This window comes from Xyrauchen texanus, chromosome 4 (genome assembly GCF_025860055.1).
Source record: "Xyrauchen texanus isolate HMW12.3.18 chromosome 4, RBS_HiC_50CHRs, whole genome shotgun sequence".
Classification (NCBI taxonomy): domain Eukaryota; kingdom Metazoa; phylum Chordata; class Actinopteri; order Cypriniformes; family Catostomidae; genus Xyrauchen; species Xyrauchen texanus.
The window spans coordinates 55,722,161-55,794,249 of NC_068279.1; the positions used below are offsets into that span (position 1 = coordinate 55,722,161).

The following is a 72,089-nucleotide window of genomic DNA, read 5'->3' on the forward strand; positions in this document are numbered from 1 at the left end:
GCTGAATCTAGCGGCTCGAAGGGGGGTCTCCGGAGGCCCATGAGGACGACCGAGAGATCCCAGGAGGGGAACAGGTTAGGCCGGGAGGGAATTAGCCTCCGGGCACCTTTGAGGAACCTGACAATTAAGTCGTGCTTACCAAGAGACTTGCCGTCTATCGTGTCGTGGTGAGCCGTGATGGCGGCGACATACACCTTGAGGGTGGAAGGGGACAGCCTCCTCTCCAGCCTCTCCTGAAGAAACACGAGCACTGACCTAACCGCGCACCTCTGCGGGTCTTCAGCCCGGGAAGAACACCAGTTCGCGAACAGACGCCACTTTAGGGCGTAAAGATGCCTGGTCGAGGGGGCTCTGGCTTGGTTGATAGTATCTATGACGGTCGGTGGTAGGCCGGCTAGATCTTCCGCATCCCGTCCAGGGGCCAGACGTGGAGATTCCAGAGGTCTGGGTGCGGGTGCCAGAGCGTGCCCCGTCCCTGAGAAAGAAGGTCCTTCCTCAGGGGAATTCACCAGGGAGGGGCTGTCGCGAGGAGCGTAAGGTCTGAGAACCAAGTCCGGGTGGGCCAGTAGGGGGCCACCAGAATGACTTGCTCCTCGTCCTCCCTGACCTTGCATAGCACCTGTGCAAGAAGGCTCACTGGGGGAAATGTGTACTTGCGCAGCCCCGCGGGCCAGCTGTGTGCCAACGCGTCTGCCACGAGGGGAGCCTCTGTCCGGGCATACCAGAGCGGGCAGTGGGAGGTTTCTTGGGAGGCAAACAGGTCTACCTGGACCTTGCCGAACCGGTCCCAGATCAGCTGGACCGACTGGGGGTGGAGCCTCCACTCTCCACTGGGCAAGCTTTGTCTTGACAGCGCGTCCGCTATCACATTGAGGTTGCCGGGGATGTGAGTGGCACGCAGTGACTTGAGTTGCTTGAGACTCCAAAGGAGGAGACGACGGGCGAGCTGTGACATGTGGGGGAGCGTACTCCGCCTTGGCTATTTATGTAGGCTACCACTGTGGGGCTGTCTGTCCTGACTAGGACGTGTTTGTCTCGAATTAACGGGAGATACTTCCTCAGGGCAAAGAAAACAGCCAGCAGCTCTAGGCAGTTGATGTGCCAATGCAGCAGGGCCCGGTTCCAACGGCCTGCGGCTGCGTGCCCGTTGCACACGGCACCCCAACCCAATTTGGAGGCGTCGGTTGTGACCAGAACGCGTCGGGACACCTGCTGCAAGGGTACCCCTGCCCGTAGAAAGCAGAGGTCTGTTCAGGGTTTGAGGGTTTTGCGGCAGGCAGTGGTAACTTTCACATTGTGCGTGCCGCGGCGCCATGCTCGTCTCGGGACTCGAGTCTGGAGCCAGTGCTGAAGTTGTCTCATATGCATCAACCCTAGCGGCGCGGCCGCCGCGGAGGATGCCATATGCCCCAGGAGCTGTTGGAAACTTTTAGAGGGACCACGGTACCTGGCTTGAGGGAAACTGAGCACGCTCGTTAGAGATGCTCTGGACTGGGGTGAGCTTGCTCTTTTCCCAGTAGACCTGAAGCCCCAAACGGCTGAGGTGCCTGAGCACCTGGTCTCTGTGCGCGCATAGTAACTCTCGCGAGGGGGCCAGGATGAGCCAGTCGTCGAGGTAATTGAGTATGCGTATGCCGGCTTCTCGGAGCGGGGCAAGAGCTGCCTCTGCGACTTTCGTGAAGACGCGAGGGGACAGAGACAGGCCGAAGGGGAGGACTTTGTACTGATACGCCTGGCCGTCAAACGTGAACCGTAGGAAGGGTCGGTGTCGAGGGCGAATCGAGACGTGAAAGTACGCGTCCTTCAGGTCTACCGCTGCGAACGAATCTAGATGCTCGTAGGTCCAAGATCGGTCGTAAGCCGCCGCCTTTCTTGGGTACAACAAAATAAGGGCTGTAGAAACCCTTCTTCGTTTTGGTTGGAGGGACAGGCTCTATCGCGTCCTTGATTAGAAGGGAGGCGATTTCTTCGCGCAGGAAATGGGCATGTTCGCCGTGTACTGCTGAAAAATGAACGCCCATTAAGGGGGGTGGAGACCTGGCAAACTGAATTGCGTAACCGAGTCGAATGGTCCGGTGCAGCCAGTGTGACGGGCTGGGCAGTGAAAGCCACGCCTCTAAGCTCCGTGCTAGGGGCACCAAGGGGACGAGTATTTTGGACGTACCCAGCGGGGCTTCGCAGCGGTGTGGAACAGGTAATGCGGCGTCGGGAGGCAGTGAAGCGGCCCGAGGCTCTGGTGCTGAGAATAGACTCAAAGCACTTACCTTGCTCCGCGCACCCGGCAGGGGGCGGGTTCGTGACTGAGGAGGAGGTCTGATGTTGGCGTCCTCTGGACTCGTCTGAACCGGCCGGCCGGGGAACAGTCGTGGGGCTGAAGGCGGGGACACCGCGTCCAGGAAGCCGGGACTGTTGAGGCCTGAAAGCAGAGTGCTGTGAGAATGGCATTTGCGGGCCATGTAACCCAGAGACAAAGGAAATAGCTCTTTTATTGAGAATTTGGCAAATGAAAAAACACAAGATTCTCCTCCCGGCCCTCCACCGGGGGACGGAGTGGTCTTACCACCTCCGGAGCTAACGTCTTGGACTCTGGGTGGGCTGTCTCAGGAGCGCCTGGGAGCCTTCCGGGTCCTCGAGGGGGTCCGTGAGACAGGGGGCGTGCACTTCCTGCAGTTGGCTCGACGCTGGGGCTGAGAGCTGGGCCTGGGTTGAGGCAGAGCAGAAGGTTTCTTGGCCGCGGGAGGACGCCCTCGGCGAGCAGATGGGGCATGAGCCGTAGCGGCAGGTTTGCGGCGAGGCATGATGTGAGAGATGGCCTCCGTCTGTTTCTTCACCATGGAGAACTGCTGGGCAAAGTCCTCGACGGTGTCGCATAAGAGGCCAAACTGGGAGACAGGAGCGTTGAGGAAGCGATTCTTGTCTGCTTCACGCATCTCGACCATGTTCAGCCATTGTTGACGCTCCTGGACCACAAGCGTGGCCATCGCCTGCCCGAGCGCCTGCGCTGTGACCTTCGTCGCTCTCAGGGCGAGGTCGGTCGCTGAGCACAGTTCCTGCAGCGTGTCGGGGTCAGGGCCACCCCCGTGCATGTCTCTTAGTGCCTTGGCTTGGTGGACCTGCAGGAGAGTCATGGCATGCAGGGCAGAAGCGGCGCGTCCGGTGGCGCTGTAGGCCTTTGCGGTCAGCAAGGATGTTGCTCTACAGGTCCGGGATGGGAGTACAGGGCGGCCCCGCCAGGTGGTAGGGTTTCCGGGGCAAAAGTGGAGCGCAACTGCCCTATCCACCTGGGGAATCGGCGTGTACCCGTGGCGCGCTCCGCCGTCGAGCGGGTTGAGGGCGGATGAGCAAGTGGCGGTGTGATGAGTGGAGAGGGGTGCTCTCCACGAAGACGTCAGCTCATCATGCACTTCCGGGAAGAACGGGACTGGGGTGGGACGAGGCTGTGAGCGGCGTCCAGACCCCAGGAACCAGTCGTCCAGCCGTGATGGCTGTGGGGAGGATGGAGGGTTCCAATCCAAGCCCACGCTAGTGGCTGCCCGGGAAAGCATGTCGGTCATCTGCGCATGCAGGCCCGAAAGCGGCAGCCCAGGGGAGTCCTCAGCGTCAGATACCGCGCTCTCCAATGCCGCGCGAGCTCATCGGCTTCGGTGTCAGGAGGGTAGGCGGACTGGCTGTGAGGCGAGTCGCCATTGCCTCGAGGACGGACGGGAGTCAACGAGCGTGCCGGGGAGCGGGTGGTCCGAGGGGGCGTACCCGGCGGAGCTGCACCCGCTGCCATCCCCAAATCGCCTCCATCGCCAACCGCATCGTCCTCAATCCTGTGGGAAGAAGGAACGACGCGGGGGGCGGCTGGAGTGGCTCGCTTACGGTTGTAAGCAAGCCGCGACCGCAACGTTGTCATGGTCATGTTCTCGCAGTGAGAACATGAGCCATCCACAAACGCAGCCTCGGTGTGATCACTACACAGACACACGAGACAACGCCTGTGGCCGTCTGAAGCGGAGAGCACTCTACCGCAACCAGGAACAACACAGGGGCGGAAAGGCATCTTTATAAAGACGCGTCCTTAAAAGGATGTTCACCGCCGCTGTGTTTTGCTCTTTTAGAGGAAATTACTCTTTTAAATAAATTCACTGTTTTATGAAAAAAACTTGTGAGAGTTCTTTTAATCTGCAACTGTCGATGCGCCCAGGGGCAGGAATGCACAGCCGTGCAAACAGGAGAAAGCCGCTGTTGTGCGCCATAGAATCCAACAGCATGCAGCAGAGGAATGTCAGGAACTCGGAGTGTAACACGCAGCAACTGCAGACACGACCATCGGCTCCGAAGAAACTTTCTGAATGAACTCCCGTATTTGCGCCGCTTAAATACCCGTATGTCCGGGGGCGGGACATGCAAATACTGGCTGCCAACTCTCATTGGCCTTTTTTCTTAGATCAGAGGTGGATATTGGCGCTCAAGAGAGACCCCTAGTGTCGCTTCTCTGACACAACGTGGAGAGAGCGACAGAAGGGGAACTATCTTTTTCAATCAAACTATATTAAATCTTGACATACTTAGTGAAAGAAAAAAAAAATTCCATAATGGGGGGCTTTTAGCCCTATTGGGTACACCCAATAGTTTAATGGTACAATACCCTAAAATGATTGAAAAGATATGATTTCATTTAAAATGTTTGAAGTTTATTTGCTCATCTGAACAGACTTCACTGAAAGAGTTCAACACTTGTTAAATGCAAATGATAGAAGCCTAACTTTAGAAATTAAACTCTAATCTACAATACCTCTAAACTCAAAACTCTAATACCAATAACCTCTAATGTGTTTGTGGATGAATTCTTTGAAAGACCTACTGCTCATTGCCATCTAGATCAGCCCCATAAAAGGCTACCATGATACTTTTCACAGCAGATAAATCCCTTAAAAGCAGTGAAACACTAGAGTTGGCACCATGTGTTTATTTGTTCATTTTGTTCATTATCAGTAAAGCACCAGATAAGAATCAGAAAAGAATCACATTTAAAGACAAAAAAAGTTAATACAGGTGACAACTTTATCATCAGCTCAGGTTCAGGAAAGGCAGGAATTCAACTGTCTTCAGATTACCAGAAGTGGACAGTGTACTGAAGTTTGGAATGGCATACTATGCATTGACTGGGAAGCACTAAGTGTCCGGCTTGACCGAATACAACTGGCAAATCTCGCCGATTGGTGAAGCAAGGCGCAGCTGAAGTCGGACACACCTAATGTATTCATTTGAGTAAACTGAGTGAATAGAGATCAAGTATTAGGGCGCATGTCATCTTGTTTCCATATGTGGTGAGTCAGTATATTGTGAACACGAATTCTGGCACTGACAAGGTTATCGATCCACTGAACACTGGCACGCTTATGACTTAAATAAGGAATATTTCAACCAATTATCATTCTTATCATTATTAATCTTTCATCATTTACTCAAACCTATATGATAACTGACAGAAAGTTCAATTCTATTTTCAAGAAGTTCAAGGCCAAAAACTCTGAATGCAGTAATTATAAATGTTGTAGTCTTGGCTCTATCAGTTTATATAAATCAGCAGCTAGATGAATGGAGAACCATAAGAGAGCCACTCTATTGGCACAGGATGAGTGCTTCCTGACACACACTTGGAAACATATGGTCATTAAATTGGAAAGACTCAAAATCAAAGACAATAATTCCAGTTTTATGGCAAATATATTATTCAAAAGTATTAGTCATTGCAGGTGTGCTGCTTTACCTGTTGAGGACGTGGCTGACTGCTGACCAGATGCTGAGGAGGGACAGACTTCTGCTCCACTGGGGTCAAGTTACAGGCTGCCGTTGCCATGGGAACAGTGCCATCACAAAAGTAACCTATTCACAAACTCAAACTCAGGTTTCAGCAGATGGAGCCAAGAGCACAGCTACACCTTTATAATACCTGCTGTCTATGTCCTGCATCTTACTTTCTTTCTTTCTGCTTCTTCGCTGAGGTGTTACAGAGTTTTCTGTGTGTTTAGTCCAGATACACAAAGATTGTTTTTATTCCAGGGAAACAGACCAAAAATACAGAGCACAAGAGTGCCTGTCTGCTTTTTCAGTCGTCTTGGTTCCAAAAGTATTTTCACCATAAAGTCCTTCATTAAAGAGTTGTGTGCCATGAGCCAAACCAACCAGCTCCGAAGTGAATCACAATATTACAAACTTTGATTTGAAGCGAGAGAAAAAAGAAAGCTTAAAATCAGATAAAAAGACAAAGATACAAGACTATAATGTCTATAATGAGGGAATGAACTGCAATCCCATGAAGAATTGTGAATGACAATTAAAAGTTGATTTAAAGTTGTTGATTGTATATTATAAGTAGTTTGAGAGTGTAGGGACAGCAACTCGATTGTGTCATTCACAGTGCATCATGGCAGTGGAAAGGAGCTGCAGAGGTTCTCTGATGGGTGGATCTTTCTTCAGGATTATGGGTATTGTAGTTCTTTAGCAGGCATACTGCTATTAAACATGTTTTTTTCTTGACTGATGTCTTCAACAGAAGCATATGCCATTGATTACAACCTCAGAGCTCACTGTTAGGTGTATAAAGATTTATAAGTTATCGTTAAAAACAATTAGCCTATGGAGAAAATGAATGGGATTTGTAATTCTGAAACAGTTGTGCTCTACACCACCTGCCTCTGGTTAACAGAATTATTCAGAGTAGGGTCAAAAAACTAAATATTTTTCATTTTCTGAGCAAAAACTGTATTTTTTATCATTCCAGTTCAGAAGTTCTGCATCCTTCTTTCCAAATGGGAACTGGTTAGAACAAAATAAAAGAACGGTTAATAATGTTCTTTTTAAAATGACAGTACTCAGTGATAATGGGTGGGGGAAATAGCACTTGCACTGTTTCCAGATCTCTCAAAACAAGCCCAAAAATAAGACTCTTGCCTCAACAAAATAAGCAAACATGAGCAATTGATTCTTTTCCTGTGTGGTGTAAATACATCAGCAGTTAATGAACAGTTAAGTATCATTTTAATTACAGATCTGCTTCTGAGTCCAAACCCCACAGCATCAAATGTGTATTAATGCATCATATCTTACAGAGAAGACTTGGGAACAACTGAGAACTGTACCTTTGACCTCTAATAATGTTCTCATGGTATCTGGATTAGTCGTGCATGTGTATGTAGTAATTCTACATAGTTGTTAAAAAGGTCTTCATTCACAGAATGCTTCATCCACACCGGACAATTACACAAAGAAATGTGTGATGCAGCAGTTTCCTTCAGGGTGTGTGGAAATGAGGCCCCATTTTGGAGTTGGCACAACACCCATTTGGAGTAACCCGTTAACCCTTCTGGAGTAACCCCGCCCTCTATTGGAGATCAAGTCCCCATTTGGAGATCTCCAGCCTGCAGCTATATCTACTTGGACACAAGAGGAAAGTTGTGATCCTCTAATGAGCATAAATATAAATAGTGTACACACATTTTGGGTAAAATAGACAGTTTTCCATCATATTAAACTATTTTCTATAGATACTTTACAGTATTGAACAGATTATTGTTTTATTAATTTTCAGTGACGGGGCAGAATGATAAAAATGAGCACTATATATATATATATATATATATATATATATATATATATATATAATGAGTAGTACTTACTGTATATACACAGTACTTAACTAATTTCTTGGCTTTTTGAGTATTTAAGCATTTTTCTTGTATTATATATGTTTTGACATGTTTCATAGTAAAACCATAGATTTTTTTAAGTACCTTGGAGTACCACGACAGTATCATGAAATATCACTATAATCATTCACAGAGGTGGGTAGAGTAGCCAAAAACTGCACTCAAGTAAAAGTACAATTACTTCAAAAACATAATTACTCAAGTAAAAGTACTAACATAATGAATTACTAAGAGTAAGAAAGTATCCAATTAAAAGAGTACTCAAGTAGTGAGTAATAATTATAGACATTTACTCCAATATTCCAATACATAATATACATTTAACATGTATTACAGAATTATTAATATTATTATTATTAGTGTAAATTCTGTCATCATTCACCATCATGTTGTTCCAAACCTGTATGACTTTCTTCCATGTAACACAATAAGGAGATATTAGACAGAATGTTTGCCTGAGTCACTATTTACTTCAGTGAATGTGTTTTTTATTATATATATATATATATATATATATATATATATATATATATATATATATACACAGGTATATTTTGAAAGTGAATGGTGACCGAGACTGTCAGTCCCTAATATTCTGTCTAACATATTTTGTGTTCCACATAATACACAGGGTCACATTGGTTTGGAACAACATGAGGGTAGAGAAATTATGACAGAATATTAAATTATGGCTGAGCTTTCACTTTAAAGAGATAGTTTACCCAGTTCAGCAGAAGAAAGAAAGTCATACACATCTGTGGCTGCATGAGGGTAAACAATGAGAATTGTAAATTTTGTGTGTACTATCTTACAATTTTTTTAAGGACTCTCGTCAGATCTGGATGAATTTGACAATAAGAAGAGAGGTTTGGAAAAATGTCTAGTACAGTGAAAACGTGAAACTGTCCCACAAGTACAATATATATAATGCTGAAATATAATGCCTACTTTCACTATTTCATAGTTTTTGAAGTCCTGTGTGGATTCTTATTTCAGTGTAGTTACAGTTTTCAGTATCGTAAGTATTTAGATCGTTAGTTCTGTACAGCAGTGCCTCCGCTCTCTAAATGCAGAGCACGCAGCCTACGTAGGGCACCAACCCTGATCGTGGACTACTCGCTGTGCCTGAAACCGCCCCCTATCCACTATATAGTGCACTATTTCGAGTTTTCGCTATTTTGTAGGAGTGCCTGAATTGTGAGTAAGCCACTTGTTCCTTACTTTTGTTCACTCATGCTTACCCACAATGCACTCTAATTTCAAGAGTACATTTCAAGTACACTCGATGATGGTTAATTTCCCAGAAATCCACCACGGGGAAGACGTACAAGCTGGGAGTTTACTGCTTCCTTCACTCCTGCAATGTTTTATTTCATGCTGAACTTAGTAAATTACTTTTTGACAAATCATTACTGGATTAAAATAACATATTAACATATAGAGAGACAAAACATACAGATACATTTTAAAATGTACTCTTTATTTGATCAAATGTGTTTACTCTTTATAATATCACACAGTACATATTAAAAATGACAAGCAGAATGAAGATTTGTTGGGTTAATATATTATTTAATAAGAATAACAAGTAAGGCCCAAGTATTTTAAAAGTTCATATCTGACATTGTTTCTGCAGCAGCCCCAGAGCTCCGTCTGAATTCTCTCATTTCGTTCACTCACTGCTGAGATATAGTGCACTAACTGCCATTCACTATATAGGAATAAGTGAATGAGTGAATGATTGCAGACCCAGCCACTCTCGTCGCCACTATTGCCTTGTTTACATCACACGCACGCGCCCCATGCACTTCACTGTGCACGCACAGAAATGCTGTCTGTTCACGCTCCCAAGTTGTCGATCACGCCAATGGCAGTAATTTACACTTAAAAGATACCTAACTTTTGGAACAGCCTTCATGTCCGGAGCGTGGTTATGATGTCTTAAAATGCTGCCGCCGTAGGAAGCTCAATAGGATTTGGACACAATGTTTTTGGTTGCACCAACATTCATACATCATTTTCTTTCCCAATCAATTGGTTCTGAAGAAAGTCACATGAATATATTTATATTGAAATCTTTATTGCTTTCATCCATGATATAAGCAGTCCAGTGTGATTTTACCATGTTGTGCCATAAACTAAAAATATTTCAAAAAGGGACAAGCCCTTAAAAATGTCCTGTCCCAATATCCTGTTTCAAAGAAAAGAAAGAAAACTGAGTTACACTTTATTGTTCCTTTTTTTTGATGGTTTTGCTTAAAACAAAAAGCAAAATTCAAAGTCACAGTACGACACTTACAATGGAAGTCAATGAGGTAAATCCATAAACGTTAAAATACTCGCTGCTTCAAAAGTATAGACGCAAGACATGCGTGTTAACATAATTTTAGTGTAATAAAATAACTTATTATCCACATCTGTGTAAACTGATAGACAATTTTATAACTAAACATGACATTGTGCCACAAACCCGGTAAAATGATCATTTAAACAACTTTACAGCTTAAATAATACACAAATGTTAGTCCTAGAATGCAAATGTAACTTCACCTCACTTAAATGCATATACTGTAGATGTTTATTCTTTATAAAACTACTTATTTTGAGGAAAATTTACTCTCATAATACATTTATTATTAATGAAATTGTTTAAAATAGTTGATATAAAATGTATTTATTCAGACTCATTGAAAATTGGGCAGGAGTTTTGAATGACAGAGTGAAAAAAAAAACTGTTTAACATAAATATGGACAATTTCCATGTTTGGAGGTAAAATGCCAAATGTCTCAACAACTCTACCCACACAAACACACAAATAAATACAATGGACTAAAGTGTTTTTTGTTGTTGTTGTTGTTTTATGTCTTATAATCTTATGTACTCTACTTTGCCCAATAACACTATAAAGTATTTCAATATTACTCTATATTATTCTATGCAACAATATTTTGTGGTCAGGCGTACTGAAGAATGAAAAGTTGCAGGTTCAAACACACTAAGAAGTGATCCGGGTGCTATTACCCATGTGCTCTTCCTGTGAACTAGTCATCTAACCTCAAGTTATGCCACGAGGACTGTTCCTGTAATTAATATAGTGTCAAGCACTTTACATATAAGCATCGGCTGAATCTGTTTCATCTTAATTACATAACTAATGCAAAATGAAAACAATCAATGTATTACAAAAATAATACCAGAGTTAAATTCTATAGGGAACACATATGAGTTAAATAGGACCCACATATGCATTCTAAAGCTGCGTTCACACTGCCAGCGACTTTGTCGCTGCAGGTCGCCAGTGGCTGGCAGTTACTAGTGGGTGTTCCCACTACTGGTTGCCTAGTAACGTAATGAGTACCACCGGCTGGTGCAGGAGCTGCGGCTGGATGAAGTCCGGTCCCAGCAGTACTTCAAGACAGGACCCAATTTGATGAGCTGCTGCAGAGGGGGAGTCCCCTGATCTTTCCGTTACTGCAGGAGCTGAGAGAGAGAGAGGGATCACGTGAGCTGTACCGTCTTCTCTCCTATTGGCTGTCGCTCCCGTAAGTCGCTCTTCATTAGAATAAAGTTAAACTTGTCTCAACTTGGTCGCATCGCTGGACACGCCCATATCTGGTCACCAATGGCCACGACAGCTCGGGTCGCCGGAAGTCGCTGTGCTCTCATTGAAAATGAATGGGATGTGTCGCTGGTAGTGTGTACGCAGCTTAAGGGTAGTGATCAAATTCTCTTATGAATTAAAAAAAATATTCTACTAAATTTAAAAAGTAATTGCACTTGACAGAAGACAACTTAACTGAGGTATACCTGGAATGGCAGATCAAATCACCACTTTGTTTAAAAATTATGTCCTAAAAACTAGACGAGAGGTAATTTTTTGTGATATATCAATTCTAGGGTAAAGAGAAAAATTCATTTAAATGCTTTTATAAAATTATAAGCTTAATATTTCTCAATTTAAACCCTCCAAAAATAGGCCCCATTCACTTCCATTGTAAGTGTCTCACTGGAACACAGATTTTGCATTTTTCTTTAAAGAAAGGAGGGATGAGTCGAACTTCATTTTTTTGTTAATCAACATTATGCCACAAATGCTGTTGATTGAGCTTAACTTGTATTGAACCCAGAATATTCCTTTTAACTAACATGTAAATGCTTAATTAATGCCCTAATTTATTATTTATGTCACAATGCAGCAAAAATAGATCGTTATATTGAGATTACAAAGAGGGATTATGTGTGTTTTATTCTTAATGTCAAAAGAATGCTGTTACTCCGAGTGCTGTCCCAACTTAACTAGTACTAGTGACCTAAAGTCCTCTACAAAAACACTTTTCAGCTCCTCATGTTCATTCACAGCAGATATCATCTAATAAACCTGATGAACATTAAACCACACTCAACGTTATGTACATAGGTTACTAATATTGGCAATATGTTAATAAATGCTTCATATGTGTCCACTTTACAATAAGCTACATTTTCATATGTTACTAATGTTGTATATGTGTTATTAAGCATTTATAACATATGAGGTGTAATTGCTCACTATTTGTTATTACATGAAAGTCACTCTTTTTACATGTTGTTATAATAACATATGAATGATTTATAATACATTTGTAAATTAATTTTTAGTCATTAATGAACCCTATTTAAAATAAATCATTTGATAAGGTCTTTAAGGGTTTCACACCACCCAGAAGATTGAGAGTGCCACCTTCACGTTTATGCAGGCTGAGCTGAGTGTTAATTTGTCTGAGGTCAGGCTGTTGTCCCCTGCGGTTCTTGCCCTATTTTGTGGCGAGGTGGATCAGGGACGGGGATTATCAGAGAGCGCTCGCTCCTGCGCCCATACCAGACACTTACAATCTGGCACAGATTAACATTGAAGATGCTACAGGAAACAGAAACAAAAGAGAGTTTAGAGATAAAACAGTCACATGAGCTAATGTTTCATCTTAGTCCTCCTTTGTGGAAATGGGACAAGAGCGGCAGGCAAAAGATAATGCAGCGCATGCTCTTTATCCCTTTGTGTGAATGGATGATCTGTGCTAAATGCTGGATTATATTAAGAAATTGAAGATGATCTTTCAGAAATCCAGCTCTTCGGGCTCTTTAAGAGACATGAGCTCAGTCTTACTCAGCTTTGCTTTTGTCCTGCATGTTCAGATTCTACATTTTTAGATTCAACAGAAAAATCAGTTGTTATTTACTATTTCTTTTGTAAAATGTACCTCCCACTGAACTTTAAGTGGGAGGTACACATCTGTAAATGACACTGTGCTGAAAATTATCAAGACTTGAATGACAGAAATCTCCTGTGATGCATGTACACACACTGTTGGGCATTGTTAGTGAGACAGATTAAATAAACTAGTTAGAAAATTTAAATACTTTAATTGAGACTTCACTTTCTGGAATAGGTGTACATTTAGGTAGGGATGATAGGGACACATCCCACCTAACTTTCAGAAAATCGGAAATGTCCTAACCAAAATTTGGGCAGTTTTACCAAACAGAAGTCTCTGGTATCTTACGTCCATATTTACCACCATTTTGAATATTATCCTGGCAATATGTCCTTACCAACGTTTAAACCAAACCTACGCCCTTGCTTTCTAGAAGTCTACAGTGCTGAGTGCTCAAGTTTATAGTCACATGTGATGCTGAATAAACATAAACAATTGAATGGACCCCTCATCAAGAAGAGGCCCCTGGGGATCCGCAGTCTGCCCTGCCGTTCTGTCGTTAATCCTCCACCTCTCCCTCCCATTTGAGACTGGGCTCGCTAGCGCAGCTCCACGGCGTCCGAACATCCGTGCCGCTCTTCCAAGAAAGTGGGTCATGAGTCTGAGACTATGGGATTATGAGTCGGGAGACGTGCGCTGTCCCTTATCCACTATTCCTAAGTCCTATAGCAAAAACACGTACCCTACTTGACCTAGAGCAACCCCCTCAGCCCCCTTCCCGTCCCACAACATGACGCTTCATTTGCAGTCTTCACCTACACTACTTTGTTTTGGTCAGCCGTTTTAAGAGTCCTGTAAGAGCATATGAACGACATCACTCAATCTCTGATGAAAACTATTCAGAGAATAGAGACGTGCATTTACACCTGTGTGATTTGCGGAGTTTTCAATGAATTGTTTTCTAATCAAGCGCGGCTCAGGGATAATGACAATAATGACACCGTGATAAATGCACGCTTTGAAACGGCTGACCTCTGCGCTCTTCACGGCAGCCCATTTGTCCAAGAAGGACTGACGCACAGATTGATTAATAAGTGGAGAAATTACAAATAATAAATACATTAATTTTGCAGCTGATTCATTACATGAGTTTGCCCTGCTCAGATCGACTCGGAGCCATCTCCAATGAAGGTGATATTGGATATATGCTACTTTGACTATAAGTTATAATTTGATAAATATGAAACATTTTATGTATGTGCAACTGGGTCATTCTTCCATCCATGAGGGTAATTATCTCATACTGCATAAAAAAAAAATACAAAATAAAAAAACATTAATTGATATTGCAGCTCCTAACACGATTATGATATAAGGTTATATATATATATATATAGCTCTGTGAGCTCATTTTACATGTGTAATGTCCATGGAGGGACGCCAGAAGCTATTTGTGAAGTGAGCTGTTTTCAGCCAAACCGGCTGTAATACAGTGATGAGGAGAGCATGTTTATAAACTGCACCCCCCAACCCCAAACTTAACCTAACCATCAGTGGAGTAAAATGTGGTGAAACCTCCATGTCATGCTCTTCACTGATTATGCAAACACAATTACTTCCTGGTTTTCAGAGGATCCAAACTCTCCCACACTGCTGACACGATGCGCTTCCGGGGTGCCACAGGCGAAGATAAACATTTTGGAGCCGATTCAAAAATGTCAGTTGGAGATTGCGTTGAGTTGGCAAAATGTAGCCGATCCTATGGTACTGGAACTCTCTGAAACAGCATGCAGACTTCCCCTGTGATCATGGTGGAGAAACGCAGAAGACCAAATCCAGACCCTTGTGGCACTCCATCCTTGAAGGCACTGCCAACGAATGAGCCAACGGATCTCCGTTTAAGCTCAAATCATACTATTATAAAACATGAAATCATGAATCTGCTCCAAAAAGGATTACTTTCTATGGATAAATATGACTTAATATATGAACAAATGAAAAGTTTTAACATTTTGCAATGTCTTGATTGAGATCTGTTGAATTATTGTTTTTTTCATTGTTCATTTTCCTCAACAGTAGCACAAGGTTTCTTCCAGTCCCCAATATTGCCTTCTACCCTATAAATTAAGACCCGAGCGTGACTGCTGTGCATTTTCCATTTCCCTTTTTGATTTGTAACTAGTAGCACAGAATAAATGTTCCAAAATAAATTGTTTTTCGAAGAGCAAATACTAATTGATGTGGGGAAAGCGGGACTAAGTTGTGACAGTTTTAACTATACAAAGCTATAGAAAGTCTAAGATGTTTTTTTTTATTATTATTATTGAGATGTTAGAGACATTGCAGCTGATATTCCATAAAGCTGCTTTGGAAGTATGTGTATTGGGAAAAGCACAAATAAACAAATATACAAATAAAAATAAATGTATTTGATTTAAAGGAATAATTCACCCCAAAATTTACATTTGCTGATCATTTACTCACCCTCAGGCCATCCAAGATGTATCAGAGTTTCTTTCTTCATCAAAACAGAATTTAAGATTTTTAAGATTTCATTTCAGATCTCCTCCTTTAAACAATGCAAGTGAATGTACTCCATTTTTGATGGTCCAAAATGCATATTGAGTGTGCATCAAAATAATCCACACGACTGCAGTCAATAAAGAAAGTTCTTCTGAACACAAATGATTTTTTTTTTTACAAACAAAACAATACTTTTATACTTTTCAACTACAAATGTTCACTTCTGTACATCTCTGTGATGCACGCTCATGACGTAAGCAGATCTCTGAAACCATCATTTTAAAAATGCAGTACAACACAAAACAGCTATTTTATTTCCAGTTAATCACACAAATAGCAAAATATTTCTTAAAGTAGATCTGCAGACATGAACGCTTACTGTTTAAAGAGCAGACCACCTAAGAACTAGACAGAACAGGTCACCCACTCTAAAAAGAAGTGGGGATAAGTGTTAACTTCTCATAAGAGTTTTGCACTTTGACCTCTTGTATTGTGTCTGACCTGATGTGCGTTATTTTTGTTTTTTTGCAGTTTTAGACCAAGCAAAACCAAACTTCTCCAAATAAAGCAGGGGTCTTAAGGGTCCCTTAAAGCTGAAAGAAATATGGGCCGTGTATGTCAAAAGGAATAAAAAGACTCAAAATGTGTGGAGAGATTCCTCAACGGTGGCAGACAGTTGTTGCATCTTATTGTTTGAGGGCGAAACAAGCGACACATGCTGGGTTGTAAATGTGTCAGTGCGTGAGCTAAAGGCTATTGTTCTGGTGTCCAGTCGCAGCATTCTGCCTTTTGTTGCATTATGTTGTTCATAATTTGCATCTCAATATTCAGAGGTTGATGCCAGTAGAAGTGCAGTCGCCCTTTGAACTGAGCAGCTCTCACAGACCCATGCACAGCTGCGCTTTGTTGCTCATAGCAATGAAACCATTGGTAAAGGTTGTTCTTTCATGTTTTATTCAGCCTGATCTCATAAAATAAGGTAACTGTGTGATATTATTGCAAAATGTACATTGGTTTATTACACCTTTTGGAGGCAGTTCCGGTGGTGCTAAAAGTGAGTTCAGTGTTCTCCCAAACAGATGAGGTTTTGAAGGTCAATGTTCTATCAAGTTTTAAACTAACAAAACTGACCCCCCTATCATGGTTATGTCAAGGGCGCTAGGGGGTCTTTGCCTGAAAAACAACTGCTGAAGCAACCACATCATTTTATGACACTATGGGTTCACATGTGGATTCATGTGCTCTCCAGGACTCGTACCCCGTTCCTTTACATCACAAGTGCAATGCTCTATCTGTTGAGCTTCCGCACAGCAACTCAAACAAGGTTGTAAATATAGATGGTTATGTAATTCAAGTGTTAAAATATATCGCTTACAAGTCATGTGCTATAGTAAAAGCGTTTATATGTCATTAAATAGCATTGTGTGAGGAACAGTGTGATTTGTGTGAAAGTGAATAAAAGTCAGTGTAATAACAAATAATACATTTATAAGCACACATAGACATTCATGAGTCAACCAGGATCACTATCACTGACTTTGTTTAACAAGGTTGATCTCTGCAGCTAATCATATTCAGACAGTTACAGTAGTAGGGCACTATGTCACTGTGTCTGTCAAACAAAAGGCTCAATGTTGTCACCTGTCCACAGCGGTCACGGCCACTGACCCTCTGAACGGTCAGCACATGCCAGGCGGCAGTGTGACAGTCAGAAACATGCAGAGAAGAGCAGTTGGACAGTTTCACCAGCTGCTCTGGAAGCCATCGCTGGCCAATGAAACTGCTAGATGGACACATTCAGAACAATGCAGCAGCGGTGGCTAGGCTAATGGCTAGTCATAAAGCCGAGGGCCACGCAGGTCACTCAAGGGAACAACAAAGTCTCAACGTGAGAGAAATTGTATTGCTTGGACTGCGATCGTGTGGAACAAACGCTTTCACCTTTTTTGTGGTCGAGTAGAAAAGAGTTGATAACATATATATTCATTTTATATTTATGCATTCAGCAGACATTTTTTATCTTAAGAGACCTGCAGTGTAGTTATGCTTTACATGGGAATCAAACCCATGACCTTAACATTGTTACCACCATGCTCCACGTGTTCATGGAAATTAAAACAAAGTATAAATTACACTTATATAAGCCACAATGCTTTGATACCACATTACTATTAAGTTTCTACATGTTTACATTATTAGGTATTATGAACGAACAATAAACAATCCCTTTTACAGCATTTATCTATCTTGGTTTATCTACAAAAAACTTTATCTGTTAAACTGCCAAACAAAGTGTTAAAAATCGAATTTATGAACATAAATATCAAGTGAAAGGTACGGATCTGTAAGATATCAAACAATACATAAAGTAAACTTTAAATTATATTTTCCATAAAAAAACTGTCTATCAAAGTTGTGTCCTCACTTTGCGTCAGCTCAGTCAGATATTTGAATAATCCTGAATAAATCAGACAATATCATGGTCAGCTGTAACTCTTGAGTACCGCTTTCCCACTTCCTGCTCATGGTGGATGCAACAGTAGGACACGTGGTCTGGTAAGTTTCAATATATATTTTATATATCATATTTTAAACTAACAATGTTTAAGTCTCTGCAGTCACAGCTTCAACATGTCAACTCCGTCATTTGTGTTATTTGTTAGAATTGTGGGATACATTTGGCAGTTTAGTTTAATACCCTCCTTATCCCAGTTCTTTTTACATGAATAAACTGTCAAACCTGATGCAAGATTCCAACCATTGTGCTCACTCCAGAGTGTCTGGTGTCCCTGTAGACAGGATCAGGCGTAGTGTCCTCTCAGGATCACAGCTGCATTGAGTAACCAAGCCTGTTTAATGATGTGTGTGATTGGTGCCCTCCTTCCCTGCACAAGACACCCCATTCAGCCCTGTGATTGATTATGACAGGAGCACAAAAGAGACCTGGTGTCAGGAGCAGAGCACTGAACCCCTGACCATCAAACTTCACCTCTCGACACACAGCCACATGTTTACATACAGTACTTCTTAATGCATGCATATTCAAGTGCGATTTTGCTATGAATAAAAGTATTTCTAAAACTATTCATATTTATTGATCAAGCAGTGGTTTAGCTAACCTAGTAATTATCCTACTTTGTATATAAGATTATAAGAATTGCACATGTACATAATTTTGTTACCATTTGCTCCTTTTTCTTAAGCTATGTTCAAAGTGGAATACTAGTTAATGCAGTCTGAATACTGGTCTAAATAATAGTTCCTGAATATTGCACAGTATATAGAGTACAATGGCGCTAAAGGCCCCTTTTATAGAAAATGTGTATCAAGATTGAAAAAATATATAGTATTTTTATTGAATATTGATGCAGCAACATCATTTGTGTGAAAATAAATAAATGTACGTTATTTTGATTCAATAAATAAATTGTGCCGTGGGGGCATTTTACCCCACAGTTGGCCCCACATGGGGTTATAGTGATTATAGTATAGATATAGTGCAAAGCTTATGTAACTGCTTGGATCAGAATGTCATGGATCAGGAAAATGTTGCAGTGCAAAGTGACAAACAGGTGTTTAGGAAAGTGTTGTGGCATTGTTTGATGCAATTTAGTCTTTTGGGGAGAAAAATAAAATCGAAAGTGCCTTTTACACCCTTTCTACTATTTTGTATTTTTTAGATATATGGTGAAACTGAACACATTTTGCAATGATAAACGTTTCAAACAGTTGTACATCATTGTCACGTTACCTCTTTGTGCACATGTTTCATTCAGCGAGTGGTGTCCAGATGTCATCTCAAAAATTAAAATGCTTATTTTACATTTTTTGTAAAAAAAAAAAAAAAAACAATCTACATTTTTTAACCTCTGTGTGTTTGATCAAATAATGAGTCACAAGATGTTAAAAATTGTGGTTGATTTTACTTCAGGATCATCCGTCAATGACAGTAAAGTTGAGCACATTGTGCTATGTTATAGAGCGCAACAGTCAGGTTCCAGAAGTAAAAATCCCATTCATTTTCTCTATAGAGGAATTGATTATTAACAATAACTTGTAAACCTTTAAAAACAGATCTACCGTGAGCTCTGTGGTTGTTATTCGATGGTTTATGTTTCAGTTGAAGACATCAGTCTGCTTCATTTCAACTTCATTTATAAAATATCATGTATAATAGAAGAATTCCTGCTGTAGAACTACACTACCCATAATCCTTAAGACAGATCCACCAATCAGAGAATCTCGGCAGCTCCGCCTATTCCCATGATGCACTGTGAATGATGCAGTCGAGTCGCTCTCACAACACTCTCAAACTACTTATATAGTTGTATATAAATCAGAATATTTTACAATAAAATGGAAATATATTGCTTCTATATGTTTAATCAACAACTTTGAATCAATAGTTTTTCATTTGATACAGATGAAAATTTTGACGGCTGAAAAATGTAAGTTCACGCATTATTTGCAACTTATTCTTTATATTTAATTATTCTTTATACTTCTGTTGTGGTGTTGTTAGACATTTGACAAATAGCCTACATTTTGTCTTTGAAAACAAAAATATATTAATTGTTTATGTTTTAATGAAAAAGCCCATCGGTCCCACTTTATATTAGGTGTCTTTACTATGTACTCACTTTAAATTAAATACAATACAATGTATTAATTGTGTAACTACATGTTGTTCTGCAAGATTATCACAAGGTTCACATTTGCTGCTGCTCAGGTTTAATAAATATATCAGGTTTAGTGCAACAACAAGTACAGTATGTGCATAATAAGTACATTGTTAAAGACACCTAAAATAAATTGGGTCCAGTCCATCTAACATACAGTCATAAAAATACCTAGTGTAATGCTTAATACAGTAATACCCATAAATTACATTTTAAATTGTAGTAACAGTCAGTATGCTCTTGACAAACATTTGAGGCATGAATGCCACTCACAGCAGTTATTACAATCATGCTGTTTGTGATATTTATGCTATGCTCTTTTTTTTTTCCCCCTTTTTTTTGGTCAGTAATGATTTCGCTGTTTGGCAACTTTAATGCTCTCTTTGCTACCGTACATGCTGTGCTGCTCAAGCGTGCTGTAAATGTAGAACGACTCTGCAATCAAAATCTGCATGCAGTAATGTGGCGCTTGCATATGCAAAGAAGCCCAGAGCAATTTACACAGCAAATCAGACTTTTCCCACCCAACTCATTCATCTTTTTGAAGATATTTAGAGCACTTGTGCATTAGCCAAGTAAAAGACTGAAAATCACCCTATTTCATATTGGCCTTTTCATATTTACAGGTCATCGTTACAGATCATTACATTGATTTAAGGCCAGTGTTTCTGGGCACGTGTGAGACATTATACTGTTTTATATCAACCCTGACAACACAATCTAATGGGCTGATATCATTTAAGAGTTTAACACATGTACAAATAAGACTTTGTGTTTACTGAAGGACTCTGAAAGCAGGTTGCCATACTTTTCCTGCAGACAGCTTTGTTTAAGTTGATGATTCTCGTAAAAGTCATGCGCTATAGTAAAAGTGTTTATATGTCATAAGAGAAATATATTTATGAACTGATAATCTGCTGCTTTATTCATGATTTGTGTGAAAGTGAATAAATAAAATTGTTGTTGTGGCGCCACTTGTGTTCATTTCAGTAATCTGCCAAAATATGTACAACTAGCCACGTCGATATCATTTTACAAAAAACTGCAAAACAATAACAACATACAGGTTTGGAACAACATGAGGGTAAGGACATTTTCATTTTTGGGTGAACTATGCCATTAAAAGTTGCAAACATCAATCTGAGCACAGACTACATAGAGTTGAAGTATGACTTTCATTTATTCTGAATATGATGCATCCACTTCCATTTGTTTCCAGTTTCACCAGATCAATCTCTCACCAGACAGACTCACAAAGAGATGCATGCTCAGGTCATTGATGTTCATGGCCCTTAAATGCACAAACATTTAAAAAAGCTGGACATTCCACTCCACAATAATATATAGTTTTGATGTGCCCTGCCCTGCATGCAGTTCAAGTATCTTCAAGTGTCTGTGAGAGGATGTACTGTTTCCTGTGAGGCTGAACCTCTCCATCGGGGTCCTCACGGATGGGACAAGATGCCACAGAGGCCTATTAAAGGCTGATTGAAATGGCCCTGTAAGTGGGCCCCAGGTGCATTAACACTTCAGCAATTTACTGAAGTATTTTTACTGTGTGTGTGTGTGTGTGTGTGTGTGTGTGTGTGTGTGTGTGTGTGTGTGTGTGTGTGCGTGTGCGTGCATGCGTGCGTGCGTGCATTTATTTAATTTTATGAAATAAAACATCTTAACTGCCAGAATTACTGTTATTAAAAAATATTTATTCAGTTGAATCTGTTTAATTCTCTATTCTCTTGTTTCAAGATAACCTGGTTGTTGGGCAGACAGTCAGACAGACACCAGACAGACAGACAGATAGACAGACAATGGATGTATGGTGGATATACTGTATGATGGATGGATGGAAGGATGGATGATAGATTTATGATGGATGGATGATCGATAGATATCTCATGGATGGATGGATGGATGATATCTCATGGATGGATAAATGGATGGATGGATGGATAGTTAGTTAGTTAGTAAGTAAATGATGATGTCCTCCAGATATGTGGCGGCATAAGGCATGTGCAGGCTGAGGATCTTGTCCATTAGGTGCTGAAACATGGCCGTGGCTCCGAACAAACCAAATGGAAGAGTCACAAATTGATGTAATCCAAATGGTGTGGAAAAAGCAGTCTTTTCTCGAGACATTGGAGTTAAGGGGATCTACCAATATCTGTCACGATTCCCCGTTGTCTGCTCAGTGTTCCCGAACTACACTTCCCATAATCCCCTGCCCTCAAAATAATGTTTGTCATGTTTATACTTTTTTTTTCCCTCGTGGATGTTTTGTTTGTTCCCTATATTGTTTTGTTATTTTGTGTTATCCGGTTCACCTTTTTCATTAAAGAACTGCATTTAGATCTTCACTCCTCGTCTGCCCTTGTCTGAATCATAACAGAACGACCGACCACAAATGAACAAAAAACAGGGCTTAAATACACAGGGATGATGATTAAATTACAAATAGGTGAGAACAATGACACTGGCAGTGATGAGGGCAGGGGATTATGGGAAGTGTAGTTCGGGACAGGTGACAGGGGAGAAACACTGAGCAGACAACGGGGAATCGTGACAATATCTGTCCAGCGTCGAGTAAAATTGAGTCGCCCCCAACCGATCGAGTAACTCATCAATTTGCGGCATTGAATAAGCATCAAATTTAGACACCGCGTTCACCTTTTGGTATTCAACACAGAAGCAGGCCGAGCCATCACTATTTGGTACCAGAACTACCGGGCTGGCCCAATCGCTGTGTGGCTCTTGTATCACACCCGAGCATTGCCTCTAATTCTTCCTGAACAATCTTTTTCTTGTGTTCAGGAAGACGTTAGGGGTGGTTACGAACCACCACTCCTGGGGTGGTCTCAATATGGTGCTCTATGTGGTTCATGCGACCGTGTATGGGTGAAAACACGTCAGTGAATTCTGCTTGCAACCTGGCAATATCTGTAAGCTGCAACAGTGAGAGGTGGTCTCCACAAGGGACCGGGGTGAATGAACTTGATTTGGGAGATACCTCCGGTCCAAGCTCCACCCTCTCCGGAACTACCAATGCCAAGGCTACAGGTACTGCCTCCCTCCAAGGTTTGAGGGGGTTGAGGTGGTAGGTTTGACGTGCTCTCTTTCAAATTTTACAGTGCTTTTTTGGGGGGTACTACACTGTTACAGGAAGTACCCCCCATATTTTAATTATTTTTGTTTTAATTATTATTCTCCCTCCCCCTGTCCCCTCCCAGATTCAGGAAGGTGGGGATGACCTGCCAGCAGACAGGCTTAGGGCATGCATACCCCCAGAGAAAGAGTGGGGATGTACGTCATGCCGGGGGCTCCCCGGCCTGAGAGAACAAGGGAGGAATGTGACAGGGTGGCGGGCGGGGCTGGGTCATGATTTTACACACCCGGTCCCTTATTAGGCTAAATAAGCCTCCGAGAGGGATAAAGGCTGACTGCGGATTGTGATGCGAGAGAGAGAGAGAGAGAGAGAGAGAGAGAGAGAATGTTTACGGGCAGCTGATCATCATGTGTTGAGGTTTGTGTCTTTTCTTTAAGTTTACCATTAAAATATTATTTATATTATCAAGCCGGTTCTAGCCTCCTCCTTTCCACTGTTCTCTTTACAGTCACCATGCACACACCTCACCCTCACCAGTTTATTTTGGTACACCGGGTGGTGGCACTAGACCTACTCGGACATGCTTCTGGGAAGATGGGAGACTAACTGCTCCAGTACCACCAGATGGACGACTTCCACCACCAGGTTCCTCCCAACAGAAACCATATCCGATATCTCATGGATGGATGGATGACAGACGGACGGGAGCACATTAGCAACAGATGTGATAGCTTGCCCTGAACTGATTTTCTGAAAAATGTCCTGAGAACACTTACACTTTTCAAAGAAAAATTATTTTTGGTTAATTCCTATTTCCTACAATTCATTGCCTTTCGAGCTTTGAAAAATTATACTTTTTTAGAGCAAATTATCTTTAGGTTTAATTATTAAAGGGATATATTATAAAGATTTTATAAGATAATTTACTTAAAAAAATCTGATGTCCATCCTGTTAAATGGGCACGGTCAGGGGGAAAATAACAGGGTGGACATTCAGTGGGTAAAATTAGCCTCTTCATGGTCTGTGAATGAAATCCATTTAACATATTTATATTATATTCTTTATGCTGTTAACATAAATATATTGACATTTCAAAATTATATTACAAATTTTCCCTATCTCTTCCCATAACAGGGTGGACATGTTAAACTTGACCACATCATAAATGAAAACCGAAAACGGAAATAAAACAAAAGCTTGATTAAGTCAACATAATTTTGGTGAATAGCTGATGTCACCGCCAGTGCGTGTGACGTCATTTCATAGCAAAGATCTTCAATTAAAGGTCACAATGTCATGGCAACAGGGTAGACAAGAAGTCAAAGGACACACACACACACATACACACACACAAAATCATCTGTGTTAAAATGACACATTTATTACAAAATAATTAATTTTGTTGACAGAATAAAACGCCTCACGCCTGTTCACGCCTCCACCGGCCTCGAGTCTACAAAATCCTTCAGCACCGCGGACACACACACACAAACACGCGCGCACGCGCGGAGCTCTGACGCGTTTTGATGCTAAACAAGTGCAGGTCATCAGGATTCCTCCTCCTCTCTCAAACCTCCAGAGGAACACAAGGACTCCATCCACACAGAGACACACTTGAAAAGTTATAGATCGATGTGAAGTCGCCCGGTGTCGAATTGTTTTGTTGAGTTTTTTTTTTTCTTCTTCTTTTCTTTTTTTTTGGGGTTGTGTTCTTCATATTTCCTTGAAATAATCATAAACGCATTTGGCATCTTGGGAGTTTATTGTCTGCAAGTCAGAATGTTGCTGGAACATCCAGGATCAAGTTGTCAAAACGCTGGAAATTTCTCCAGATACAGCTCGAGTCAAGGTAAGGGAGCGTTTATAATGTTTCAAAGTGTTTCCAATTTCCACAAAATAACTTTTTCATGTGCTGTTTGAGATGGAAATGATCCGAAACTTTGAGCCGTGTCATGTCATGCCGCGTTAAACGCAAGATTGAACAATTCAACACTTTTAAAAAGTGAACCAACAAAGTTTCTGACAGGTTGTGAGATTCACTATTATACGCGAAAATTACTTGTTTGAAAAAGAATGAAACCCCAAAACTTGTTTTACAGCCTGATATAATTAAAAACCCTTTTGATGTTGCACAAAACAACTTGAAACCCGTTAAAGAACTCAGAAGTCATTTACCCTGATCTACACTAAAGAACCAATGGAAAAATGACTTTTTAATCTCCATAGTAGCAACTCATAAGCCTTTAACAGACTAATATGTATATGTTGTTTAGAAGTGGATTTACTGTTAAATCTAGCAACCACTGAGGAACATATTAGGGTTGTTCGCTCCAATGCCCGTCCTCTATGGTACTTTAACTTTAATACATTTGGCCTTTTTGAACGACTGCATCTTGCTCTTAACATTCGCCTGTCTGACGCGTTATGAATATGTAATGAGCAGCATTGTTAGCGCGTGGAACAGATGTGAAGCGCGTGCTGTCACGGTTGTCATGAGAGACCCACGAGTGGACCGAAGCTCAATCCACACGCACGGGCCGGCCTTTAAACAGCTCCACGCTTATCGGGTTCCACTCGACAGGTGCAGGCCCGTTTACGGCTGTGCATTAAAGAAAAAAACATATTTATGTGTGTTCAATTTCTGAACATATTTTGTGCAATTTAATACATAAATAACCCCTCAATGTGAGGTCAACTGGTGTGTGTAAAATAATTGTGTTAATATTATTATACCAGTCATACCAGTAGGAACGTACTAAGCTGATCACAACAACTGCATTATGACAGTTTTCCAAACTTTTTCTGATTAGAAGTGACGTGGTCAAGAACGGTTGTCAAAACGTGAGCATTCCCACCATATTCCCGTCCCACCCTCAGTCGTGACGATCATCAAAGGTGAACGGATCAGTGCGACATAAAATTATAAAGCTGAAAGTAAAGAGAAGCATCGCTGCCTCCTGCACCTTTCACCAAAATGTGCTTGATAACGTGTGCGAATGCGGGCAAATGTTGCATTGATTTCGAGTTCATCACGCGGCCGGCAGCAGCGGCACTAAAGCTGATTTCCCAAGGCGCGCAGATCAGTGTCAATAAAATTAATCTGCTTGTTGCCTCGATCAGCATTTCATTGAATTGCCCTTTTTCCCCCTAAAGCAAACAGTTGTCACACCCAAATCAATGGAGAGTTATGGGATGATCTGATTTGAAGGTTTCTGTACATTTTACGTGTATCTCAATAAAACATTCATTTTCACCATATGCCACTTTCACTCAGAACAAGTCATTCGTTTTTAAGATTTGCGCATTTTCGTTTCATAAACAAAAGTGCATCAAATTGCACTGAGTAAGCCTAATCTTTATATGTCTAATCTCTATATATATTTTATAGCATTTGTTTGTGTTTGTTGAATGCAAAAGTTTTACGAAACGACAGAGGAAATTATATTAAACACTGGCAACTCTTTATAATAAGGTTATATTTGTTAAATACATTAGGGATCATTTAATTACATTGAACAACATATTATTATTATTATTATTATTGTATTTGCATTTATATATCTCGGTTAATTTATATTAAAAAAAACATACAATACAGAAAATTACAACGTGTAAAAAATGTTCTTAGTTCATGTTAGTTCGTAATGAATGTACTAATGTTAACAGATACAACTGTAAAGTGTAAAAGTGTATTCATACATGTTGAAATGAACATTCACCAAGAATAAGTGATGCTAAAACAAACTTGCAACCTTAATGGATTAATGGATGTAACCTTATTGTAAAGTGTTACATAAACATTTGTAGTATTATATATTATATTAAACATTTACATTTTAATTAATTTAATAGCCTATGTAAATTCCGTCAGAAATATTTATGCTTCATTCATTTTTTAAATATGACCATCAGATAATTATAATTTATAATTTATATATAATTTATTGTCCATCATTAGAGGATAAGATATTATCCTTCAAATGTGAACGAAAAAGCAAATAAAAACGGTGCGGACATGTCTTGTTGTGGCCTAAATTCCGTGAAACTTTGCATGTCATTGTGTAATATCCGTTATTTTAATCAGCTATTAATTTATCAAATATAAGATTTAAAAAAATGGCAATATTGGCAGTTTTTTTTCTCTTGTGGCACTTTTATATTTAGTAGTCTACACTGTTTCATTTCACATAATTCATGATTTTAGGCTATGCATTAGAAATGTATCACCATAAAAGACATTGTTAGCGTTGTATAATGGTTTTATTTAGCCAGTGGTTTTGGATGAAACACGTGTCAAGATCCAGATTTCACTGGTTATTATATTCGTGTGGTGGAAAACACACTTGCTTGTGCCAATGTCCTTTAATGGGGAACAAAAATTCAGCTAGACTAATTGTTGCTCAACATAGCTGAAGGCATCTGATGACACATATTACATATTTCTTCTATACTTATTGGGAGTAAATATCTGCGTTTGATGCGCAATTGTGTAGATCAGTAGGATATTTCTGTTGTCGTTTAGCTCGGAAGCTCCGTGATGCTCGTGTGCTGGTGGAGTCCAGGTGATGATCATCTCTAGTATCAGTCACAGAGGAACAGGGCGGCGTTTCTATTGCGCATCAAGAGCCACACGGCGCAGAAACTCAATGCGTGATGCATCTGTCGCAGAGGCGCTGTCTTGCTTTTACAACTGTGTGCTGCTTAATACAACCCGAACGAGTTTTGTCACCTTCTATTGGAATAATGAAAATGGAGCAGAATAAGGCTCGGGATTCGCAGAAAGAGCCGTCAGCTCATCAAACGGAGATGCTGTTGGCTTTACTCACGCAAAGAGAAGAGTTGCGGAAAGGTACAAGAGAGCCCCGAGCATCAGTCAAACTCTTCAGTTATGTGCTTTAGTTGGGTTAAGATCTGACAGAATGTAATGCTTCATGTTATTGAAATCTCGCATGAGATAGTTTTGCATTTGGTGTAATCTTGTAAATTAAATCATGCATACAAGTTGAATGTTTTATTCGTTTTAGTTATTAGTTTGTAGTTGTTTTTAATTAGTGGAGAAATCACACATGCGATTATTCATTTAAAGGTGATGTTATAGCTTGAGTCGAAGTCGTTTCACATTTCTCCTTTCTAACGCTTTTCGTACAGCTGTAATACTTTGGATTAAGAATGTGTGTGTGTGTGTGTGTGTGTGTGTGTGTGTGTGTGTGTGTGTGTGTGTGTGTGTGTGTGTGTGTGTCGGTGGGATTAAGTATTAAGCAGTGAGTCAGAACAACATATGTCTACTTTTTTAGACAACTTGTTCTCTATATTTGAGTTTGACACGCAAATATGACATTAGAGTTGAATGTGTAATATTAGTGACTGTTTTGTACTTAAACTCCTGTAATATATATATTGGTGTGTTTTAGACAACGAAAAGCTTTCTAGCGACTGTTTTTACATTTTTCAGAGTGTGTCATTCTGAGTAAAGGCTCCAGGTTGTTTCAGACTTCGGTAGAATTGAGATTTCTGTCGTTTGTTGATTGAATAATTGATAAGTAGCACTTGTGCACCTGTTCATGACGTGTCCGACCTGTTGATATGAGAGCAGCGACACTCAAAGACATCTGATTCCCGTTAGAATTCAAATGTGAATGAACATATTTGTTATATTATTAAGCTATTATTTGTAGTAATGTATATTTATTATAAGACCATTACTATTATTATTATTAATGTATAATAATAATAATAATTATTATTAATAATATTAGTATTCTTAGGCTATTATTATTATTATTATCATCATCATCTAAAAAGCTCATTATGTTGACGAGTCAGATATTCTGGAGCTGTTGGCAATATATATTTAATAGTGATAACCAACAGCCCCAGAATATGTGGATTATTGATAGTGGAATTGTAGCATCAGCCTCTGACTCGTCAACATAATGAGCTTTTTAGGTGATAATAATAATAGTCTAATAATAGTAATGGTCTTATAATAATTATACACGAATTATAATAATAATATAAAAATGTGTATCAGTAATATTATGTTAAAGAAAGTTATTTGTTTAATAAGTTAGTGTTTAAACCCGTCTATGACATCGAGACTGAGATTTAACAGTGAACATGACACTGAGTTCACATGCGACCTTTGACCCGTTTAGTCCAATATCCTGTAGGCTACTATACACTACAAATATACACAAAACAATGTAAACAAAAAACAACAACAATGATATTAATTATAACATTAATAATAATAATAATAATATAATAAGACGACGAAGAAGAAATAAACAATAATAATGTATCACACTGAAAGGGTTTTTTATTTTTATATTAGGCCTATATATTTATTTATTATATTTTATATATTTCAGGTTTTAAGCATATTATCTATCCGTTGTCTTTTTTATTGATCTTTAGATTTTGGTGCACCTTTGATAAGCATTTAATATGAATGAATAACCAAGTATTGTTATGTTGCCTATGTTCAAGTTACATTTTTACAAATATCATATATGCGTGTTTTCTAAATATAGACGTATAGGCCTACCTATCATATTTCTGTGTTGGTATTTATTAAGTATGCGTATTATATTATTAAATATTATTATATTATACTTTTGCTATATTTTTATCAAATATTATTATCTTTAAATGTCAATCATTTGAAAAATCATAGTAAAGTTAACATATAAACATATAAAGTTCATGCATAAACACCGATCGACGCAAGGTTGTTTTATAGGTACCTTTTATATAGCAAAAACTGCAGGTGATTTATACTTAAAAACAATTTTTTTGAAGGCGACATGGTCCAATGGCAAATTGTTTTTCGTTTATTTTACTTATTTTTTAAACAACAGTTTTGTAATCACCAACGCATTTTAAACAATTAAAATGAGCATATTTCCCCCAACAATAATATGATTAATAATGTTTTAATAATATAAAATAATACATTAACAAAATATGAATGCATGCCGATAATTCCAACAGCTAATATGCTACTTGGTATTTAAAGGTTTTCTCGTTGTTTCTGTCTGCAGACATTCCTGTGTGTGCGGGATGTAACCAGCACATAGTGGACCGTTTCATCCTGAAGGTTTTGGATCGACACTGGCACAGCAAATGTCTGAAATGCAGCGACTGTCAGTCACAGCTGGCCGAAAAATGCTTCAGTCGAGGTGACAGTGTCTACTGCAAAGATGACTTCTTCAAGTGAGTGACATTTATCAGAGTTTATTCATGTGTATATTCGCTACATGACTGACATTTAACCGATGGGATGTATGTTTGTCAAAAGGAGATTCGGGACCAAGTGCGCCGCATGTCAGCAGGGTATTCCGCCGACGCAGGTGGTTCGGAGGGCGCAGGACTTCGTGTATCACCTGCACTGCTTTGCGTGTATCGTGTGTAAAAGGCAGCTGGCCACAGGTGACGAGTATTACCTGATGGAGGACAGTCGACTGGTGTGTAAAGCCGATTATGAGACCGCCAAACAGAGAGGTACATTCACAAGCACAGGGGTTGACATTATGTTACAGTCATTTAATAATAGGCCTAATATATGCCATCTGGTTTATTCGCCATTTATAGATGAGTCGTGGTTGACTACTGTTCAAGCTGACGGAGCTGAAAGAGACAATCCGGGAATTTCGATAGAATACAGTTTCATTTGAGTTATTTCAAAGTCTTAATTGTTTTACTTTTTCATCCGACGACCTCATATTGATTGGCTGCTTTTAACTCTGATCTTAATCTTGCTGGTCGTGGGCTCGTCCATAAACATTTGACCCAGCTCAGGTAATTGCGAACTCGCCAGCCTCCAAATCGATAAGTGCCAACGCCATACACACGCAAACACGTGCAGTCCGGAGCACTACAGCTGATGTATGAAGCAGAGATGTGCATCTGCATTCGGACAGTTTTCAGACGCATTCAGCGCTTTAATCGGACGACAAAGTGGATTATTTGGAAATTGGGTTTTGTGTAGGCTATAAAATGGCCTGGGAGACACCTGACATTCCTTATCATTCACCGACTAGATAAAATAAACATTGGGCTACACTGAACGTCACGGAACAATTACGTTGTTAATATTTAATTAGACTACATTCCCTAAATTTAGTCCTGGCGTTTCTATTATTAATGTAGAATAGAATAGATATGTGATTGATATTTAAATTAACATGTATGAGTGAGAAATTCATTTATTTGTTAAATCCCAACATGTTTGTTATAAATTTAGAGGCGGATTCGACGGCGAAAAGACCCCGCACGACAATCACCGCCAAACAGCTGGAGACGCTGAAGAACGCGTACAATAATTCACCGAAACCCGCGCGACATGTCCGGGAGCAGCTGTCCTCAGAGACCGGCCTCGACATGCGGGTGGTGCAGGTAACAATTACAGTTTTATCTCATTCTGAAACCGTGTAATCCCAGCAAATATGAATTAAGACACCGTAAATAAGTGAATACGGGCAGCTTTATGAAGGATCTGTTTCTACATGATGAACATTTGACCCTCGAAATGACTTCTAGTCTAAACTAATCTAGTCAGGTCGATTCAGTCATATTAAACAATAGTAGTGACTTGACTAAAAACAATTCGTTTAGATTTAGAAATTAATTAACTAATTATTAAAGAGTTACAACATAAAGCACATATTTAGGTTAGCCTAGATGACAAATCATGCTACATGAAGAGGCGAAGATGGTTTCTATTCATTTATGAGCAGGCCAACAATTCAAAAAGCTTTATTAATAAAACTAAAAAGGAATAACTGCATATAATTGAAGATTTAAGTATCATTCTATGTTTATTTACATTTAGCATTTACTGTATATTGACTTGTAATCATTATGTAGCCTATACAAAAATGTCACAATTTGTTTAAGGCCTATCATTAAAAAAAGAAGAAGATGAAATCAAGGATTGTCATTATGAAAGCAACTGTTAATTTGTAACTGTGTTTAAGTTAATTACATAAAATCACAATAAAATACACACATTTCTGTCTCATGTCGATGGGAGAGTAGTTAGTGTCAAAGTTAGAAAAAAGTAGTGTCTCGGTCCCTCAAATGGTCAGTTTTGTTCTTGACACTAAAATGTGTTTGTATCCTTGGGGATATAAACATTTAAGAGTCTGGGGAGAGGAGCATTGAGTGAGTAAATATTGAAAAGGGGGTCCCTGCAAATATGAGGATATGCAACTTTATATTTAAAGTCTGGCATCAACTCACAATCTTTATCTAAATGTAAAAAGCAGCATTTTTGGAGAAGGCAGCTGGATTTGAGACAAACGCTCCTATCTTTTATTTTCATGATTTCAACAAGCTATTATATTGAAAATAAAAGCAATAGAATAAAATGGAAATGTATCTTGTGGGTTCTAATGTGTTGGAAATAGCGTTTAATGAGTTTTTAGAGGTAGCTTTATATGCTTGCCCTTTTTAGGGTTTAATTCATGCAAAATATCATACTCGTAAAACATGAATATGGAGCAGCTTCATGATCTAAGACATTTGGCATAATATTTAGAGTCTAATAGCTTCAAACACACAGGATAATTGATAAAAAGTCATAGATTATCATTATAGGAAACATGTTGAGAATATCCAAAACAGGATTCTCCAAATGTGTACTGTCTCTGAAGCCTTGTGTTTTATGAGATCAAGTTGAAGGTTTGAATAGTGTTAAAATGAATAATGTCTCTACAAAGGTCTGGTTTCAAAACAGAAGAGCAAAGGAGAAGAGGTTGAAGAAGGATGCAGGTAGACAGAGATGGGGTCAGTATTTCAGGAATATGAAGAGGTCACGTGGGAGCTCCAAATCAGACAAAGACAGCACTCAAGAGGAGGGCATGGACAGTGATGCTGAGGTTTCATTCACAGGTATGTTTCACCAGAAAATAATTAACAAAATAGTGTTTTCATAGGGTTAGTATTAAATAAAAGGCCAGAGTTTAACATCAAGGTTTCTCAAAGTTTTCAAAACCAAGGACTGCTTTTACGACCCCAAAGTGTTTGCGGACTCCGTTAAATACACAGTCTACTATCATTGTCTCTCTTCCGAACTTTATTTACAGTCTTGTACTACTTTTTTACTTTGAATCAAATGTTGTCGTGTGAATGATCTCTGATCTGCGGTGTGTTTCCCAAAAGCATTGTTAGCCAACTAATGGTCACAAGTTCCAGCGTTACCAACGTAGTTCAACAATTTGATACCGTATTGCCCGAAACCGTAGTTCCAATGAACATTTTGAGAGTGATATCTCCCCAGAGTTTTTCTTGTTATCGTGACAGTATTTTTAAACTTTGAGAATTCCTGTAATTTATGATTTTCTACCTTTTCTAAAAGCACCTGAAATTTAGTCTTTACAAATAGATTTCCACATGATTTTCAGACACTTGTCTTTAGCACATGACTTGTTTGACAAGAGGACTTAAATAGACAATACGTAGACAAATGCATGTAACTACTATGGTTTTGGGAAACAGTCATGACAGTCACAGTCATACTATAGTGTTTAAGCAGTAAGGCAGATTATTGTACAGGAAACTTTGCACATGACTGATTTGGTTCAGGGTTTAGGGCATCTTGTATTCTAAATAGCTCAGTATTTAACTTGCACAATCTACAGCTCGTTTTCCTTTTTCCTCTTTTGCATGCACAGATGAACCCATGTCCGAGCTTGGTCACTCCAATGGCATTTACAGCAGTCTGAGTGAGAGCTCTCCAGGTCTGAGTCGACAGGGTGGAGGTCACGCTTCATTCCCTTTGGAGCACGCCAGCATGCTGCCCTCGCAAGAGCAATACCACGACATCCAGGCCAGCAGTCCATACAGCCTTCCGCAGTCTCCGAGATCACTACAGGCTCTTCCCCGTCACCAGCAGATCATCTCAAGTCTGGTCTACACAGAGTCAGGCCTGCCCATGGTGGGTCAGAGCAGAGGATCAAATATGACAGTGGGAGTTCGGATGGTGGGCAGCGGGAATGGCCCAAGCTCTGATTTATCCACAGGAAGCAGCGGTGGGTACCCAGACTTCCCTGCGAGCCCAGCGTCCTGGTTGGATGAGGTGGACCAGTTCTGATACTTTTGAAGTTCTGGCCAGAGACCAATACATTTGGTCAGGGATTATACAGTAGATACCTTGAATCTTCTCTCTTGGTCTTTTCAACTGTTTTTATGTCATTGGCATGAAGAAAAGAGTTGGAAATTTGAAGTTGCTTAGCAATGGACCTAAGACTCATGCTGGAAAGTCTCGCCAAGGCACTTCTGTTAGTCTCTACAAGGACAACAGCTTAAGAAGAACTTTAACCTGACATATTTTCCAAACACAACACTTCCGGCAACAGCTTACTACCATAACTCAAAAAAAATTCTATAGCATCGACAGTTTTTCTGTTTTCTAATTGACGGTCTAAAGACAGTATGCACAATTGAAAAATGTGACTTCACCAATAATCATCCTTCATTGAAGTTATTGATGTATAAATGTGATGTCACCAGTTTTGGTCAAAATGTCTGGTCATTGCCAAATGTCTATATACATTATATTTATCAATGTGGAGTCTTTATTTTTATACAACCTCCATGGACAATATGAGAAACACAGAGACATTAGGACTTTGTTTGTATTTCACAACAGGGATAGACAAGCTGTAGTTGTTGTCTCTCACTATTCAATACGAGTATTTCTATGCATTTGTGTGCGTTTTCAGATGTGACATGTGATGTTTCAATCTATTGCTCTGTTGGGAATGTCTGGCCAAGAGGGGCCACGGCTACTGTATGTGTTTGTTTATGTGAAAAAAAAATGTTTTTTGTCTTATTTATTCTCTCTGATCATGATTAAGTGATAAAGGTCTTTAATAAATTTGTCAGTGAAATCCTAAAGTAGCCATTGCTTCCAGGCACTGATCTTTATCACTTCAGGCTTCTGCTTTTTATTCTTTTATTTGCTAAAAGGATGCAGATTTCAGGTCATTTTATAGGCGCCCATTGTTATGTGCTCCCTAAAGACGGAGCGGCCATTCGAGCCCAAAAGGATTCTCCAGTGGCTCCTTTGGCAGCGAGAGGGATAGACCGGTCTTGGATATTTAGTTCTTTTTTTTCCAAGATTAATCACATTGATCTTATATCAGGGAACAGATAATGAACCCTGAGCAATCGAGAGATCTGGCCAAGTCGGCAAACTGCCGGTCTGGCTTGCAACCAAAGCCGTATCAAGAGTTCAACGCCTCTTTAGTACAGAAATTCGATGCAGAGTGCACTGCAACATGTCGATTTGAAGATAAGAATGCCATGTTTTCCTAGATAACCCAACGGGACAGAAATATTCAATCCATTAGCAAGTGAGGGATCAGTTGGCCCATGTGAATTTCTTAATCTGTTTACTTATTTAAAGTCTGCATATGTACTATTGTATCCCTAGTACCCCTAGTAACTGAATATTTTCTTTCATTTTGTTTAGGGAGTGTCTGAAATACATAACAACTCCCAAACCAAAGACTCTCTGAGCCTTCAAGTTATGTCAGAATAAGTCTACCTATTTCCAAAAGCTTCTATGAATGCCAACACAAGGTCATAATTAGCAGTTTTGCACGATTCTACTGCAGCATTCATATACTGTGTTTATTTGGAGTAGTCCTAACCATATACCCCTAACCTAACCCTAACCCTAACCCTAACCTTAGGGTGCCGGTGCACTGGCTGCCGGTTGATGCACGTATCATAAGGTTAAAATCTTTCATTTGTCTTTTCTGACACTATCATTAAGGTTTAGGTTAGAGAGGATGTTTTGTTCATTTAAAACACAATAGTGCATTAACCTTAAAAACTCATCTGTATGGGAAAAATGGAACACTCTTTTAACACTACACAGTGGACACTTTACCCTGGAACTGCCGTGATACGTGAAATGAAGCACATAATATCATTTTGCAAAAATCATATATATTATGTATAATTTCATATCATGCATGCCATGTTTCTATATTCATTATTTCATATTTAAAGAGTAAATTTCAAAACAAGATTCCTGCAATAATATTCCCTTTATAAATGTACCTTTTCACAGTATTTAGTGGTTACAGTTGTTGATTTTTATCAGTTGCATTCAGTTCTGAACTAAAGCAGAGAATGAAATGTGGACTTGTCTAATTTTTGCAGGACCAAATTGGACATACAAGCATGTGAGTGCAGGAGACAAATCAAAGAAAAATCAATTTATTTACTCAAAACTAAACAGACATTCAGCTTAGGTGATGATTGTATGTGTAGATATTCTGAGTGCTATCCAGATTAAACCAGACTGATCTCACACTGAGTTCGGACATGGTAGTTTGACTTCTCTTGAGCTAAACTACCGAAATATGAAGCACGGTCCCAGTGGTCGAAGTGGGAAGTGATTTTGAACAAAAGCACAAGTGTGAGCTCCAGTTTCCAGGTGAAATGCCTACAGAGGAGTGTCAAAAGAAAGTTGCGAAGTGAGTTGTTTTTAGCTGAAAAGGATGTTACACAGTGTGGAGGAATGCATATCTTTACATATTTTATTGTATAATTTTTTTAAATGTTTCCCCTAACCCAAACCCCAACCCTAAACCTAACCATCAGTAGAGTAAAAATGTAATATAAGAGGGAAAATGGCACGTCCAAGTCACGCTTGTCACTGATTATGGGAATGCGCTTACTTCCTGGTTTCAATGTGGGATGAGAACCCGGGTTTCTAACGTAGCTGACCCAATGTGCTACATCACAGGAGAAGGTAAACACAATTGAACAGATGCAAAAAAAAAAACGGGTTGCCGCTTGTTAGTAGCTGAATAACGGTGTTCTGGAACATTCGGAAGCAACATGCAAAATTCCTGTGTGATCTATCCTATCCAATCTAACCTGTGGGAGTCTACGTGCTTCCTTTCATAGGTTACTAAGTAAGATTGACTGGGCTTCTGTTGTTTGGTTTAGCTTTATTTGAAATCCATGTAACTGGAGGCGTGTGAGAGTCAGCACAAACACACAGAGTGAATGAAATGTAAAAGCAAAGCTAATCTGAGTGGATCTAAACTCTGCTTAGTATACGGGACCGTTTCCGATAGTGGATTTGTCAGTAAAACACTTGTTCGCTCTGTTCAAATAAACTAGCATGAGTTTGAGATGCTCCCAGATGCTCCAGAGACAGGCGTGTGAATGAGTCTGAGACAATACACAGATTACACGCGCAGGTGTCCACAGAGTGAACCACAAGAGAGATTATCGTTTAAACTCTCAGATTTACCTCTGTAGCATCAAGCATGTGAATTTATGTGAGCAGTGATGCAAAATGAATTTCCTGTAGTGGGTTTTGTTTGTGTGTGGTCTGTTACATCTCACCTGTGATTTCAAGCAGCTTTGCTTTTTTCTGTTATTATGAAGCTGTAAAACGCTGGAGTTTATTAATTAAAAGCCTTACCTGTGAGTGGAAGAAACGTCTAGGTTACGTATGTAACCTCCGTTCCCTGATGGAGGGAACAAGACGTTGTGTCAGAGAAGCGACACTAGGGGTCTCTCTTGAGCGCCGATATTCACCTCTGAACTATGAAAAAAGGCCAATGAGAGTTGGCAACCAGTATTTGCATGTCCCGCCCCCGGACATACGGGTATTTAAGCGGCGCAAATACGGGAGTTCATTCAGGATTTTTCTGAGGAGCCGGAAATGGTCCGGGCACAACAGTGGCTCGGCTCAGCGACGTGGCAGGGGAGACACAACGTCTCGTTCCCTCCATCAGGGAACGGAGGTTACATACGTAACCTAGACGTTCCCCTTCTGTCGCTCTCTCCACGTTGTGTCAGAGAAGCGACACTAGGGGTCCACTTATAAAAGCGCCACGCGCTGAGCCGTGTACGTGAACTGCTGATACAGGAGCGATACAGGAGCGAGCAGGTATTCTTATGTGCAGGACGACCAACTGTATCAGGCTGCACGTACCCTTCCCCAATGCCCCATTTAAGCCATCAGGATTCCTTATCGTTACCCCGGAAGGGGGAACAAGGTGCTGGCCGCCAACCTGGGAACGGGCCAAGCCTGGCCGGGCCTCTTTTCTCTCTATGTTTCTCGCATAGAGTAACTTAGGCCGGGGCCCTTACACGCATTGAGGGAAGGGGGTCTTAGCCCTTATTCAGGGCGGAGAAGACCCTGCGGAGGCCACGCCTACCCGAGAGGGGAGGCAAGTTTAAGTGGCAAACCCATCAGAGGCCTGACTTAGGGCTTCTGTGGAAAAGTTGGTGCGGTGGTGGATCCAGCCTATAGAGGGGGGAACATACAGCACGGCAACCGAGGCAGCCGTGACTGCCTAAGGGAAGCACGGGAGTCCACTCGCCACAGGGGACAGAACCGTGGCGTTACACACAGGGGGAGTCTGAAGGAGGCCTTACCAGTGGAGCACCTATACCAGTGCAGGGTAGCTTGCGGTACCCGCAGTGGCTTGGGTCGGCGAGTTCCTCCGCTGAACTGCGACCCACGAGGGCTAGGGAGGAATCAACCAGTGTCCCAAACCTGAGATCTCCTGGGAATGAAGGCGCACTGTTTCCCCTGGTTAGGGGGAAGGGCGCTAGATGCAAGCGATTCACCCGGTCAGATCGTGGGTGTGCCACTGAGTTCTACGGGCTCGGTACCTGAGAGAACACGGGACGATACTGACTCAACTCGGAGATTGTAGAATCTCGCAAAAGTGTTAGGTGTTGCCCAGCCCGCTGCTCTACAAATGTCTGCTAGGGCAGTGCCCCTAGCCAGTGCCCATGAGGACGCAACACTCCTGGTGGAGTGGGCTCGGACCCGCAAAGGGGGCCTGGGTGTGATAAGCCAGGGAAATGGCGTTGACAACCCAGTGGGCGAGTCTCTGCTTGGAGACAGCATTCCCTTTCTGCTGTCCCCCAAAGCAGACGAAGAGCTGCTCAGAGTGTCTAGTGCTCTGTGTTCGGTCCAGGTAGATACGCAAGGCACGTACTGGACACAGCAGTGAAAGGGCTGGATCTGCCTCCTCCCGGGGCAGCACTTGCAGGTTCACTACCTGATCCCTAAAGGGTGTGGTAGGAACCTTGGGCACATAGCCCGGTCGCGGTCTTAGGATCATGAAAGTGTCTGCCGGACCAAACTCCAGGCAAGCGTCGCTAACAGAAAACGCATGCAGGTCCCCGACCCTCTTGATGGAAGCAAGCGCGATCAGCAGGGCAGTCTTGAGAGAGAGGGCCCTGAGTCCAACTGAGTCAAGCGGCTCGAAGGGGGGTCTCTGGAGTCCCGTAAGGACGACCAAGAGATCCCAGGAGGGGAACAGGTTAGGCCGGGAGGGAGCTATCCTCCGGGCACCTTTTAGGAACCTGACGATTAAGTCGTGCTTACCAAGAGACTTTCCGTCTACCGTGTCATGGTGGGCCGCGATAGCAGCGACATACACCTTGAGGGTGGAGGGGGACAGCCTCCTCTCCAGCCTCTCCTGAAGAAACACGAGCACTGACCTAAATGCGCACTTCTGCGGGTCTTCGGCTCGGGAAGAACACCAGTCCGCGAACAGAAGCCACTTTAGGGCGTAAAGATGCCTGGTAGAGGGGGCTCTGGCTTGATTGATTACATCTACGACGGCAGATGGTAGACCAGCTAGATCTTCCGCATCCCGTCCAGGGGCCAGACGTGGAGGTTCCAGAGGTTTGGGTGCGGGTGCCAGAGCGTGCAAAGAAGGTCCTTCCTCAGGGGAATTCGCCAGGGAGGGGCTGTCGTGAGGAGCGTGAGGTCCGAAAGCCAAGCCCGGGTAGGCCAGTAGGGGGCTACCAGAATGACTTGCTCCTCGTCCTCCCTGACCTTGCATAGCACCTGTGCAAGAAGGCTCACTGGGGGAAATGCGTACTTGCGCAGCCCAGTGGGCCAGCTGTGTGCCAGCGCATCTGCCCTGAGGGGAGCCTCTGTCCGGGCATACCAGAGCGGACAGTGGGAGGTTTCTTGGGAGGCAAACAGGTCTACCTGGGCCTTGCCGAACCGGTCCCAAATCAGCTGGACCGACTGGGGGTGGAGTCTCCACTCTCCGCCGGGCAAGCCTTGTCTTGACAGCGCGTCCGCCATCACATTGAGGTTGCCGGGGATGTGAGTGGCGCGCAGTGACTCCAGTCGCTGCTGACTCCATAGGAGGAGACGACGGGCGAGCTGTGACATGTGGAGGGAGCGTACTCCGCCTTGGCGGTTTATGTAGGCTACGACCGTGGTGCTGTCTGTCCTGACTAAGACGTGTTTGTGCCGAATTAACGGAAGAAACTTCTGCAGGGCTGGAAAAACAGCCAGCAGCTCTAGGCAGTTGATGTGCCAGCGCAGCGGGCCTCGGTTCCACAGGCCTGCAGCTGCGCGCCCGTTGCACGCGGCGCCCCAACCCAATTTGGAGCGCCGGTCGTGACCAGAACGCGTCGGGACACCTGCTGCAAGGGTACTCCAGCCCTTAGAAAGCAAAGGTCTGTCCAGGGTATGAAGGTCTGGCGGCAGAGGTAACTTTTACGTTGTGTGTGCCGCGGCGCCATGCTCGTCTCGGGACTCGAGTCCGGAGCCAGTGCTGAAGTGGTCTCATATGCATCAACCCCAGCGGCGCGGCCGCCACGGAGGATGCCATATGCCCCAGGAGCTGTTGGAAACGTTTTAGCGGGACCACGGCGCCTGGCTTGAAGGAAGCGAGGCATTTCAGCACTGACTGAGCACGCTCGTTGGAGAGACGTGCTGTCATTGAGACTGAGTCTAACTCCAGACCGAGAAAAGAGATGCTCTGGACCGGGGAGAGCTTGCTCTTTTCCCAGTTGACCTGAAACCCCAAACGGCTGAGGTGGCTGAGCACCTGGTCTCTGTGTGCGCATAGTAACTCTCGGGAGTGGGCCAGTATGAGCCAGTTGTCGAGGTAATTGAGTATGCGTATGCCGGCTTCTCGGAGCGGGGCAAGAGCTGCCTCTGCGACTTTCGTGAAGACGCGAGGGGACAGAGACAGGCCGGAGGGGAGGACTTTGTACTGATATGCCTGGCCGTCGAACGCGAACCTTAGGAAGGGGCGGTGTCGAGGGCGAATTGAAACGTGGAAGTACGCATCCTTTAGGTCTACCACTGCGAACCAATCTAGATGGCGGACGCCAGATAGAATTTGTTTCTGGGTTAGCATTTTGAACGGGAGTTCGGACAAGGTCCGACTGAAAACTCGCAGGTCCAAGATCGGTCGTAAGCCGCCGCCTTTCTTGGGTACAACAAAGTAAGGGCTGTAGAAACCCTTCTTCATTTCGGTTGGAGGGACAGGCTCTATCGCGTCCTTTAATAGAAGGGAGGCGATTTCTTCACGCAGGGAATGGGCATGTTGGCCGTGTACTGCGGAAAAATGTACGCCCACGAAGGGGGGCGGAGACCTGGCAAACTGAATTGCTTAACCGAGTCGAATGGTCCGGTGCAGCCAGCGTGACTGGTTGGGCAGTGAAAGCCACACCTGTAAACTCCGTGCTAGGGGCACCAATGGGACGGGTTTTTTGGACGTACCCGGCGGGGCTTCGCAGCGGTGCGGAACAGGTAACGTGGCGTCGGGAGGCAACGTGGCATCCCGAGGCTCTGGTGCTCAGAATAAACTCAAAGTACTTACCTTGCTCCGCGCACCCGGCAGTTCGTGACTGAGGAGGAGGTCTGACGCTGGCGTCCTCTGGACTCATCTGAACTGGCCGGCCGGGGAACAGTCGTGGGGCTGAAGGCGGGGAGACCGCGTCCATGGAGCCGGGACTGTTGAGGCCTGAAAGCAGAGTGCCGTGAGAACGGCATTTGCGGGCCATATGCCCCAGAGACAAAGGAAATAGCTCTTTTATTGATAATTTGGGTACCGCAGCCCCCGTTAAGGGGTGCGGCAAATGAAAAAACACAGGATTCTCCTCCCAGCCCTCCACCAGGGGACGGAGCGGTCTTACCACCTCCGGAGCTAACTTCTTGGACTCTGGGTGCGTTGTCTCAGGAGCACCTGGGAGCCTTCCCTGTCCTCGAGGGGGTCCGTGAGACAGGGGGCGTGCACTTCCCGCGGTTTGCTCGACGCTGGGGCTGAGCGCTGGGCCTTGGTTGAGGCGGAGCAGGAGCTTGTCTTCTGGCCGCGGGAGGACGCCCTTGGTGAGCAGACGGGGCATGGGCCGTGGCGGCAGGCTTGCGGCGAGGCATGATGTGAGAAATGGCCTCCGTCTGCTTCTTTACCGTGGAGAACTGCTGGGCAAAGTCCTCGACGGTGTCACCGAAGAGGCCGAACTGGGAGACAGGGGCGTTGAGGAAGCAAGTCTTGTCGGATTCACGCATCTCGACCATGTTCAGCCACAGTTGACGTTCCTGGACCACTAGCGTGGCCATCGCCTGCCCGAGCACTTGCGCTGTGACCTTCGTCGCTCTCAGGGCGAGGTCGGTCGCTGAGCGCAGTTTCTGCAGCGTGTCGGATCAGGGCCACCCCTGTGCATGTTGCGAAGTGCCTTGGCTTGGTGGACCTGCAGGAGAGCCATGGCATGCAGGGCGGAAGCAGCGCGTCCGGTGGCGCTGTAGGCCTTTGCTGTCAGCGAGGAGGTTGCTCTACAGGTCCGGGAAGGGAGTACGGGGCGACCTCGCCAGGTGGTAGGGGTACCGGGGCATAGATGGATCGCAACCGCCCTATCCACCTGGGGAATCGCCGCGGTACCCGTGGCGCGCTCTGCCGTCGAGGGTGGCGAGGGCAGACGAGCCTGTGGTGGTGTGACGAGTGGAGAGGGTGCTCTCCACGAAGACGCCAGCTCGTCATGCACTTCCGGAAAAACGGAACCGGGGCGAGGCTGTGAGCGGCACGCAGACCCCAGGAACCAGTCATCCAGCCGTGATGGCTGTGGGGAGGACGGAGGGTTCCAATCCAAGCCCACGCTGTTGGCTGCCCGGGAAAGCATGTCGGACATCTGTGCGTCAGCCTCAGCCTGGGCGTGCAAGCCCGAAGGCGGCAGCCCAGGGGAGTCCTCTGCATCAGATGCCGCGCCCTCCGATGTCGCGGCGAGCTCATCGGCTTCCATCGCAAGAGGGTCGACTGACTGGCTGTGAGGCGAGTCGCCGCCGCCTCGAGCAAGGACGGGAATCAACGAGCATGCTGGGGCGCGGGTGGTCCGAGGGGGCGTACCCGGCGGAGCTGCACCCGCTGCCATCCCCAAATCGCCTCCATCGCCAGCTGCATCGTCCTCAATCCCGTGGGAAGAAGGAGCAATACGGGGGGCGGCTGGAGTGGCTTGCTCACGGTTGTAAGCAAGTCGCGACCGCAACATTGTCATGGTCATGTTCTCGCAGTGAGAACATGAACCATCCACAAACGCAGCCTCGGTGTGATCGCTACCCAGACACACGAGACAGCGCCTGTGGCCGTCGGAAGCAGAGAGCACTCTACCACATCCAGAAACAACACAGGGGCGGAAGGGCATCTTTATAAAGACGCGTCCTTAAAAGGACGTTCAACACCGCTGTGTTTTGCTCTTTTAGAGGAAATTACTCTTTTAAATGAAATCACTCTTTTAGGGAAAAAACTTGTGAGAGTTTTTAAATCTGCACTGTCGATGCGCCCAGAGGCAGGAATGCACAGCCGTGCAAACAGGAGAAAGCCGCTGTTGTGCGCCGTGGAATCCAACAGTTTATGCAGCAGAGGGATGACAGGAACTCTGTGTGTGTAGTATGCAGCAGTTGCAGACACGACCATCGGCTCCGAAGAAATTTTCTGAATGAACTCCCGTATTTGCGCTGCTTAAATACCCGTATGTCCGGGGCGGGACAAGCAAATACTGGTTGCCAACTCTCATTGGCCTTTTTTCATAGTTCAGAGGTGAATATCGGCGCTCAAGAGAGACCCCTAGTGTCGCTTCTCTGACACAACGTGGAGAGAGCGACAGAAGGGGAACTGTATCCTCCTAGTGGGCGGCTGTGGCTCAGGTGGTAGAGCGGGTCGGCTGCCAATTGCAGGGTTGGCGGTTCGAATCCCGCCCCACACGACTCCACATGCCGAAGTGTCCTTGGGCAAGACACTGAACCCCAAGTTGCTCCCAATGGTAGGCTAGCGCCTTGCATGGCAGCTCTGCCGCCATTGGTGTATGAATGTGTGTGTGAATGGGTGATTGGGACACAGTGTAAAGCGCTTTGGTAACCTCTGAGGTTAGAAAAAAGGGCTATACAAGTGCAGACCATTCCCCTCCTGGTGTGAAGTTTGGTACAACTCTGTTTCAGAAATATTGCTACATTATGTAAATTTTATAAACTTTAACATGATTTAGTGTGATATCACTTACTAACCTTTATTGCCATGACAACACAAAGACAGTAATTTAGCAGTTTTATCGCTTATTGTGTATGATTTTAAAACGGTGAGTATTTTAACGTTTATGGATTGACCTAATTCACTTCCATTGTGTCTCACTGTAACCCAGATTTTATAATAAACCCATGAGCTGAAAATATTTTCTGTTGAAATCAACATTCTACAAACACTGTCAACATTGAGCTTAAAGGAATATTCTGGGTTCTATACAAGTTAAGCTCAATCGGCAGCAATTGTGGTATGATATTGATTACCAAAAAATACAAAGAAAGGCACGCACATCCAGTTTACCAGGTGTTAGGGTGCAGACAAAAACTCACAGTCTAAAATGATAAACAAAGGAGAACATACGTTGACGTGACGTTTCGAGCATCCCGCTTTCGTCTGATGATGGGAATTTTGAGCTAGGTGTGCATCTCATTTTCTTCTACTTTTATAATATTGATTACCACAAAAATGTGTTTAGACTCAAAAAATTCAAAAATCGAGTTACGAAGAGACACTTACAATGGGGGCCAATTTTTGGAGGGTTTAAAAGTAGAAATGTAAAACATAATTTTATAAAAGCACTTACATTAATTATTCTGTTAAAACTACCCTGGTATTATTTGAGCTGTAAATTTGTTAAATAGTTGTTTTAGGGTTTATGTCATATGTTGTCATGGCAACAAAATAAAAAAATGAAATAACTTTACACAAAAGATTAGTAAGTGATTTTATCACATGGCTCTCTGGAATACTCAATTCTGATTGGTCAATGGCGCCAGCTAGTGGTCTGATATTTCTGAGTAACAACCGCTCATCCACGTATCAGTGAGTCATCTGGGGGTCTTTAACATTTCTAATAGTTTGCAAAAAATACTGTGGCTCTAAAGCTTTTTTATTATTATTATTGTTACACTAAATTATACCATATTGTGGAATGTGCAATGAGGTTCCATTTTAGCTAGGATGCTGCCATGAAGGTTAGTATGGTCTATGTAATTAGTATACTGCAAGCCACTCACTATTTGGAACAAAGCTCATGTAAGTCAGTTGTAACAACGGATCTCACAGCTGATTTGGTGTCAGATGGTGAGAGTAAATGAGTGGTGACAGTAACTCTTCCCCAGAGTCCCACACATTACCCGCTGCATTCACGACTAATGGAGCAGAGAGAGAGAGAGAGAGAGAGAGAGAGAGAGAGAGAGAGAGAGAGTCTGCTGGTCCTCTGGGGTGCACAAAATTACTCAACGGCTCTCATGAGTAAACAATCAGTTAACTTTGATAACGAGTGATATCCTCTGCTGGGACATTGAGGCGGTTTGGAGAAATGAATGGATTTAATGTGTTACATGTTCATCGGGTGGTATCTGACAACATGTGTTGGATATAACATATCAGTCTGAATTAATATCATGAATGTTTCATGAAATTATAGCTACCTGTGCAACAAACTATCAGATCTGAAAGATTTTAAGCCAGCAGCAAATATGAGTTACACCTACAACTCCATGCATAACAGAAACTTAAACGTATAAAGACAACACAAGATGTTTACACTATGTGAAGAAAATGTGAGTGGTGCTTGCCTGTGGAAAGTTCTGCACCACAATGTTAGGGCATTGCTATGCATATTCTAAGGTGTTCTAACAGTGTGTTGCTGTGTAGGGTATTACAAGATGGTCGCTAGTGTGTTCTTGGTGGTTGCTAGGGCATTATTAAGTTGTTGCTAGGGTGTTCTGTGTGGTTGCTAGGATAGTGTTAGGTGGTTGCTAGAGTGTTTTGGGTGGTTGCTCTGGTGTTCTCGGATGTTGCTATAGTGTTGCTAGGGTGTTCTTGTATTTTGCTAAGGCATTGCTAGGTGGTTGCTAGAGAGTTCTGGGGGATTGCCAGGGTGTTCTGGGTTGTTGCTAGGGCATTGCTAGGTGGCTGCTAGGGCACTGATCAGTGGTTGATAGGGTGTTTTCTTGGTTTCTAGGGCATTGCTGGGTGGTTTCTGGGGTGTTCTGTGTGGTTACTAGAGCATTTCTAGATGGTTGGTAGGGCGTTGATAGGTGATTGTTATATTATTCTTGTTGGCTGCTAGAGCATTGCTAAGTGGTTGCTAGGGAGTTCTTGGTGGTGTCTAGGGTGTTCTTGGTGGTTGCTCGGTGGTTGCTACGATGTTATGGATTGTTGCATCTTTGGCATTGCTGGGGTGTTACTAGAATGTTCTGGGATATTACTAGTAGATGCCCAGTTTAAAAGAGTCTGCCTTCAATATAAGTCTATGCGATTTTTTTCCTGGTGAAAATATAAAAAATATTGGATATCGTTTGACACATGCCCACTACAGCTGTTTTGTGATACTCTTTTAGTACAATCAAAATAAGGTGCATGCCTAGATGATATGCACAGATGAGGACCGCATCCACGTCTCGAGAAAATCTTGGCAACATGTGGACTGTACCGATGATGAAATATGCATCACGCATACTGTGCGCAAGCAATCAGCAGCGTGGACAACCGAAGTGTGCTTTGGCCTTAAGTTACAGCACACCTCTCCTCAACAAGACATATCATTCCTGTCTGGAGCACAAACGCTGCAGGATTACTTACACACTGAATGTTTCGTACTTCGGGTTATGGGTTTATTCAAATCATCACTAATATGACATCACTCTTTTTGTGCATCGTTTTCACTGTTCAGACATTAAAGATGGATTAGTGATGTTTATGTTGCACTATTCAAATAAGAATTTGAAACTGCCACAGAGCCAACAGTGTTTACACCCCTCTGGAAGTCAGCCCACAGAAGGATTACTTACAGCTGACTGAAACTAGTGTAGCAGAAAGTCTTCATCACTGCATCTTAAACAGTGACACTGAAACACTCATGGTTTTCCTATGCATTATTTTCAGAGGTGCTTATAGAATCACTGCACTAAAAAATGATTCAAATCTTTTCAAACATCTGAAGCACATTTATAAAGACTGATAATCAAGCTCATTTATTATCAAGAGGTGTAGTAATCACCAGCTATCTCATTAGGCCCTTCTGAGTGCTCTGTGGTCCTGTGGGGGACCTTTATGTCTATGAGGTGTTAACAGCTCCCTGGGGCCGCAGCCTGCCCTGCGCAGACCCTCTCAGCACACAGACACAGATGGCCTCAACAGACGGCACACTTTTCAATTACCACATGTGAAGAGCCCATTCCTCACTCTGTGTGTGTGTGTGTGTGTGTGTGTGTGTGTGTGTGTGTGTGTGTGTGTGTGTGTGTGTGTGTGTGTGTGAGCATGTATTTATCACTTTGTGGGGACCAAATGTCCCCATAAGGATAGTAAAACCTGAAATTTTTGACCTTGTGGGGACATTTTGTCGGTCCCCATGAGGAAAACAGCTTATAAATCATACTAAATTATGTTTTTTGAAAATGTAAAAATGCAGAAAGTTTTCTGTGAGGGTTAGGTTTAGGGGTAGGGTTAGGTTTAGGGGATAGAATATAAAGTTTGTACAGTATAAAAACCATTATATCTATGGAAAGTCCCCATAAAACATGGAAACACTACGTGTGTGTGTGTGTGTGTGTGTGTGTGTGTGTGTGTGTGTGTGTGTGTGTGTGTGTGTGTGTGTGTGAAATACTCACGCGGCAGCAGCCCACACATATGCCATTAGAATATCAATCTCTGCTTAAGTATCTGTATGTGGAGGTCATTTTTAAACAGCTGTAGGTTTGTGCTGTGAGCATGTGCTTGGTGAAGATAGATTGGGCCGGTTTGATGTGATGATAAATCATGGTGCGTTATGAGTCAGTGTTCTGATCTGTGCCACCCACGTGAGTCTATCGCAAACTGGACTCGCAGGTTTGTGAGGGGGCACGCACCAGGCTGACAGGCCGGGTGCACGCTCGTTAGCGTTTCATTTCAATACAGCGTTATCACAGCTGTGTGGGATGATGGAGATGAGATTATGATTATTGCAGAATATAACCAAATACAGGAACAAACTTTTTCAATTGTTCTGGAGTGAAAACATAATTTTTAAATGCTGGGAGCCTGTTACTAACGCATTTTGGTCTGTTCTTTTCTTTTAAATAATTAAAAACCAAAGACCTTCTGTCTTTTGTGTAGTAGAACACAAGCATGTGCTTTGATTGTGAAGGACACTGCTGTATCACGCATTTATATTAGGCTTATTTTTCGAGACAAGGCTGCTTTTTTCTCAAGCAAAATCTGGCAACACTGCAGCTGATCACCAGTAGCCATTTTGTAAGGAGGCTGCGGAACGCTGGAGCCACAAAAACAAAAACAAAAAAACACAGTTTCTGCTCAGTACAAACTGAAATGAAAGTCCCTGCAAATTTTTGCAAAAAAGTTTAGATCTGTTACAGTTGACAAAAAGTTTTTTTTTTTTTTTCGTTTCAATCAACAAAAAGCCCTAAAAAGTAGAAATAATACTCCTTCCCATGAATAAATATGCATGCAGGTGCACTGGACGTTCCTACCGGAAACCCAAGAGTCGCACTAAAAGCTGTTGTGCAAGTAGTCCATTATGACAGAACTGATCACGTAATGTCTCACAACAAGGTGAAAGTATCACCGAAATACATTACAGGTATATGCTGTTAGTTGTATATATTCTCTACTTGCAAATTAATTATTAACATTTAATTAAAAAAAACTGCATTGTAATTGTGTGTTCCCCTCTGTTTGACATGTTTGCAAAATTGTTTGTGTGGGATCATTTTCACACAATAAATATTGAAATGGGTTATTTTTATTTCACTCTTTGTTTAGATGATCATCATTTTAATCACGTAATGTGTATTTTTATTAGTTTAGGATTAGGATTTTCATAGTTTAAAATTGAAATTCTGGGACTGGGACAAGAATAAAACAATCTAATCATAAAAGTCATTGTAAAATAACTGAAGAAAAACAAGTCCATTTCAATTAGACTAAATAAAAAAGGAAATATGTTTGTTTTTATAAAAATCACCACCTGGGACACGAAAGTGCTCAAAGAAACTTGTAAAAGCTGCCATTACTGCATACTAGCACGCTGGAACACAATATACAGAAATCATGTAGACTTACTACTGTTAAGGGAACATTAATCATTCATTTAAAAGAGATTTTACTGTAGATATAATTCCATTTGTGTATAAAATAATGACATTAAGAGCAATTGAGGACATGAGAAAACACCAATAGTCAAAACAGGTTTTTGATAAGAAGATGCTTCTTTGCAGATCTTATAAAGAACCATTGAGGAACCTTTATTCTTAAGAGTATTTTGGTGTCATTGGTTTCATTATTTTGCGGGGCTTTTATATAACCGACATGAATTCTATTCATCATTGTCGCTGACTGTTCCTTAGGAGAAATGACTGGTAGTTTTACTGGACAATTCAAACATATGACCTTGGTGATCACAAACCATATGCCTGTTTTCCCCCTGATGGTTTGACGTTTAATTACAACCCTGACTTGTTGCCCAGAACACTTTGCTTGTGTGTTGTTATGTGCATTGTGTTGATATGCTGCGCATGCCTCATTAATTGCTGCTTGTGTTGTTCTTTTGTTGACAACAAATCAATGAGGTGGTGAGATCTGAACAGCACATTATCACGTAGCACACCTGCATTTAGTTTTACTATTCAGGTGATTTTGTTTAATGATATCTGTTATTTGTGCGTAAAGGATACACATAGATGTGTACCTCTCTAAAGTTGTTCATACATATAGGGGTTTTAAGATAAGGATGTTGACATTGGCATTGATACTGTACATTGACATTGTATATCCAAACGTACAAACTCGTATGTGTGTTAGAACCACACTATAACTTTGAACACTTTTGAATATTAATGAGACCACACTGGTCATTCGGATGTTTTCGTTAAATAAATTGCTGTTAGACCTCTAGAATGTGAGTTCTCATTAATTAGATTGCACTCAATGAACTAAACTCTTTATTTTTGTATGATTTTAGTGTTTAATACCATCATCGGTTATTTCAAACTCCATCTAAATCCCTCGGACTGAAAGATTCTGGAACAATCTAGGTCGGAACGTTTGTTTGGCATTTCATTGTTTTTCATAATTCGTGTCAGTAAGATGGTCTTATCTAGGAAAGGGTGGGGGCTGTTCAGACGGGCCATAATCCTCAGGTCAAGATGTATTTATTGAAGATTAATATCAGAGCGGCAATCTCATCACGCTGTCTATGATTTTGTCATTTTGTTCAAAGTGTGTCTGCGGCACAGACAGAGTTGATGCCATCTAGAATGGAAGACTCACAAATAGTACATAAATAAAATCCTAGCTGCTAATGAACTTTCATGGGGATATCGAGGTTGTTAATTAGAACCTCATATAAGGTGAATTATAGACACTATTTTCGACTTACACAAGTAGTTTGTACTAAATGTGTGAGGTTTTCTGTTTGATTTTTAAGAAGATATTGGAAACACTTAACTTGAAGGCTGTGCATGTTGTATATGTTGCATTATAAGGCATTCATTATTCCATATCATAATACACCTTATAATCACTGCACATTCTCATGATGTATTAAATAATAATTATTCGAATAGTTTAATAATTATGTAACCATCTAGAATGTTTTTATATGCAATAACACCTTATCAACACCCAGCTTACTAAAACTAATATTAAAAGAATGTTCCTGGTTCTACCAGTTAAGCTCAATAATTTGTGGCGCAATGTTGATTACCACGAAAAATCATTTCCACTCTCGATTCAAATCTGGGTTGCAGTGAGGCACTTACAAAAGAAGTGGATGGGGCCAATTTATGGAGGGTTTAAATGCAGAAAATATTAAGCTTATTGATATTCATACTTTTGTTAAAATGCTTTTTACGGTAGATTTAGGGTTTACAGAGTTATGTTGTCATGGGAAAAAACATGTCACAAAACATCTGAACATACACTATTCCTCATATTCAGTTGTCTGACATGGTGCTTGTATTAAATTCACTTTCCAGTAACAGTAGAGACATTTTCTACCTTTAAAAAGAAGCTCAATACTAATGCAATTGTGCGATTCATCACTCCTCTTTATACATGCACTGTGTTTTAAACAGCCCATAAAGTATTGTATGTAAATTCTCTGGATTGGTGGAAGAGAGATTTCCTTCTGGCTATAACAAAAGGGCACGCAGTAATATTGCATATGTAGAGTGGCTGAATTAATCTCATTGCCCTAATGGAACTATCAAGAACACAGACAGGAGACGGACTCAGTGACAGGGATAGATAAATGTGTTCATGGGCAACAGTTCAAGGTTCAAGGTTCAGCCCTGATCCAAATTATTTATATCCCTAATAAGAGAGTGGTTTGAATAGATTGCTCGTCTCTGACCTTGGGCTTCATTCAAACCTCATCCTACTGAATCCCACTCTATCCAACTGAATTCCAGTGCATTCCATTGAATCCTACATTATCCCAGTGACTCCCACTCTGTCCCAATTTATCCCACTGTATCCCACTGAATCTCCCTGCATCCCACTGTATTCAACTAAATCCCACTCTAACCAACTGTATCCTACTAAATCCCATTCTATCCCACTGACTCCCACTTTATCCCACTGCATCCCATTCTATTCCCATGACTCCCACTGTATCCCACTGACTCCCACTTTATCCCACTGCTTCCCACCCTATTCCAGTGACTCCCACTGAATCCCACTCTATCCAACTGCATCCTACTGAATCCCATTCTATTCCATTGTATCCCACTGAATCCCCCTGCATCCCACACTATTCCACTGACTCCCACTGTATCTCACTAAATCCCCGTTTTCTACTAAATTCCACTGTATCCCACTGAATCATACTATAAAAACACCTGTATATCAGTGTATTCGTCTGTATCCCACTGTATTCTACTAAATTCCACACTATCCCACTGTATCCCACTATATCTCTATAAATCTCCCTCTGTCCCACTAAATCCCATTTTATCCCACTGAATCCTACTTTTTCCCACTTTATCCAACTGAATCCAACTGACTCACACTCCTTCCCACTGAATACTACTGAATCCATCTGTATCCCTCTGTATCCCACTGTATCCACCTAAATCCACCATATTCCACAGACTTCCACTGAATCCCATGGTATCTCACTCAATCCCCCTGTATTTCAATGAATCCCACTGTATTCCACAGAATCTCACTTTATCCCATTCTATCCCACTGTATCCCACTATATCTCAATAAATCTCACTGTATCCCATTCTGTCCCACTGTATTCCACTCTATAAACCTTACTCACAGCTGCTGACAGGACTGACAGGAATGACAACAATGTTGTGAGGAATAGACGTACAGTCTCTTCAATATGTTACATTTTTTTTGGATCGTTCTGTTGATATCTTTCCAAGAACTTTCAGTAGACAAAAAACCCGAGACAACATGAGTAATGGAAAATTAGATGTGATCTTGGAACGTTTTGATAGCTTTATACAGTACATGTCATTGAAGAAATGGTAAGTCTATCCCTTACAGCCTTATTTTCATTCCTGGCAAAAATTAAGGTCTATACCAATGTGTCCCATTGTATCCCACTGTATCCTGCTGCATCCCACTCTGTCCCAGCCAAGAAAGGATGGTGGATGATGTGAAGTGTGAGGGAGAGAGCGGGGCTACAGTGGGGAACTTGTTTGCATTCCATATGGAAATGAGGTAGAACACAAGGGTGTGTGAAGGACACAAAAATGCAGCACAATACAGAGAAACGGAGTATTCAATATCTGAATATTTGATAGATGTTATTGATTTCCAAATCTTTAAAGTACAACACAATCTTGTTTCTTTTGACATCTGCTATGAAAGATTTCACAGGTTGCAGACCTTTAGTTAAGCAGTCTGATACAAGGGGTCATTTTATATTGTAAATATCGATAGATAAAGGGTGTTGTTAGGCACAACACACAGTGGAATGCTTTTAATTACCATATTGCACAGCCTCATGTGCCTTGTAGCTTTCTAGAACAGTTACATAATAAAGATAATAAGGATACAAATGATTATTGCAATGTATTTTATTAAGCAAAATTCATGAGGTACAATTCTTACACTAGAAGATATAGTTCATGACAAAGTTAAAAGTCGGTCTCTATGGGTGCTACACTGTAGTCGAGGAAGACGTGTTTCATGTCATAGCTGTTACTTATTGTGTAAAGTCGGCATCAAGGACCACAACTATTCTTTTCATAATTCGGTACAGTATGACTGCTATATTTCCCTTCTCTTCAGTTGTTGTTTTTATTTCTTTATACAGAAATGTATGACTATTTATGGTTTACCTATTTATACTCACACTTTGTCCTTTTTTCACATAAAATGTGCGTCTCTTTTAAGAATGACCAGAAAATGAAAGATTGCCATTGAGTGTCTGGAGCAGAATGGCTTTCATGTTTATCATCAGACATGAATGTTTTTGAATCTTATGGAGTGCTCTCTGGCGACTCTCTGACTCTTTATTCTATAAGCTCATGTGTTCAGAGGATGTGTGTATTTATGGTGTATGAACACACAGGTGGCTGTGTAGCAGTGATATTGATCGAGCAGACACACTCCGAACTCTGACCCTCAGATGGCCAGAGAATCTCAATCCAATAGACTGAAGTGTCTGAGACACAGACACATTCTCCACGGGTCCTGACCGATCGATTCCGGGCAACATGATTTCCACATTATGGATTGTCAGTTACCTTATTAATAGAATTGCATGTGTGCCTGAGTGTTTGTCTTTACCTATGTTTGTGTGTGAGTGTGTGTGTGTGTGTGTGTGTGTGTGTGTGTGTGTGTGTGTGTGTGAGTGTGTGTGTGTGTGTGTGTGTGTGAGTGTGTTTCTGTGTGTGAGTGTGTGTGTGTGTGTGTGTGTGTTTCTGTGTGTGTGTGTGTGTGTGTGTGTGTGTAAGTGTGTTTCTGTGTGTGTGTGTGTGTGTGTGTGTGTGTGTGTGAGTGAGTGTGTGTGTGTGTGTGTGTGAGTGTGTTTCTGTGTGTGTGTGTGTGTGTGTGTGTGTGTGTGTGTGTGTGTGTGTGAGTGAGTGTGTTTCTGTGTGTGTGAGTGAGTGTGTGTGTGTGAGTGTGTTTCTGTGTGTGAGTGAGTGTGTGTGTGTGTGTGTGTGTGTGTGTGAGTTTATATGTGTGTGTGAGTGTATGTGTGTGTGTGTGTGAGTGAGTGTGTTTCTGTGTGTGTGTGTGTGTGTGTGTGTGTGAGTGAGTGAGTGAGTGTATGTAAGTGTGTGTGCATTTGTGTGTGAGTGTATGAATGTGTATGAGAATGTGTGTGTGTGAGTGTCTGTCTGTGTGTGTGTGTGTGTGTGTTTGTTTGTGTGAGTGTGTGTGTCTTTGTGTGTGTGTCTTTGTGTGCGTGTTTGTTTGTGTGTGTGAGTTTGTATGTCTGTCTGTGTGTTTGTGTTTGTTTGTGTGTGTGATTGTGTGTGTCTGTCTGTGTGTGTGTGTGTTTGTTTGTTTGTGTGTGAGTGTGTGTGTCTGTCTTAGTGTGTGTTTGTGTGTGTGTGTGTGCGTGCGTGCGTGTGTGTGTATGTGTGTGTCTGTGTGTGTGTGTATGTGTGTGTCTGTATGTGTGTGTCTGTTTGTGTGTGTGTGTGTGTGTATGTGTGTGTCTGTGTGTGTGTGTGCGTGTGCGTGTATTTGATGTGTCAGTTCAAAGGCTCATCTCTGGGGACTCGTCCTGCTTCGGCTTCTGCAGAACCTTCAACTCATTTACTAATAGAGGCACCCAGTGGATGAGACCACATGACATTCACATTTAGAGACTAAAATGATGTATGCTTTATTAAGGTTGAGTAAAGATCAGACTAACAGTAAACATCCCCCTCTTAGGATTCTTAGGAGATTATAATTATCGAGATAGTTCTACCTGCATAAGTAATGCATGTTAAATCTGAGTGCATGGATTATTGTAATGTTTTGGAGAGCCATTTGGTTTATTTAATGCCCCGTGTGTTCGTTCATATTGCACCTCTCCTGATCGAAACACACACACACACACACATACACACTGAACTAATAAGACCCTCCCTCTTTTGTTCCACAACATATACACAACCCTTTTTATGTAATGAAATTACATGGACACTTATGTTTCATCATGGCCTATAGAGTTATGGGGACGTTTTACATTAAAATCATATTGGGCACATTGTGCAGAACACATGTGTGCATATGCATTTACATTATCAGATGTATTAAAGAAATGAGCGGAGGGCTGTTAAAATATATTAATTACTGTGGATATAAAAATGTGCTGGTTTGATGGGCAGATATGCTCAGATCCTGGTAAATCACAAATCGCTTTGTCTGAATGTTTATATGTGAACAACAGATAGAACAAAAAGAACAAAACACTTTATACGCGATAATGGTGACGCCATTTGTTAATTTGTTAATTTGTTTGAAATGGTGTTTTCAATATGGAAAACCAAAATACTCAAAATGAAATAATTATATCATTAAATAATTAAAAGTTCCAATTTATTTGGAAATAATTATATAGGCCGATAATTATAACGTACCTATTTATTTTCTAATAATCAATGAAACAAATGCATATATTGTTTAAAGCATTTAATAACATTAACTTTAAAAAAACACTTTCAACCTTTTTTTTTTTTTTCAAAACATACAGTTAAAAACTACATTTGCCAAAAGTTGTTTTAATAATAACAGGCATGATTTCCAAAAGGTAATTAATAGATGAATTAAAACCCAGTTTCCCCATATAATACTTTTTTGTTGTTGTTTTTGAGTACTTTGGTCCTCTATACATTTTATTCAGAGTTAACCCACAATATTTCATTGCAAAAAAAAATTATAATAACTTTTGAAAAGCATTGACTTTAGCAAGATCCCTATTAAACATAATTATTTACTGTCATAAACTCATTTTTGTCAGTATTGTGTTTGTCACACCATATTTATAACAGAATAAGAATTTAATATGAAAAAGCCTTGTAAAAAATGAAACATTGTCTTTAGAAATGTATTTGTTTAAAAATATAAACATGAACGTAAGTATAAATGAATATAACCAATTTGACTTTAGAATTATTTTTAATTAAATTTGTTGCTGAAACGTGAATATTTTAAACTCGACTAAATTAGCATTTATTTTCATTTAAACAACAAGTTTTCACCATATGTTTATTTGTAATGTTCAGTTCAAAACTTTCGACAGAATTGTTCAATCACTAAATGAAATTCCAGGAAACTGCGCATACTATCAATTTCATTACCAACATAAGCAATTATTTTAAGATGCATATAAAAGCATGACATCATATACTGTAGGCCTATAACGTGCAAGTTATTTATTCAATCAAATGTAATAAAACTGGTGTATGAAAGGATTGTCCCCATGCTGCTAAAGCTTCTTAAGGGACCATTTCCAAATATAAAAATCAAAACTGAATTGAAGTCTGCTATATATCAATGTAAAATATCAGGGGCTTCCTGCACAAAACTAATGCACATAGACATTGTAAGTGTTGTCATTGCCATCTGAGTGTTTTTTGCTGGCGTGGGGCATATCTCAGGAGTCAGGGGTCAGTGTTGGGCCGCTGGTCTTTGGCTTCTTCTTACGGACAGACTTAATCCAACATGCACTGGCTGGATTTCAACAAGTAAATCTGGTATTTTAAAACACTGGATTATGCATTTCTTTTATTACTGTAGAGCTGCGGGTTAAAGGGTGAACTGACCAGATTATGAGGAAGATCAAGGACTTAAATGTCACATGGAGTTAATAATAAAATATCAAGATGACAGGGTTGAATTATACAACTATATACAGTGTATAAAAGCAGGTAGGGAAGTAGGTCTGTCATGTCATGTGTGCGTCAGTGCGATTGTGGTTCACACAGACACACTTCTACAGTTATGAAACATCACTAACAAATCATGCACAGGGTTTCAGTGCTGCTCTTCCAGGTATAATCTTCTTCATATCATCTCCAAACAGTCTGATTAAAAGCAGAAATACTATAGTAAGTATCTGAAGGGAGATGGAGTAAAATGACCTTGCATGAAACAACAACAGTTGCCTTAATGTGCTGCATTACAAGATCCGTTATAAAGCATTTTTATGGTCTCGCAGTAAAGCAGTAGTCCAGTTACTGCTGGTATAGAGGTCAGGTCATGTGACTTATGTTTTCAGTTCACCTTCATTCTCATCATCATACAACTTCACCATCCCAGACACTCTTACACCATCTGATTATAAATCTTTACATCGTTTATGAAACATTCATATTAAATGTAACATGAATTCTTGTCTGTAATTGTGGCTGTTTCCAGCGGGCTGGTTTGTGATGTGTGTCTGTATTCAGAGATGTTCTGATATGAATTTCAGCAAAGATGTCAGTGATTTTGAGACAGTCTGTTGCCCTCTAATGGATACCCAAATAAATGCACAACAGTGTGAAGGAAATAAAACCAAATAATATGTGTAACTATTGGGGCTAGCAATTTGTTTGAACTACGCATGTACATACTGTATAAAGACACCAGACAGAGGTGGAACTCAACTCAAATCAATACATTAATTCAAAAATATAACAATTTCCCCACACTTTATTTATGCAAGATTACATTTTAGTGCATTGCTATGTAGTTGCTAGGGTGTTGTGGGTGCATGATAAGGTGTTTCTGTGCAGTTACTAAGGTGTTGCTGGTGGTTGCCAGGGCATTGCTGTGCAGTTGCTAGTATGTTTAGGGTGGCTGCCAAGGTTGCTATGCAGTATCTGGGGTGTTGTGGGTAGTTGCTAAGGTGTTTTGACTGTTTTATTAGTGTGCTGATATGTGGTTGCTAAGGTGTTGTGGGCGGTTACCAGGGCATTGCTATATGGTTGCAAGGATGTTATGAGTGGTTATCAAGGTTGCTATGCGGTGGCTGGGGTGTTGTGGGTAGTTGCAAGGGTGTTGCTATGTGGTTGCTAGGGTGTTGTGGATGGTTGCTAAGATATTGCTATGTGGTTCCTAAGATGTTCTAAGTGGTTTTAAGTAAGGTGTTTTTGTGTGGTTTTTAGTGTGTTGAGATGTGGTTACTAAGGGGCTGTGAAAGTTTGCCAGGGGTTGCTAGGCAGTTACTTAGAGGTTCTGAGTTGTCAATATAAGTCTTATGGGGTTTTAACCTGATTATTTAATCTGCCAGATTCAAATATAGCCAGATGTGTGAGTTGTTTTCACCTTTTCATTCATCTTATTTCTCCTTTATGTTTTGCTCTCTATTTCTCCACTATTCTCACATCTTCTTGTCGTGGAATCTGACAACGCTTATTTCACACTATGGATGTTCGGCCCGCACGTATTGATCACATCATAAATTACCCATGAGTCAGTGTTGTGCTGGAGTCTGGAGAAGAAACAGAATAAGAGACTTTCTGTGCGGCTCCTTCAAATTGTTAATTAAATTCAAATAAATCGCCCCTCCATCTATCAGAGCAGGGGTTCAGCTCAACTCTACTGCCCGCCGGTCAAGTCAATGAGGGGGAGTTTAATGTATGGAACAGAGCAGGAGAATAAAGTTATTCAGTATACGGCTGTTGAATAATTAATTATTTCTTAAATATAAATTGATCTGCAAATGTTCACAAGTGCTTTTGTTCTCATCTCTATGTGTAATGTACAGTATGGATGTGTTTGTGTATATGTACTGTACATGTACGGTGTGGTTTGAAAGTATGAGGCCACATTGAAAATCTAAGACTCAAACATCAAATTTAAACTTCAAAACAAATCAAGTTTTAGTATTTTGAAACATTTGCAACACAGAAATGTTAATAATATTTTTCAGATGCTCTGATTGATGCTCAGATTTTTCTCAACATAATTTTTAAATGATGTTCTATAAATAAAGTGCATTGTTATATTATATTATATTTAGGAACAAAATTATATAATTAATTAATATTTTTTTTCTTCCTATCTGCCGTATAGTTTAAGCATAGGACATATGAAATATGTATAAGAACTTTAAACTGCTACTTTTGCAAAACCAGCAAAAACTCATTTTCTTCTGCAATCATTTTGTCCTTATTAATCATATCAGTGAGATTCATTAATTGAATCACCCCCAGAGGGCCACATATCATCACAATATTTATAACAGTCGTGCCCTTCCAAATAGACTGCCTAAACTCCATAAATCCACACGGATTGATACAAACACAGAATTTGCAGTTTAACTGTAAATTAAAATCAGACAATGAAAGATCCTGATCACATCATTTAGTTTATTAATGTACACTTCAGAGTTACTGTTAAAGGAATACTGTAGTAAACTTATTGTCTTATTCTTTCTTATGAAAAAAATATCCCAGACAGTTTTTCAATACAATGGCCTTAAAGGGACAGTTCACCCAAAAATTACATTTTCTCATCATTTACTCACCCTCATGTCATCCCAGATGTGTGTGACTTTCTTTCTTCTGCAGAACACAAATGAAGATTTTTAGAAGAATATTTCAGGTCAGTTGGTCCATACAATGCAAGTGAAAGTAACCTATAAGACCCCAGTGGTTTAATCCATGTCTTAAGAAGAAATATGATAGATGTGGGGTGAATTTTTGAGTGAACTATTCCTTTAAACCATGTCATTTACCCTTATACCTTCATCAAATTTTTATCTGAGCATCAGTAAAAAGAAATGTTTTGAGAGAGAGTGTGTGAAATGATAAACGTGTGTTACATTCACTACATTCATTCATTACATTCACAGTATGTCTGAACTTTCCAGACTGAAATGAGATATAGAGATGGATTCTGGTTTAGTTTGGTCACACATAATCAGAAAAACTTTACAGTGATAGATGATTCAGTCGTGGTATATATCATTTTTATGTGATATTTAAAGATCCAGCTTTTAGGCATTGAGGAATATATAACTGAGTTTTAGTGGCATGTGTTTTGAGTTATGTAGTGTGTGTGTGTGTGTGTGTGTGTGTGTGTGTGTGTGTGTGTGTGTGTGTGTGTGTGTGTGTGTGTGTAATCTGTTGGTTTCTGGTCTGATCTTAATCTGAATGTCTGAACAGAAGCTGCTTTTCTTAAGCAGAACACCCGAACCGGGATCATCTGTAAAATCCATCTGCCCACTGTGAGAGGTGTGGGGGCAAATGCCACTCACACACAGACACACACACAAACAATCAACCACACACGCACGCATGCACACACTAAGCTAAGATAAACTAAGCTGAGATATACCCTAACAGAAAATTATTTCATTTTTAGAATTTTAAATAACATTATATAATTGAGGTATATGGATTATTTCTCCAAATGAGGACATCCACAAAGGAAAGTTTGGTGTGATTTAGTTACTTCTGGGTACAAATGTGTCCCCAAACTATGTCCAAGTAAATACACACATACATATGTGCACCACATTTTGAGATGTTTTATTTACAAATTTTACTCAAGGACATTAAATACACCCCCATTACTGCAATTATTGTTAAAATGCCCAAAGTTTCCAGTGTCCAGTCATTTTTCAGCCCTCACTGAAGATGAAACGTAACAACAAAAAAACAGCCAATTAGAACATCTTTGATGTTTAGTGTTCAGCCATGTGGAGCAGGATTACGTATAATAAAAGAGTCACAGTGGCTTCAACTTCCATTTTCATTTCTATTTTCAACTATTTCCCCAGGAGTGCCACGTTGAGAGAAGTTGTTCTCCAAAACACATGGAATGGAAATGCTGTTTAATCATAAATTGTTTTAGTAATATTCAGATTTCCATCTTAAATGACATTTGTGACTTGATTAGAAATGACAGTATATGAGTCATATAAAGGGCACAGGTTTGATAAATGGTAGGGACATATTGCTAGAGGTCGACCGATATTGGTTTTTTCAGGCCGATGCCGATGCCGATCTTTTGAAATCCGGGTCGGCCGATTAATGCTGCCGATTTATTTTGGTCGATATTTGGCCGATATGTGCTTGTTTTTAACCTCTTATTTGAACCTTTTATTTGAAAGATAAAATGTAACACAAATAATTACTTAAGATAGACAACTATTAAATGTTTTTAATATAATTACTAATGCACAAATTATTGTCCTATCTCTTCTGAAATGGTGTTGTCACGAGGCAACTTTTGTGTACTTTTCTCAGCTCTACTGTATGTAGAATGCACCAATTTCATTGGTCCAAAATCCTGCTGTTTTTAACTGTACATTAAACATCAGATATGTTGTGGTTGGCTGAGGTTTTTCATGCCGAGCAGTATTTTCGCTTTCAGTGTAAAAATACAAAATGCTTGCTGAAATCTTGCCTCTTTTTGTCTGGTTGGAACACAGTGTGAGGGCGTTTCTTTGCAACAAGGAGCTTTAGTAAAACCATTTGACACAGTATTTATTTGCTTGTTTGTTGATTGTGCATGTCTCTACTCCGTCCTGTAAATGAGATCTGAAAATAGATTTTGTAAAAAAAAAAAAAAGGCTTACTTTCTCAGTTTTGCTTACCATTACTAGTGCGAATTCAAAGCATTGCAAATCACACCTTGTGTTTGACCTCTGCCCCCAATTCTGCAGATCTCTGCTGACAATTTTGGCGCATTCCACCGATTGGTCCTTTACAAGCGGGTTCATCTACATGTGCAGGAGAAAGGGACAGTTGTGGCTTGTTGTCATGATACGGCGAAATAAAGCATGTGAGAAATGGGTCTCAGTCAGCGCTGGAGCATTGAGGGTGGATGAGAGCGAGCAGTGAATTGCTTTCGTTTGATTCAACGCATTCAGCAGGATGGGGGTGGAGGATTGGGGGGGTGAAAGATGATGAGAGGTAAGGGGGGGGGGGGGCATTTCAGTGATGAGCATTTCTGCTGCACCATTTTTCACAGCAGAAAAAAGCATTTGCCTGGATATCAATTTCGAGGCACAAGGCAGTCTTCCCCTCCTGCCCTGTCATCCATCATCTTTTCCTCACCCCCTCAGTCTGCCACCTCACTCACCTACACATCCTCACCTCCGGTCCTCTGCAGGACGAGCTGCCATGTTTATGGAGGCGGGACGAGAGCGGTTTTCTGAGGGCCGGTCTTCTCGCATTATGTTGTTGGGTGAGACAAAGCTCTGCGCCGAGCCCGTATTGACACCTTTGCCAACAGCCCATCAGTCATCGCGGGACCATCATCCATCACGCGTGACGATCAATAGCGGGCAGAGCATTCATCAGGCAGAGGTGCTAATGGTCGTGCAATGTGTGTGTGGGGGGGAAGGGGCGGGGTATAGCATGGGGTGAAAGGGTGAGAGTCAAGTACAGACTCTGGGATATCTGAATTTGTAGGTGTTTTCACAGGTGTGCTTGTGTGTTTGTATGTAAGATTTAGCATCTACCTGTATTCCGTATCTTACAATTCATTTTTACAATAATAATACATTAGAATAATTTCAATTAATACTATCGCAAAAATGTTATTTGAAAGACTCAATGAAATCAAAATAGGAAGTATTGTGGATTGTAGATATGTCTGTTAGCTTTGAGGTCATTTATATACTAGTGTGCTCCTTAAACTTGCAGCAAAAAATTTGCATAGAAAATTTTGTTTTTACTTTCTGGCAAAACGGACCAAAAATATTGATGATATCATCTTACTTACAGGCGTATACCAACCTTTGTCCAATCAAATGCTCTCTAGAATGAGAATGTCCCTCCCACTAATAGCACCTGCTCTGATTAGCAATAGCAAGCAGCATATCATGTTCACAGTTGTGATGTAAACTAAAGGCCCCAGTATCCTACGAGCGAAATGGTACCCCCCTAGGGAGTTAGTGCCCTACTCAGACTGCATGGTCTGCTTATAAGGAGCAACAGTACTGACACCAGTCCATGTTATTTCAACTTAATTTATTAAAAAATGTGTTTAATAGCAGAATCCTTGCTGAAGAACTACAATACTCATAATAAAAAAGAGAGAATTTTTGCTGCTCCACCCACTCCCATGATGCACTGTGAATGATTTGCATTTTTGATTTGTAACTAGTAGCACCAAATAAACTAGTAGCACAAAAATAAAATCTAGAGCAAATAGTTTTCCTAAAAATGTATGTTCACATATGTTGACAGCGGGTTAAATAATACCAAGTTATAGAAAGTCTGATTTGTTTCATCAAATAGTTTATTATGTGTTCAGGAGTGTTGATTATTCATGTTATTGAGACGTAATTACAGCTAATTTTCTATAAAGTTGAATAATTAATTCAGATTGAAAGTAATGTCCAGCATCATCCAATCACTGTCAATCATGTTCAAATAAAATGATGCATTATAAATGTTGAATCTATGTACTGATCATCATTGTCCCAAGTGTGTCTAACATGTTGAGTGATCCAAACATCATCTGCAGCCTGAAACTGAACGTTTGATCAGATTTTAGGAGTGAACGCACTTAAATGCATAGAGAGATATAGGATGCTCCCTTGCTCCCAATTTATTGAATGACTTAACCTCCAGTGTGCTGTCTGTATGCACTGGTCTCAGAACAGTTATAAGAGAGCTATAGGATTCTCCCTTGCTCCCAATTTATTGAATGACTTAACCTCCAGTGTGCTGTCTGTCTGCACTGGTCTCAGAACAGTTATAAGAGAGCTATAGGATTCTCCCTTGCTCCCTATTTAGTGAATGACTTAACCTCCAGTGTGCTGTCTGTCTGCACTGGTCTCAGAACAGTTATAAGAGAGCTATAGGATTCTCCCTTGCTCCCTATTTAGTGAATGACTTAACCTCCAGTGTGCTGTCTGTCTGCACTGGTCTCAGAACAGTTATAGGAGAGTTATAGGATGCTCCCTTGCTCCCTATTTATTGAATGACTTAACCTCCAGTGTGCTGTCTGTCTGCACTGGTCTCAGAACAGTTATAGGAGAGCTATAGGATTCTCCCTTGCTCCCTATTTAGTGAATGACTTAACCTCCAGTGTGCTGTCTGTCTGCACTGGTCTCAGAACAGTTATAGGAGAGCTATAGGATTCTCCCTTGCTCCCTATTTAGTGAATGACTTAACCTCCAGTGTGCTGTCTGTCTGCACTGGTCTCAGAACAGTTATAGGAGAGTTATAGGATGCTCCCTTGCTCCCTATTTATTGAATGACTTAACCTCCAGTGTGCTGTCTGTCTGCACTGGTCTCAGAACAGTTATAAGAGAGCTATAGGATTCTCCCTTGCTCCCTATTTAGTGAATGACTTAACCTCCAGTGTGCTGTCTGTCTGCACTGGTCTCAGAACAGTTATAGGAGAGTTATAGGATGCTCCCTTGCTCCCTATTTATTGAATGACTTAACCTCCAGTGTGCTGTCTGTCTGCACTGGTCTCAGAACAGTTATAGGAGAGCTATAGGATGCTCCCTTGCTCCCTATTTAGTGAATGACTTAACCTCCAGTGTGCTGTCTGTCTGCACTGGTCTCAGAACAGTTATAGGAGAGCTATAGGATGCTCCCTTGCTCCCTATTTAGTGCATGACTTAACCTCCAGTGTGCTGTCTGTCTGCACTGGTCTCAGAACAGTTTGAAATGCACTTTATTAACATCATAACTCCATATAAAGACTCTGAAAGACACATTTATCCGCTTTTGCATGAATACATTTATACTCAATGTGATAATGACAGTACATATACAGGAATGTATTTATTAATGTTAATGAATAGAATCATATTGTACAGTGATAACAAAATAAAATATAACCACATTTATATTAAAATGAAGTGAAACAACCCACAGATGTTTTTGAGTTGAAAATTACTCAAAATAACAAAAAACTTTGAGAATAATGTCCGAACACCCACATATGTAGACTTCATGTTTATCAGCGCACTGATGTGTGAGAAATGGATTTTAAAAAGCAGCATATTAAACGAAACTAGACGTGCTACTCTTTACAACCAATTAAAAAACAGAGGTTTCCTACCAGAGGCACATTTGTTGGCGCTGTGCCCGTGGAAACACTTTACGGAAATCAACGTTGTATTGTGTCATGTGACTCTGTGCGGCAGAAGTTTAACCCTTAAATGCCATTGTAGAGTCTTGTGAACAGCATTCAGTCGGTTTAAATACATTTTAATCATATATATATATATATATATATATATATATATATATATATATATATACAAAGCCAAAATGCAATGTCCACACATGTGGATGTGGGGTCACATGAGGATAAAAAAGGGACAAGACCTTCAATGTGTTCTGCTCCAACTCCAGTTTCAAAGGGAAAGATCAACCCTGGAAAGAAAACAGCATTTGTCAAACCTTTTTATGGAGTTTGTCAAATTCAATATTGCTTCACTTTTGTGGCAGCATTTCTCAGCATTTATCTTTAACTGAAAAAGTAAACGGAGAACCGTCCTCAAATCCTCCTTCCATTGTGAAAGTGGCCAATGTTAGTCGAAAATAACGTGTGGATGCACACTTCAAAAATCCACTGGAAATAGCACACCATCCAGGCACCTGTGGCATTGTTATGATGGGTGTTGAAGCAGGACAAGACGGACAAGAGGTGCGGATCCAAATGCGGTTTTATTGGGATAAACACATAAGAAATCAAAGGTAAACACAAATGAAAGTCCACGATGGGAAAACAGGAAACTAAAACACAAGGAAACAAAACTCAAACAAAACTAAGAACTCGGGTAAGGGTCACAGACCAGGCTAGACGACATTCAAGAAACGAACAACAATCAACAGAGACTACACAAAGAACCGGGGTTTAAATACACAGACAAAGTGGAGACTGAACGAGACACAGGTGGAAACAATGATGAGTGCAGGCAGTGAGGGAGGCCGGGAATTGTGGGAAATGTAGTTTAAGACAGGGACAGTGAAACTCAGGGCGGACAACAGGGAAAACGTGACATGGACCGGGATTGGTGACGGGTGAGATGAAAAATACGGAGCGGACAACAAGGAAACGTGAAATAATCGTGATAGTGAAACCGAGAACAAAGGGCAGACAACACAGGAACGTAACAGGCATACTATTTCTTTTTTAACATACTCTGATTTGGGATGCACTAATGTTTAACTCCCATATGAATCTGGATGGATAGACACATGAAATGTATTGTCACAGGTCACTAGTTGGGACAAAAACCCTTTTGGGATAATTTTGGAACTAATTTATTGATTTATTCATTTATTTAGAAGAGATGGATTATCATCTGCTACTTTATCTCATTGCACATTGGTAATAAATCATTAAGTTTAACCCCACAAAAGCATCAAGAACATACATGTGATGAATTAATAGGTGTATTTACAGTTGTGTTGTTGTGTTTGCGATCAGCACATGGAACGTGCAAGAACAATGTAACTGTAAATGATTTTCCACCTAGATTTGTAACACAACCTTTACAGTGGTTCTCAACTGAAGGGTCTGATAGGGTCCTAGACAGCAGTGAAAATCCATGCTAAATGCAAATAATAAAATGTGTGCATTTAGGATAGCAATACAAATAGTCTTGTCAGCTTTTCGATGGGAGGCCGCGCATATAGTCCATCTCTACCATATATCAGCACAACTTCATTTGTCACTTGGTAAGAGTTAGTCACTTCTAACAGATGCCAACATGAACAGGTAGTGTGACATGCCCTCATCTTTGAAATATTTGGACAATTTTGGTAGAGTCACTGCTCTAATACATCACACATCAGAACAGAGGGAGAGGCAGGATCATCTACAGTAGCGTAACGTGCAATCTCTGATCAGATTAGCCGGTGGTTGAGTGGGTGATTGTGATGCAGTGATTCCTTCCACAACACCTGGTATCAATGTCATTCACTTCCAGCAGCAGTTACCAGCAACGCAAGACACTTTTCCTGACAGCTCATAATTTTCTCAGTGCACTCAGGCGTTCTCTTTCTCAGATGGGAATGGAACAAACTTTAAGCTAATGCTAATGAAGGCTATAATTCACAGTTACGTTCTGGATTTACATTTACAGAACTCTAAGCGCAGAGGTGGAAAGTGGCATATATATATATACACACACATACACACACACAACAGTGGCGATTGATTTAAAACTACACGGGAAGCATGGCTTCCTTTAAAATTTCATTACAATTTTTATCAACATGTTTATCAAAATCGTTCGTTTCACTGATGTTATCTGCATGATTATGCCCATCAGAGTAGGTGAATCCACGGCTTAATATATAAATGTCCCATTGAGTTCAGTGGTGTAAAGATCGATGTTCATTGGACTAGAGGCTTTAAACGAATCATTATGAGAATTTTTCAGAAATGATCTGGGCCTTGTTTGGCAATAAAGATCGATCTTAGTGGTTAAGAGCGTTTTCTACTAGCGATTTTATGAACGTTTATTTTTTACGTGCGTTTTTTTAAGTGCTACTTAAGAGAGTCGCTGTCCGTGTGACAGTGCTGAAATGTGACTGTATAGTGATACTCAATTGTAACTTCATTATATTTGTACAGAACTTTACGATCATTTGTAATTTACCTCGCTAATTTTTGTTTAAAAATATTTTCTTAAATATTCAACCAAATTAACTACATATTTGCATGCTGTTTTACAATAATTTTACAATATTTATTTTACACAATCTGCTTTCATAATCATGCATGCATGTGTAATATTTTGTTTTCACACATTTCTCTCGATATGAAAGCTTCCAGGATTAGTGAAGACAGCGGAGACCACTTGTATGATCCTGCTAATTACAAGCATTTATTGAATATTACCAGATTCACTGTGTTATCATGCAGCACAAAATAAGGAGATGTTTAGAAGACATGCTTTAGGGTCCATGTGCTTTAGTCTGCTCTTTACTCCCAAAATTGATAACGGTGACAGCAATGCTGCATGTGCGGTGTGACACAACTTGTAGCACTGGCGAGAGAGCCTTTGGCTCATGAGTGTAAAAAGTACTCCAAAATTATTTGAAAGTATGGATACTGAGTGAAGATTTAACTCAATTAAAAGTCCAAGTACTGTATCTTGCCATTAAATTGTACTTAAGTAACACAAATGTAAAAAGTTTCCTTTCAAGAGAGGAGATTGTGTGAGAGAGGAGGTTGTTAAATTCGATTGCTTCGTTAAGTCGCCTTTTTACAGTCTCTGATGAATGCCACATTTTTTCCCCAGTGGCATTCGCAACCTGGTCAAAGAATTTAGCAAAAAGGCGTCAATTTCCTGGTAGAATGAACACTAGAGGCGCTACAACAACAATGACATTTATCCCCTTTCACTCAAATCATGAGTAAAATGTCAGATTATCAGTTCATAAACACTTAAAAACCTCATCTGTTTGAGAGAACATTTCACTTCGGAACTGCCCCGAGACATGTAATGAACCAAATCATTTTATTTAGTAAAAACATTGCCACAGTCACACAATGTTCGTTGCATGGGAGAAGGCACTCAGGAATTGCGATGTCAGAGCACCCAGACTCTTGAGACAGAAAAAAATAAAACTAAATTCAAATGAAGCTTTGAAGAAAGTTGGTAATGTTATTGGTTTTGTGAATTGTTTTCAGAGGTTTGCTACCAAAACTTACTGTTGAGCAGATGGAAGAATTCAATCAAATAAATATTAATATTTACTCAGATTCCAATATTTATATTTTTATTAGCATTATCATTGTTGGTTTTATTTGGCATTGTAATTAACAGTTGACTAACAACAACAATGATAATAATTCAGCAAATAGGGCAAAATCCTTTTCTTTATATTTATATATATATATCGTCTAGGTTACAGATGTAACCTCTGTTCCCTGATGGAGGGAACGAGACATTGTGTCGAAGAAGCGACACTAGGGGCCTCTCTTGAGTGCCGAATATACCTCCGATCTATGAAAAAAGGCCAATGAAAAGTTGGCAGACAGAATTTGCATGTCCCGTCCCCGTACATAAGGGTATAAAGACGGGGAAATACGTCTGTTTCATGCCCCATAAAGTCGTCGGAATCCTTATAGTTACCCTAGACAGGGGAACAAGGCGACACTTGCCAACCTGGGAACGGGTCGAGCTTAGCGGGCCTCTTTTCTCGCATAGAGTAAACGGCTGGGGCCCTTACACGCATCGGAGAATGGGGTCTTACCCAGTTTCCTATTCTTTCAGGGGGGAAAGACCCTGCAGAGACTACACCTGCCCAGAGAGGGGGAGGTAAGAGTGGTGACATACACCACATGGGCTTTTAGGTCACATGTGGGAAGTGACCTGCAGGGGGGGGGGGCATGGCCTGGGTGCGATAGGCCAATGAAATGGCGTCCACCACCAAGTCCAAGATCTGTTGTAAGCCGCTGCCTTTCTTGGGTACGATGAAGTAAGGGCTGTAGAAACCCTTCTTCATCTCGGTTGGAGGGACAGGCTCTATTGCACCTTTGAGTAAGAGGGTCACGATTTCCACGCACAGGGATTTGGCATGTTCGCCGTGTACTGCGGTAAAGTGGATCCCCCCTGAAATTCAGCTTTGAAAACTGAATTGCGTAACCAAGTCTGATGGTCCTGGCCAGCCAGCGTGACGAGTTGGGAAGTGAAAGCCACGCATCCAAGCTCCGTGCTAGGGGCACTTACGGGACGATAATTTTTTCGCAGGGCGGAGCAGGTAGTATGGCGTCAGGAGGCAAAGGTGCGTCCCGAGGCTCTGGTGCTGAGAAAAGACTTGAAGCACTTACCTTGCTCCACACACCCGGCAGGGGGCGGATTAGTGACTGAGGAGGAGGTCTGGTGGTGGCGTCCTCAAGACTCGTCAGAACCGGCCGGCCTGTGAACAGTCATGGGGCTGAAGGCGGGGCAGGATATGTGAAATGGCCTCCATCTGCTTTTTCTCGCGGAAAACTGCTGGGCGAAGTCCTCGATGGTGTCGCCGAAGAGGCCGAACTGGGAGACAGGGGCGTCGAGGAAGTGTGTCTTGTCCGTCTCGCGCATTTCAACCAAGTTCAGGCACAGATGACGTTCCTGAACCACAAGTGTGGCCATCGCCTGCCTGAGTGACTGTGCTGTGGCCTTCGTGGCCCTGAGGGCGAGATCGGTCGCTGAGCGCAGTTCCTTCAGCACGTCGGGATCAGGACTTCCCTTGTGCAGATCTTTGAGTGCCTTGGCCTGGTGGACTTGCTGGAGGGCCATGGCATGCAGGGCGGAAGTGGCCTGTCCGGTGGCGCTGTAGGCTTTGATGACGTCGTCCTACAGGAGATGAACACAGGGCGACCCTGCCAGGTGGCACCATTCTCGGGGCATAGGTGGCCGCCCTATCCACCTGGGGAATTGCAGTGTACCCGTGGGCCGCTCCGCCGTTGAGGGTAGTGAGAGCGGATGAGCGAGGGGCTTTGTGACGAGTGGAGAGGGGTGCTTTCCATGCAGTCGTCAGCTCATCATGCACCTCTGGGAAGAAAGGGATCCATCTCGGGGGGCTCCAGAGGATAGGCAAGCTGGCTGTGAAGCGAGCCGCTGTTGCCTCGAGCCTGGATGGAAGTCAACGAGCGTGCCGGGGGGCGGCTGGTTCGCGGGCTCGCAGTGAGAACATGAACCATCCTGCCTCGGTGTGATCGCAGCCCAGACACACAAGACAGTGCCTGTGGCCGTCTGAAGCAGAGAGCACTCTACCGCATCCAGGAACTACACAGGGGCATCTTTATAAAGATGCGTCCTGAAAAGGATGTTCAATGCCACTGTGTATTGCTCTTTTAGAGGAAAATACTCTTTTAGAGAAAATCACTCTTTTACAAACACTCTTTTAGTTTGCGCTGTGTAAGCGCCCATGGGCAAACTGCACTGCTGTGCAGAGATGGAGAAAGCCCCTGAAGTGCGCCGTAGATCCAACAGCAGATCGCTCAGAGGTAAGAGGAACAGGTGTGTGACTCGCAGCTCGCTGCATACACAACCATCAGCTCCGAAGAAATTTTTTGAATGAAAGACGTATTTCCCCACCTTTATACCCGTATATCCGGGGGTGGGACATGAAAATTCTGTCTGCCAACTTCTCATTGGCCTTTTTTCATAGATCAGAGGTATATTCAGCGCTCAAGAGAGACCCCTAGTGTCGCTTCTTCGACACAACATCGAAGTGCGTGACAGACGGGCAACTGTAGAAGTAGTTGGCATTTAGAATAAAGTTCACAAAAACAAAAACATCAGTGTTTCTCACTTCATGCTTATAGTTTTGAATGAATACATCACATTCAGTCGGGCTGTCACACACAGTCTAGTCGCATAAATATTTCAGTGTATCCGAAGCTCAAATCAGATCCAAAATTCTGCCTCTGCAGATGGTCAATGGGCTTTCAATCAATGTATTTCTATTCCGCCTGGAAGCCCAGCTTCTCTATATGTTGATTGATCGAGCTCTCAAACGGGCTGAACCATGTAACAAACGGCCAATCATTAAAATTGTGTTCTACGTCATTGAGCGCGTTTACATGCAAGTTCTTACACCATTTATGCTTAATAAGCTGACAACGCATGTGGATTTTAAACTCAATAAACGGCGTTCCTTTATCAGTGAAAGGTCATATATGGTGTGAGAGTAAAGTGTACGGCACGGGTAGATTTTTGCCCATTACACCCATTTTGCTTGATATGTAAACAAC

General features: G+C 41.5%; 1 protein-coding gene across 3 annotated transcripts; it reads left to right on the plus strand.

Moving 5' to 3' along the window:
* The first annotated feature begins 24,972 nt into the window (after window positions 1–24,972).
* On the plus strand, window positions 24,973–34,340 carry LOC127635566 (LIM/homeobox protein Lhx3-like). Of its 3 annotated transcripts, none has more exons than XM_052115704.1 (6): window positions 24,973–25,042; window positions 30,237–30,408; window positions 30,494–30,696; window positions 31,439–31,590; window positions 32,916–33,087; window positions 33,870–34,340. In XM_052115704.1, the coding sequence occupies exons 1-6, from the start codon at window positions 24,973–24,975 to the stop codon at window positions 34,286–34,288; spliced, it is 1,188 nt and encodes a 395-aa protein (XP_051971664.1). In that variant the 3' UTR covers window positions 34,289–34,340. The 3 variants fall into 3 exon arrangements, with proteins under 3 accessions (XP_051971664.1, XP_051971655.1, XP_051971644.1); XM_052115695.1 differs by having other exon boundaries at window positions 24,973–25,040; window positions 30,229–30,408; XM_052115684.1 differs by lacking the exon at window positions 24,973–25,042 and adding an exon at window positions 27,943–28,042.
* Window positions 34,341–72,089: the final 37,749 nt, after the last annotated feature.

Bases quoted from the DNA above. Each gene is read 5' to 3' on its own strand.
- LOC127635566 (XM_052115684.1), top strand. From the start codon at position 27,943: ATGGAGCAGAATAAGGCTCGGGATTCGCAGAAAGAGCCGTCAGCTCAT. The intron at 31,591-32,915 runs GTAACAATTACA...GTCTCTACAAAG, and splicing joins TCGACATGCGGGTGGTGCAG to GTCTGGTTTCAAAACAGAAG. The intron at 33,088-33,869 runs GTATGTTTCACC...TTGCATGCACAG, and splicing joins TGCTGAGGTTTCATTCACAG to ATGAACCCATGTCCGAGCTT.